The sequence below is a fragment of the Panicum virgatum genome, chromosome 1N (assembly GCF_016808335.1).
Source record: "Panicum virgatum strain AP13 chromosome 1N, P.virgatum_v5, whole genome shotgun sequence".
Taxonomy (NCBI): domain Eukaryota; kingdom Viridiplantae; phylum Streptophyta; class Magnoliopsida; order Poales; family Poaceae; genus Panicum; species Panicum virgatum.
Window position 1 is genome coordinate 1,076,187 of NC_053145.1, and position 55,056 is coordinate 1,131,242.

Consider the following 55,056-nt stretch of genomic DNA (forward strand, 5'->3'; position numbering starts at 1 on the left):
GCAGACACTGAAGCACAATGCGAAGATGCTCTGCATGCTCCTCTTCATTCTTGGAATATATAAGAATGTCGTCAATGAAAACCACGACAAACTTATCTAGCTCAGGCATGAATACCGAGTTCATTAGATACATGAAATGAGCAGGGGCATTTGTTAGCCCAAAAGACATGACCAGATATTCATAGAGCCCATATCTGGTAGAGAAAGCAGTCTTAGGAATATCCTTTGCTCTAATTTTTATTTGGTGATAACCAGAGCGGAGATCAATTTTTAAAAATACCTTGGCCCCAACTAGCTGATCAAATAGAATATCAATCCTTGGAAGAGGGTATTTATTTTTGATTGTGACGGCATTTAGAGGCAGTAGTCCACACATATCCTGAGGCTCTGATCTTTCTTTTAAACAAAGAGTGCAGGGCAGCCCCAAGGTGAAGTGCTAGGACGAATATACCCCTTATCAATTAGTTCCTGCAATTGCTTCTTTAATTCTGCTAATTCATTGGTTGGCATACGATATGGTCTTCGGGATATGGGCGCCGTTCCCGGTTGCAATTCAATGGCAAACTCCACATCACGATCAAGTGACATACCAGGCAGGTCATCCAGAAAGACATCCGGGTATTCACACACCACGGGTATGTCAGCCAAAACCTTGCCCTCGGTGTGATTCACAATGGGCGTGGTTGACTCATGGCTCTTTATAGATAAAGTCATAGAACCATGGATACAAGAATCTATGTGCACAGACTGTGATAACGTGTCTAGAAGGATCCCATGAAATTTCATACAATTCATATCAAAGATAATATCCACCTTCTGCGTTGGTAACACAATCAAATGAGTGACAAATGTTTTTCCTTGAAGCCGTAGAGGCACTTGCTTGACCGTTTGGTTGGTTATTAATTGCCCTCCAGGTGAATAAATATTATAAGGGGTCGACATATTTTCTATTTCCAGCCCAAGTCTGATTGCACACTCCTTACTAATAAACGTGTGAGATGCCCCAGAATCAAATAATACCGTAACGGGATGATCGTTTATGGAAAACATACCCGCCATAACTGGAGCTCCCTCTGGAATACCCTCAAGGGTAGTGTAGTGCACCTGCCCCGGCTTGAAGTGAGCAACTTTGCCTTTCTGATTTTGCTGACTTGATTGCTGGCCTTGCTTGAGTGGCATCTGGCAGTCACGTGCAAAGTGGCTCACTTGCCCGCAGTTGTAGCATGGATATAAATTCGGGCGCACCCCAACTTTTTGCTCATTCTGCTGTGGCACAGGGAATCTGGCTACTCCCTGCTGCTGTGGGTATTGTGGTGGCCGATAGCCCCACTGCTGCTGTGGTGGCCTATGCACAGGCTGGTGCTGGAAGGGGGCTCTCTGTGGCCCAGTCTGCACGAGGCGGAATCTCTGGGGATTGCTGCTAGAGGACCCCGCTGCCGGTGCCTTTCTTTTCTTTTCTGCTTTATGAGCTAGGTGGGCTTCCTCCTGAACGATAGCCCCATTTACCAGTTCACTGAAGGTGTTGAACTTGAACATTGCCAGGCGATCCTGGAGCTTGCTGCTAAGCCACTGTCTGAAGCAAGCCTGCTTCTTCTCATCTGTGTCCATGTGGTACCCAGCATATTGAGAGAGTGTGTTGAAAGCTTGGGCATATTGTGTCACACTATTGTTGCCCTGCTTCAGAGCCAAGAACTTGGTGAGCTTCCTGCGGATAACCCCTATAGGAATATGGTGTGCTCTAAAAGCTTCCTTGAACTCATTCCAAGAAAACCGAGTCATCTAGCTCCCCGATCTCTGCCTCTTGAAATCTCCTCACAAAATGTCTGTTGGTATCGTCAAAAGAGTCATCTAGCTCAAAGGTAGTGCCCTCATTCTCCCTATTAAACAGCTTGTCGAAGTACTCTCGCCATCTGCCCTTGGTCTCGTCATTGTTCACTAGAAGTAGATCTGTCCCATCCTTGATGCATTTGATTTGGTTGATGTTCCGTGTCTTCCGCTCGCGGATCCTAGCCATCCTATAAATATCCTTCTCCCCTTCCTTTGTGCCTAGTCGTTGATACAGGTCATCATACGCCTTACCCTTTGCTAGACTCACAACTCGCTTTGCAGCCCTTTTCGCTAATTTATAGCCCTCGATGTTGGCTGCACTCTTGTCATGGTGGAGGCGCTTGAAACATTTCTTCTTCTCTTTAGTAGCCCTTTGCACCTCGTCATTCCACCACCAGGTGTCTTTCCCTTCCTGTTTGGCTCTCCTACTCACGCCAAGCACCTCTGAGGCCACCTTCCGGACACATGTCGCTATCTTTATCCACATGTCGTCAGCATCTTCTCCTTCTTCTCAAGGCCCCTCACCTATCATCCTCTCCTTAAACGTTTGCCGCTTCCCCTCTAAGTTTCCACCACTTCGTTCTCATAATCTTGGCACGTTTGTCCCGGTGAACACGTACCCGAAAAATGAAAGTCCGGCACCACAAGCTTGTGTTGAGGGACAACACACTCCCCAGGTATCACCCTACTATCTAAACAATCCCGTCTATCCTCCCTCCTAGTAAGGATAAAGTCGATCTGGCTCGAGTGTTGTCCACTACGAAAGGTCACAAGATGGGATTATCTCTTCCTAAAAAGGGTATTCGCTATCAATAAGTTGTAGACCAATGCGAAGTTCAAAATACTGCCGTTAATTTTTTTTAAAATACTGCCGTTGTTTCCTGCCCCCTACCACCTGGATCATGAGCCATCAACTCTCCCTTATGCTGCTGCAATTTTCGCCCTCTTCTTTGGTACGATAGCACATCTTCTATGGTTAGTTACTCTGAGATAGCAGCCAAGCTTATCTAGATCTTAGCTCTTCCACTGTATAAATCTGTGCACTGAAACAACCTCTTGCTGCTTGGCACACTTTTGAGTTAGCATGCCTGGTGACTTGTTTTTTTTTTAAAAAAAGAAGTCTTAAGTATGCAGGTGCAGACCTGATCCAGCTGTTGGGTGCTGACAGGGGCGTAGATAGGGGGGCGGGCAGGCCCTCCTATGGTCCCCAAATTTCCATCGAATATTTGAATTTTGATTAAATTTTTCTATAAATTAACATGGTTGGCCCCTTCTAATAATGAAAAAAACAAATTCCTGGCTCCGCCCCTGGGTGCTGACATTCTTACATCTCAAACCAATACCAAGCTGGAGATGCAGAGGGAATGCCAAATCCTTTTTGGTGCTCCTACACGATTCTCCTGTCACGCGCCACATTGTTTAGCCTTGTCTTCAACAACTCAAAGACCCCTTCAACACACTGCTACTACATCGCACGCCTAGCAGAATGGCGATCACGCAGTGACACCTCAAAAGCTTTTCATGTGAGTTCCAGTCAGTGAGCGTGCGGATCAGACAGCAAATCACCAAGAGGATTAGGACAGCAAATGCCAAGAGGCAGAAACCATTTTTTTATTATTTTTCTTTGGGATCAGAGCATGTATACATGAGCTGCTTTACAAGAGCAGAAGTCAGCAGAGAAGGCTTCCAACACTGTCCCCTTCGTGTACTGGGTTTCTCATCAGCAGCATACATGACTGGAACTGTAGTTACATTTCAGGCCAAAGTTATTATCAGGGGTATATTTCAGTTCACACCGTGGATAAAAATTAATGCAAACAAGAAGCTTCGGCGACACACTCCTTGGAATGACAACTCATGCTGCCTAGCAAGCAACTCTGTTCAGGCTAATCACATCACTGCCTTATAAACCATCGACTCGGGAAGCGATTCCTTCAGTTTTCCTTGGGTAAATCTCCTCAGCATTTCCAGAGAAGCTTTCGGCTGGTCCATTGGAACCATGTGGCCAGCATTGTGAACCTGCAATTGAATGGAAAAACGTATATACCTCGTGAGTTTGTTTTGCCTTGTTATGCTACCTATATTTGCTTTTCCTCCATGTTGATCCTTAGGTGCAAAAGAATTGTAAAGCATTAGACAGCCAGGTTCAGTGGTCCTTAGTATGCGGTTATGACAAGATTTTACTAGGTTATCTTGGCACATTTTGTAAAGTACACTTAGATTCCTAGATGATCCAGTCTTAATTTTGCCAACACGAAGTATGAAGTATCTCCTTTTGGGGAAAGAACCGAGTACTAAGAAACAAGGTAAAGTGAAAAGAATGAGATTAGATCACAACCTTGAGGAAGCTGAGTGGTCCGTGGCTCTTCAAAACTCCAGCTTCGGCACCATCTACTACAAATGATGACTCACTAGAGGATACAAAGTCTTTCTGGCCAGACCATTCCATTGAGTGTACCCACCTCGAGTTTCCTGCTTAAACAGAAAAATTCAGAGATTCATACTTGATATCTTAGCTGCAAAAACAGTAAACAATCTGGTGATGCACCTGTAAGACAGCAAACAATATATGATAATCTTAAGTAGGATAATTGTTATATCAATATTGATAAAGCCCCTCCACAACTGAAAGTTTTCAACTTGCAGTTGAATTGACACGCACTAACATTTTGTACCCTTTCCAAAGTGGAGATGTAGATCTGACGTAAACATGTCTTTTCGGTCTCATAAGACAGAACAACAAGACAAAAAAGGGTACATGTTGCCCCCCCCCCCCTAGTTCTTCAGAAAAGACTATTTAGCATCAAAATGTTTTGCATCTTTTTGCTTTTATGAACTGACAAGCGAACTAATTTGATATAATTGGTTTCCATTATTTGCAAATGTATTCTAGATGGTCCCTATTTATCTGCAGTAGTAATAACTTCTTCTTATGAACATATTAGCAATATTTTGATTCATCCATAAGAAGGCAGGCAGACAGAAAATAACTTGTCAGCTGGACTCAGTGTGCTTATTATGTCTTCGAATGTGAGGAGGGGGACACAGAGGTAATTGTTAAAAGTCATTTATGCAGCTGAAATAATACTGTGCTAACCAAATACTGACTGAAGTAATTACCAGATTTGATGGATGTCAGAGCTACAGTTATTTGAAATTTACTGCTTGTAGCCTAGTGATTGAGTCATTCTGTTTCGCATTAAATTAACATGGTCGACAAAAGATTGATCTATGTGCAGCCATGTCCACAGAGAAAGCGTTTCCATAATTATGATGCAACAATAGATAAAAGAGTGCAAAAAATAAATACATAGGTAAATTAAACTATGGAGCACGCTGTATCCTTACCGAGCCAATTGCATATAAGGTCATACTCCCCAGCATATATAAGGACATTGATCCCATCCTCTAGTAGAGCTGGGATACTGACTTCCAAATTCCGCATCCAGTCTGTGAGCATTGCTTCATAAACTGTAGTACTGCAAGAGACGAATTTAATGTCACCAACACCAAGTGCCTCTTTGACCGCTTTATCACCAAAGAACTTCTCCAAGTTTGAGAAGTCATAGCAAAGTTTGCCTTCACATTCCTTCCTAACATCATAGTACTGCAAAGGGGCCACTAATGTTAAGGTTTCTCCACCTTAGTGAGCTGCAACGGCAGGTTAATATAGAAGGGTATTGCTTACTTACATTCTTTGTCCCGACAAGTTTCATGATAGAGTTGAAAATATTATTGCAGACCATATAAGCTGCCATGCATGATGCTTTCCCATCGGTACCTGAATCATTAGCTTAGTATGGATAATCTTAATATGGAGTTACCTCAGGATGTGTCATTCCAATAAATATTTTAAGTACTACACTAATCCTCTTCTTCTAGATTCAGGAAAAGGTCACCATATGTTGAAATAAAAGATTTTCACATAACCAGAAAATAATGCCATTTCTTGATTTAATGATGATACTAAATGTTAGAGTATATTAGGCAACTCCGGATATGGTTAGTTTAGGATTGATTGTAATCCCGGGATAACCTTCCTTATCTCTAGGAGAGGCTACTTGCCCTCCAAGCCATGTACTCTATATATACCGCCCAAGGGGCTCAATGCAATACATCGACCACATTATACACATCCTATTTTCCTACATGGTATCACGAGTTAGGGTTTCGACCTAGGCTTCCGCTTCCGCAGCCGCCGCCACGCGCAGCCCCCGGGCCCAGACTACCGGAGTCGCTCCACCCCTTGCCAGCGCCAGACCACATTATACGCATCCTACTTTCCTACACTAAAGAGCAAAGTAGTGTGCAATGTTCTCAAATATTTCTGCGTAGCACTCACCACACATCTTAATTGCAAATTCACATGGTGGGATGAACCTGTTGATCCTTTCATAGTCAGATTTCTCAATAAGGTTCATTTCCAATGCATAATCTGTGTAGGCTTTGTATTGGATTTCTGGATCTGTGAGACCATTACCGATAGCAAAACCCTGGGTGAAAATTAGTTAAGAATTACATATGTTAACAAAAAGGGAACTGAGGATGAAAAAGGGTTGCAAAGTTGATGCAGAAAGGACAATGATCAAACCTTTAAGTTTATATGAATTCCCTCATTTGCTTTGTTTCCTTGGTGAACTCTGCTTGCAAATGCTGGAATGTAGTGCCCAGCATAAGATTCTCCAGTTATATAGAAGTCATTCTTTGCAAATTCCGGGTGCTTCTTAAAGAATACCTGAAATGGCAGTTCGGATTAATTAGCTAGAACCCATGACTGGCATGTTTTACTCAATTCAACTCGATACAATCAAGCCCAATATACGACTCTGCTACAGTGGAATCCCTGGTTCCAAGTTGAAAAACTATATGGTAGAGGGAGATTGCGATCAGGACCCCTAACAATATCTAAGAAGAAATATCTACATTACCAGGGCAAATATACATTTATACAATATATAGCAATAGCATTGATATCCAAAAACCCAGTCTTGCTAGTACTTAAGGGCACTGCTCCGCACAATGGACAAGTTGAAGATAATATAAGATTAGGCATACATATCCCTCTACCTGTTGGTGCCTTAGTAGTTATACCACTATGTATGATTTTTTTTAGTTTTTTCAAAACTAGCTCAATAGACTTCCAAATCTGACACATTTAGACAGGCACAAGCCGTTGTGTGGCCAAATCCTTGGTGATTGATGCAGCAGCCCATTTAGGCATCATGTGAAGGCCCATGGCATGCCCAAAAAGGGTCACATTTGGAAATCTCGTTTAAAGTTTATTATTAGTGAAAAAAGGTTTTATAAAATATTGCGTGCAATCAAAGCTGAACGTAACGGAAGTGAATAAAGGTTTTATAAAATATTGCGTGCAATCATTCTTTTCTGAAACAATTAGGACCAGAGTTCTGCATGTTATGCTCCCTTATGCCAAGTAACAGTATAGTTTCTGTTTCTATCCTCAAGTACTCTTCAAAAATAAACTGACCAAACTTCTGTAGTTCTTCTATGTTGTTATAACACATCACATGAACTTGTACAACAAAAGAAAGAAAGCACATCAGCTATAGAGAATCAACATAAAAGTAGGACCTGGAGAAAGTCATATAGGTCATTGCTGACACCAGTCTCATCATGACGAGTATCACGATCATCAGAGCTGTAGCTAAAGCCAGTTCCAGTAGGTTGATCAACAAATATGATATTTGAGATCTGCAGAAATCAAGTCATATCAAAATTGGAGGAGGCAAGTAACAATAGCTATACAATTGGCATATCTAGAAATTCAACATATGGTAGTAATATCAAAATCTGTTTTTTGGGGAATGGAGAAACATCCTCTGAATAGTCAAGCTGCAGTACCATAGTAAGCATATTTGCTGCTGCTGGTGTTTGCAACTACTAAGTAATACCACGAACCTATGAAAAGTTGGTGAATAAAGTGTTCGTCGACTCAGAATGGATAAAGATAGCAAACATGGTGATGTTGTTGTAATTGACTAACCGTTGCCTAAACTTAGTGAACATAGATAACAAATATGAACATTCTGATTTGTGGATAAGAAAGTACCCCCCCCCCAAAAAAAAATAGAGCCAGTGGCTTTAAAAGATACTTCGATGTTGACCTTGTTTCCACTAATAGCTTGACTATTGGTACTCTAGTCAACTTAGTATGAAAGGCTTGATAACATCATCATCAAATTTTAATAAAGCTTCCTATTTTGAATTAAAAAGAAAATCAAATCGGTCTGTCAAAACTGGAATTTGATACGTGACCAGGTTGATTTCCCCTGACGTGACAGGGATCATAAGAGAGGTATGATATCAATATCATTGCTTACCGTGTCCCAACCAAATTTGTTCCAAGCAAGCGACATGTTGTTTGCAATGGTGAAAGGCCCGTTCTCATAGAAGACGGCCAACTCACTGCTGCAGCCAGGCCCTCCCGTTAGCCAGATCACTACTGGGTCCTCCTTCTTGCCCCTCGATTCGAAGAAGAAGTAGAACATCCTGCAGCACCACCCAGGCACACAAGGCTTATTCTTTAACTACACGCAAAGCTACCACATAGAAAGGAACAAGGTTGTATCTTTCTGGTATTTCAGATGGTGAAATTGTTCTCCTCTGGAGAACTACCAAGCTTGGGACATTTAATTTCATAGGGCGAAAGCGAAATAGGCCATAGTTTCAGTTTCTTAGAACGCTACCTTTTTTCAATTAAAGGTTGAACCTTCAGTTGCCAAGAGCACAATTTGACTGTCTTTTCAAATTACGTTGGAGGTTTAAATTCATCAAGAAAACGGAGCAAATTCCCACCAAAAGGTCCAAGCTTTACTGCCCAAGAGCGCGTGATTCTACTAATCTCTCGGAGCAAACAGGCAGTGCGTCCTCGCTCACCTGGCGTCGTGCGTGTGTGGCAGGCGGAAGTAACCGGCGTGGTGGCCGAGGTCCTGGACCCCGTCGGGCGCGCCGGGCAGCCTCACCCGCCGCTCCAGGAGCTCCCCAGGCGCCACAGTGGGGCCATCGCCGGAGCCGACCGGCCCTGACTCCCTGGGCAGGAGGTTGAGCGCGCGGATGAGCCGCTCGGCCTGCGCCGCGGGGAAGCTGGCGTCGCGGGGCAGACGGAGGGCGTCTTCTCCGGCGGCCGCCACCGCGACGGCGGCGGCGAGGCAGAGGGAAACCAGGAGGCGGGAGGCCGCCATTGGAGCGGAGGACGAGGAGGAGCTTGCAGTTCGTGGGGGGATTGGAGCGGGGAGCGGTTTCTCCTCGAATTTATAGCTAGCGCGCGTTGGATCGAGTTGTCGTTTGAAACGGACCAGTGCTCTTCTTCTCGTCAGGTTTGGTGGTTTCAGAGTTCAGACTGGCTTCAGTACTACTACTACTAGCTTTGCTTGCAAGCAGAGACCAGAGAGATTCCTTTGAACCTTTCCTTTCCCTTACTACTAGTGTTTCTTTTTTATTTTTTGCATTGAAATATAATTCATCTTCTTGCGAAACTTTGATGTGCACCACCTACTACGATCATCGATTTTGAAGTTTGTACTACCGTATCATCGTCTCTCTCCTTTACCGGCGTGCTGAAAAACAGAAGGAACAAATTGAGATGTTTTTTTCTCAAATGCGCAGGAGAGCTGCGCATCATTATTATATTAAGAAGGAAAGAAAATTAATACATGCTGTCTTATTTGTACAAAATCCTCATGGTAACTGTCGAGTTATTCATGCGAGTGTTCCCTGCTGCCATCAGTTTCGCGGACATCAGGCAGGAACAATGCACTGGTCATGAGGTTACAGAAAGAGCTTTGAAGCAGCTTCCAGCAGCAGCAAGCAGCATGGTCGGTGTTTCTCCCCTGCTCTCCGATCAGTTATAACTGATTCTCAGTTATAACTGAAATCGCGGCACCGTGTCCGTTGAGGTAAGCCCGCCCATAACGGTGGTGGTTAAACGCAACTGAATCTTCCTCGGCTATTGGAGTCATGCATTCTTGTCGTGAATCTGTTGTTCTTGTGCAGCTTAGCAGCTTGACTGAATGTGCTGGCTGCTGTAACTGTCAGCTGTCAGCTTGGCCATGCCTTGTTGGGCTCCGGCCTTTGGCTAGCACGAGCTTGGGCAGGCAACCCTGATCGATCCGAAAATCTCGCGTGGCCATGACAATATGACATCTTGTTGGTGAGCTCGATCAGGTTAGCTTGGAAGGCTGGCCTAGAAGGTGAGTTGATGTGATGCCTCACTACACACTAATGGATGGATAGGGTAGATGTGTTTGCCAAGATTAGTGATGGATAGCGTTAGCGTGTGACTGACACTGACTGAATCGCGTAACGCAAGTACGCAGAATAAAGCAAGCGCGTAAGCGATGGACAATGGATCATGCATTGATTCCGTCACGCAAGCGCAAGCGCAAGGGCAAGGGCAAGGGCAAGGGCAATAGCTCGTGATCGATCGCCGGCATCCGCATGTTGTTGGTCCCTGAAGCCTGGACATGCAGCATGTTGCTTGCACGCAGCAGGGATCAATCGGTTCGTCGATCTATTCCTATGGACAGAAAAACCTGCAGCAAGCAATGCAAGCTGCTTATTCCCATGATCAGCTGTTAATTAAGCGGCGATCCGAACAAGACTTTCCGTGAAGAACATGAGATCGAAGTTAAAGAGAGTTTCCCAGTCGCGTGCCAGATGGTATCTCATCTCACGCAATTGGCACACCGTCTTCACCTCGCCAGTTGCCAGCTCGTAGCAGTATACAGTCTCACCTTGCCACAAGATGATCCCGTTTTTGCTAGCAGGAGGAAGCGCTATGGTGTGGCAAAGACATTCGAAGCCACTCCCACATCGTGCACAGGCCCTCGTCTGCTATTGGAAGTACCCATATGTTCAGTACTGTCTGACTGCTGTTACATGCCGTCAGGCACAGATCCCGGCCGTGCAGCACGTCCAGGAAGAAATCGTCTTCAGGGTTGCGATCATCTGGCAGCCCGGCGACGTCGAACTCCTCGTCGTCGAGGCTGAGGAGGAGGATGCCGCACAGCTCTTGCTCCAGGTGGGGGTCGGCGAGGCGCCAGAACATGAACCCGCCGACGGCCGGCCAGGGCGGTCTGCACTCTCCTCGCAGGGTACGGGGGATCTTTGGCAATCTCCCTCCAACCGCCGACGACGGTGAACACCTCCATCCCCATGTCGATCCCCACTCCCGTGTCGGGATCCAGTGACCGGTAGAAGGCCCGGACCACCTTGTAGTTGCCGGTGCGCGGGTCTAGGGCCAGACCTGCGCAATAGCACTTGTATCTTCCACGTTCTCGGAGATTGTTGCGGTGACTATCCGGCAGCGCGATGGCGTCCTGGTGGCTGGGTTGAAGAGGTAGAGCCCGGTGTTGGTGGAAGCAAACACCAGGCCATCACAGTGCGTGAAGTAGCGCAGGAAGTTGAAGTGGTGAAAGAAGTTTTCCTTGGCGTCCAGGAATGTCACCTGCGGATTACTATTGGGAGAGGTGCCATGTTGCAGCTGCCATTGGTAGCTTTCAGTTTAGGGTGTTTCTCATAGATTTTTTCCAATTTCTCCTTTTTACATTTTGTTTTCAATCTCCAGACCAAGTGAAAAGACCAAAATATCTCTATCTTCTCTCTTCATGGGAACACCGTGCTGCTGCTCGGCCGTCGGGGGGGGGGCCTCCCGCGGCACCGGCGAGCACGGGGAGAACAGTGGCAGGTGACCGGCAGCTGGGGCGCGGCGCGCGGCCGGTCCTGCTGCTCCGGGCAAGGGCTGCCACCTCACCTCTTAAACCGATAAGTAAATCTAGAGTTTTGATAACAACAAGTAACCGGACTAGGATTAGAACTTTTAGTACGCTTTTACTTCTAAGAAATCTCAGTTCTACAAACTGGAACGACCACCTCGAGAAGGACTCCAGGTGCCCACGGCAGGCACAAGTACTGCCCTGTTTAAATTACACAAAATAGTCACTTTGGTCCTTCAACTTTGTTTTAAGGGTCAAGTTGGTCTCTCAACTTTCAAAAAGACTAATTTAGTCCCTTAACTTTTTTTAGGTTAAATTTGTCTTTATACTGATGTAATGCTCTGTAATACTATGAGACTAATGCTTAAAAGTCACCTTTATCCTTGGCTATTTTCTCTCCTTCATAATTTGTATGTTTAGCAGTGGTGCAACAAGTTAATCAAATATGTGCATGATATTCTTATATGATATAAACTAAAATAAATATGAAATGACGTTCTAACAAATACGAGAGACATCAAACCAGCGAACAAAATAATAGATCTATTGTGACTAGGGATGTAAACGGATCGGATACGGACGGATATTACTAATATCGTATTTGTTTTCGTATTTTTGTTCGAATATAGAGTTGAATACGGATAGTGCTAGTTTTTGCCAGATAAGATTGCAATGGGGTCGACATCATAAAAAGGTAACTTTTGAGTATTCGAATACAGATCGGTTACGGATATTGAATACTCGGAATCGGATACGAACGGATAAAAACCCTTCCAGACCGGATCGAATTCGAATACAGTCGAAAAATATCCGTACCATTTACATCCCTAATTGTGACCTATTATTGATTAATTACAACTATACAGTAATGGAAAATTGAGTGTGAAGAGGAGCTAAGGATAAAAATGACTTTTCGCATCTATCTCATGGTATTATGGAGCATCACAATAGTATAATAGTATAGGGACAAATTTGATTTAAAAATAAAAGTTGAGAGATCAAATTGGTCTTTTTAAAAATTGAGGGACCAACTTCACCCTTAAAGTAAAATTGAAGGATCAAAGTGACTATTTTGTCTTTAATTACGTTGCCAGTTTGCCACCCATCCATCATTGGTGGTTAACTCGACACGACAAATACATGGAGGCCCTGCTATTCTAATGGGCTGGACCCACCAACCTAACCCACAACATGACGTCGATTTTTCTGACAATTTCAAAATATAAGAAATAAAGGAAACATGAGGTCGATTTTTATGCCGCAATGAAAGGACCGGTAATGCGCTATAACCTAAAAGGGGAGGGGGTGAATTAGGCAACTCAAAATTTAGACCTATGACTCCAACTAGTTTGCACAAAATTAAACTAAAACAACTATTTAGATATGCAACTGTGGTTGTTCTAGTGTGAAACCCCTATTCCAAAAGAGTTTAGCAACCTATAGTCTTTCCTATCAAGAAATTACTCTATGAAAGTAAAGGCATACAAATTACTAGTATGAAATGCGGAAGGTTAAAGAGCAGGATAGGAGATAGCAAACTCTTAACGCGGGTGTTTATCCCGTGGTTCGGTTAGCCACAAAGGCACACCTACATCCACGTTGTTGTAGCACTCACTAAGAGTATTTCTACTCAGCCACTAAGTCTCTTCCGTGAACACAATCACGGTCACCTTGGCCCCGGGTTCCACTAAGGAGCTTCTCCACAAAGGATGGGGTTTCCACGTCCCCCGCACAAAGATGTCGTCGCCGCTACACACCAAGTCGGAGGGTCGATGATGTTGCCGGCGAGCCTTCAAAGCTCCAAGGTGCCGGCGCACCGAAATCTTCTTTTGGTTCAGTTAAGAACCACAGCACAAAGGCTCTAGGCCTTGCAAACTCACTTACTAAGAGATATTCTTTACACAACACTCTCAAAGTGTGCTAAGGGTTAAGAATATGATCACTATGCTCTTGTATGGCTTGGATGTGTTCTTGAGTATGTGTGGGAAGTCTAGCAACTCGAGCAAGTTTCAAATGGCCGGGGTGAGGCGTATATATAGGCCACCAAGTCTTGTAGCCGTTGCTCCAACGGTCAGCAGAAAATCTGTGTATCATCGGATGAACCGATGCCTCTGGCTAGGGTAGCGTCGGTTCATCCGGTCACTCATAACCCGAAGTAGCCATTGAACTCCTGGCAGCTGACGTCATTACACCGATGCTTCACCGGTTCAACCGGTGCTGAAGACTTGGCTCTTGCGCGACTTGCATCGTCTCTGGAACACAGTACGTCCAATGCACCGATGCCTCTCTTGACACCATCGGTTTATCCGGTGCTTCACTTGATGTCCAGAGCCGCACAGACTTGTGCCAATTGCCAGGCCGTCGGATCATCCGATAACCATCGGATGCACCGATGCCTATAGCATCGATTCTTCCGGTGCTACTGAAGTATCTCTGTCTTGATTTCTTTGACTTGGATTTCTTCACGGTCTCTTCAATTCTTGTCCTTTGGTACCAATCGGTTAGCGGAACCACCGTAGGGGCGGCCCTTCGGGCCTAACTACGCCTATCTTCTCTTTGTCATCACTTGAACCTAAAAACCTGAGAATTGTCATCTTAATAATCATCATTTGTTTGTTTTGCATCTCCTAGTGTTATATATGGTGGGTTGCCTGTGCCATGACTCTAACCCATGAGCAACCTACATGGTTTGATAAGTGTGTAGAAAGCTACACAAGATTACCTTTCATGGTACACGGACTTCATGAGGTATGTATTTCATATGTGTACCATGAACATAAGCTATAGGGTAAACTTCCCAATTATGTCAAAATCAATGTGCATACATTTGCTTAGTGATTCAAACACTAAATGCACACATTTAGGGGAGTTCACTTTATAGCTTGTGATTTTGAGACTAATGTGTTTGCTAGTATATCTTTTGTAGTCTCACGTGGAGTTAACACTCTAAGAGAATGTTATTCACAATCAATGTGAACAAACAACTCTATAAGAGTGATTAGATAATTTGTGCCTTCATGCATATTGAGCCATGCTTTATTGAACTTAAATACTCATATCTAAGTTCATAGGCTATGTGCTCATACAATTGCTTAACCTTGGTGTACCAAGTACTCTTCTTTCAAAGACTTTCAATTGGTTGCAAGTCACTTTCAATTTGGTACACGCAAGGTAAACTAAGTTGTTCCCCCCGAAGGTATGCTAAGTTCTAAACTTATTCAATTGGTACAATTGTGAATTTCTTATCATTTTTAGAGCTATCTCCGTGCATGATATGATCTAAGCTTTCTAGCTATAACATCCAGTTGTGCACTTGATTTTCACATTATCATTTTGTGCACATACTTATGGAAAGCTTAGCTCATGTTATGCTAGTTTCGTGATTTTGTGATCCACCATAGTAAATTCTCAATTGGTATCTTCATTGATATCATACAATTAGATCATGAGTCATGGAACTAACTCCCTAGGCTATTAATCTTCTTTTGAGCTATATTGTTTTGCAAGACCTTTTAAGTGATTTGATTCGAAAGGGAGAGAAATGTGGATCAAAGAAAGATATTTTCTCAAGGAGAAGAAGCATGTCCCAAAGGGGGAGAAATACCTAAGTGAATCAAGTCATGAGGGAGAATCAAAGGGGGAATCATGGTTTTAGAGGGAGGTCAAGCCATCATTGGATGGTGGTAAGCATCCAAGTGACGGGGAATTTGGAGTCTTGACAAGATTTGGGATGCATGAGTAGGGATGCATCATGCAAAGTTGAATTAAAGCCAAGTTGTGAATTAAAGATTAGTGACCCAAATTCCCCTCCCCTACATATGAGGTAATGAGCAAGGTAAAAAGATGATCTCAATTCATTTGATATCCTTCATGCATCATTGTAGTTCAATGCCTCTCTAGGAATGCATGATCTTATCTTTACATTTGGTTTCTTTTATTTATGCCTTCCTAGAAATTTTCATATGGTAGGTTGTTTTAGTACTAACCTCTCATCTAGTGCAACCTACATGGGCGAAAACCGTTGCTTCTCCATGACACATATTGTCGAAAGAAAATACCAAAGTCTACAATTGGTATCAATCCTATTTTTTGGTATTCATTTGGTGTCATGTTTTTCAAGTTGTAGAGTTTGATCCCCACTATGTGAAATACAAGTGCATACATTTGGTTAAGTGATTCAAACACTATTGCACACATTTAGGGGGAGCTAACTCTATAGCTTGTGTTTTTGTGACTAACATGCTTTCAAAGTGATATTTGTTGTAGTCACACTCCCTTAGTCCATATGGTAATACACTCAATCCTTCGATATCAAGATGATGCACATTGCAATTAATCTTATAATTGGTATCAATTGATCAAGAAAGATTGGACAAGAGAAGAAGACCAAGCCATAACTCCCAAAGGTTAAAGAGGTAAATGATATAGGGAGACATGGCTAGGTAAAACACCTCTCATGGCATATGTCGTTAATAGCATATCTTGCAATTTGATATCTCTCATACTCGCGGTAAAAATGCTTTTGATATCAATTGTTTGCTTATGGTGCCATGATTAGCAAGTTATAAAATTAAATCTCCATTATGTGAATTACAAGTGCATACATTTGTTTAAAGTGATTCAAACACTAATGCACACATTTAGGGGGAGCTAACTCTATAACTTATCTTTGTGTGACTAATATGCTTTACAAGTACTATTTGTTGTAGTCACCTAGAGCTATCTCCATGAGTTCAATTTCTTTTGAACACTACCCCTACAAGTCACAATTGGCATCACAATTGGTGTCAAGATAGGAGGTGCCACAAGCTTTGAAAAAAGGGGAGCTTGTTCAAACAAAGGGAGATATGCCGAATTTAGTTGGTATAACACTCTATCACTAGTGAATTTCTTTTGCTACTAATGTTCCTTGTTGCTAGTGGTTATGGAGCTTTTAGGTGTTTGATGACAAATGGGGAGAAATATACCCTAAAAGCAAGCAAATGATGCCATTAGCAAGGGGGGAAATGGAAAATGCAATGCAAAAGGATGTATGGTGATAGGGGGAGGTACTTAGTCAATGTGGGGGAGAAATGCAATTTGATGATCCCATGGACTAATGTACAAAATTTTTCATTGCTCATATGGTTCAAACCTCACACAAGCCATTGTTCTATAATTTTTTCTACAATTGGTATCAAGGGCTTTTAAAATGAGCATTGAAATGTCATCCAAGCAAGCTAAGTAGTTTCTAACTTTTCAAATTGGTATCAATTTCATATTCTTGCAATTCATCTTGCTTGCTTTGGTTGTGTTGTCATCAATCACCAAAAAGGGGGAGATTGTAGCGAAAATAGCCTCTCATGCCATATTTCAATATAATGTTTTGGCGATTGATGACACACACAACACTTGGACTAATGTGATTGTTAATATGACCATTCTCAGGCTTTTAGGTTCAAGTGATGACAAAGAGAAGATAGGCGTAGCTAGGCCCGAAACTATACATGCATAAGATAAACCTAACACGTTCTATACATGCTAGTTAAGACTAAGGTTTATCTTTACTATTCTCTACTTACCCCAAAATACTTGCAACCTATAGCCAATCCTTCGGTCCAAAGGACAAGAATCGAAGAGACCGTGAAGAAATTCAATACATCGGTTGAACCGATGATAAGGAAAAGACACACGCTGGTGTAATTGTCCAGAAGCTGGAAACTGAAGATACACTCACCGGTTAAACCGACGTTGAAGAAAATGCATACGTCGGTTCATTGCCAGATGAAGGTCAGGAAAAATACATACACTGGTTGATCCGATGTATCACCGGTCAAACACATCGGTGCAGTTGTTCAGAAGGATGTTTTTCCATGGAAGGTGAAGAAGTTACACTCATCGGTTGAACCGACGTTTATATTACATTCACCGGTTGATTAACGTCGGTCGATTGAGGTAGCCGTTGAAGTATAACGGCTAGTTGGAAAATGCACTCACCGGTTAAACCGGTGATGACAAAAATGGGAGCGTCAGTTTAACCGGCGTTAAGGGTTTTTGTCAGCCTTTTTCCAACGGCTAGTTTGGGGTGTGTGGGCTATATATATGCCACCCCACGACTCATTTGTGAGTGCTGGAGACCAAGGAAGTATACAAGAGCCAAAGATCATCTCCAACCACCATAGAGCTTCATTATACATCATATAGGCTTAAGCACACTTGTGAAAGTGCTTAGTGCTTGTTTAGGCTTAGTTCTTGAGAGAACTAACTTGAGTGAAAGCCTTGCTGCGACAAGCATCTTGTGATCCGTCGTGTGACCCTCCGACTTGGTGTGGAGAGGCAACGACACTTTGTGCGGGGGAAGAGGAGACCCCCTCCTTGATGGAGAAGCTCCGTAGTGGATTTCGGCCGGGTGACCGAGAGAGACGGTGGCGGTGCACGAGACTTAGTGTCTTGTAGGCACTTGCCTTTGCTTGCCGGCATCGCCTTGGTGGCGTAGTGCAAGACGTGATCGGAAGAGCCTCGGTGTCCCGTGGACGTAGGCGTTTGTGCCGAACCACATTACATGACCGTGTCTACTCGGGAGTTTGCATCCCTCTTGCACTTATCTCTTTACTTACCATATTACGTTTCCGCATTTACTTTATCTTGCGTACCTTTACTTTCCTAGATAGTTTGTTTAGGATTGGCTATAGGTTGCAAGTATTTTGGGGTAAGTAGAGAATAGTGAAGATAAACCTTAGTCTTAACTAGCATGTATATGACGTGTTTGGTTTATCTTATGCAAGTAGTTTGAGCCCTAAGTTAAAAAGCGATTAGCGACCCTATTCACCCCCTCCCCCTATAGGGTCGGACACCCCGGTGATCCTTACACGCCGGCTCTTCCCTTCGCCTTTCCAGCTCGAGTTCCCGAGAAGGTTGATTCCCTTTCTGTAAATCTGTGTTTCCAGAACCTAAAAAATTCAGGGTCATTGATCCAGTAAAGCAAGGGAAGAGGGAAGCTCCTTGCAGCGACGCAGCTCCGGACAGGGGGAGGATAGGAGCAAGCTCGTGGTGGTGGGGATGAAGAGATTGATGGTGGCGGGGACGGAGAGCTCATGGTGGCGGCTACGGTGATATCTACCACCAGTGAGAATGACGGCCGAGCAGCGGAGACGATCCTGATAGAGGCTTGGTGGAGTGGCTCGACGGGGGATCTCGGCAGCGGCGGTGGCTCAGCGGGTGATCGAGCTCTCAACCCTAGCTCCTGGATGAACTCGTGTTTGTTTGGGTTTCTCTTTTGGATTGGATCGATGCCTTCAGCTTAGCAAGTGGTGGGAGCTTAACAAGTATTTGATATCTTAGGATCTTATATGCATATATGTCATACATTAGTAAGGTCTTCCTCTGAAACATGTTTTCTATTTTAACCAGTGATTTTACGAAAACACCTTCAAAAGAATTAACTATTATGGTGTTGTGCAGTTTTGCCTTGTAAGCAACCAGATTTTTAAGCGTTTTAGTGAGAACGCCTACATAAAGGCGTTTTGGGAAAATGCCTTCAAATATAAGCTAGTAAGATGTTTCTCCAAAATGCCATTAGCAAAACACTTCCTAATCCCTACCGTGCTGTAATAGAGGTGGAGGCAAACGGTGTAAAATCCTCTCGCTTACCAGGTACACACGGGCTCGGGTAAGCGTGAAAGCGAATTTCAGTGATTACCACTTACCAGGGAGGCGGCGGCCCAAACAATCAAAATTAATTAAAATATTTGGGTAGTTTTTTTTCTTCTTCCATCTAGCATCAGCTTATAGTTGTATCCAAACTGGGTTAGATCTTTCTTTTTTTTTCTCAAGGAGACACGGACTCCCTAGCAATTTGAGCTGCATCGTATTTAATCGCTATTAGCAGGTTTCCATTTCCTATCAAAATCGTCAATGAAACACACGCAGTTGGATGCCCAAGTACACCGTATAAAATTGTAGAGCTCACGCTATCACAAGTTCCAGCAACTTTGACGATTGACATACTCCAAGAAAAAACATTAGACATATAGAAGACGTGCTTGGTCAGCAGCAGCAGCCTGCGCTGATTCTGTGAAATGAACTAAAAGGCTGCGCGTAAAAAAAGTAAGGAGGTACTCCTGATTATGTAAAGTACATCCTTATTTTAGAGTTTATGCTAGAGAATCAAAGAGAATCATTTTCAGCCATAGCGTAACTTCTCTTAGAGAATTAGCTCCCAAAAGGATTAGAATTAGATGTAGCTCTACCAAATATAGACTCAAAATCTGATACAACTCTATCAAACCGATCCTCAAATAATATGCAGTAATAATCATCGTTACTTTCGTACCGATGGACAAGATCATCGTTGGCCGCCACTGATGGATCTCTCATCCTTTGACGTGTTGGTCAGATACTACTCTGATCGATCACTGATAGCTGCTGATGATTTTATTGTTGTTATTGTAGCCTGACCATGAAGGTGTCTGCTGAGACCATGGCTCCTCTAAATTATCCATGTTACATGGATGTAGCAGTTTGCAATATGCAGCACAATTCTTATGTTCAAATAGGCACTATTCTTTGTTTGGTTGAGCAAGAGAAGCAATGCAAAGCTAATGAAATCACATGGAAGAGGAGCAATCCAAGTGATTTACGACCAAATCAGGGAGCTCATGAATTATGCAAGATTTTATTTCCATGCCACTCACAATGCAAATATAGCCTAGGTCCAAGAATAGAAGGAAAGAAGCATGCGGTTTAGTCCGTGTTCGAGTATGTTCCAGGCAGACATGATCCGAGTAAACGGAATTTAACTCCCTCGTCCAGAAGTCTCTTGGGATGTATGAGTACTCGTTAGAAAGCTTATTCCAGTAGCTTTCCAGCGGAACCATAACTCCCTTGTCCAAAGGCATCTTGGGATGTACGAGTACTCGTTGGAAAGCTTATTCCAGTAGCTTTCCAACAGAATCATAACTCCCTCATCCGGAGGCCTCTTGGGATGTACGAGTACTCATTGGAAAGCTTATTTCAGTAGGTTTCCAACGGATCCAACCTCATATTCAATTTCAACCTGCGCTGCTCGCAATCATCCAAACAATATGATGGTTTCATCTAGGCCAAACCAGTTCGTATTTAGGCCCATTTAGAGTGAGTTGTGACCGGTCTGCACTACTAGAAAACAGGCCAAAGGTCCTGGCCAAAGGTACCAGCTGCTGTTGCAACCGGTACTAATGCCACGCATCAGTACCGGCTGCAAAAGACGCATCAGTACCGGTTGCAAAAGCAGCTGGTACCTTTGGCCAGCGGCGATCAAAGGTAAGGGGTTTGGTACCGGGTTAAAGCATCACCCGGTACCAAAACCCCAATATAGGCACCGGTTAGTGCCACCAACCGGTACCAAAAGAACAAGGAGGAATAGGTACCGGTTGGTGGAACCAACCGGTGCCTAAAGGGTGGACAATGGCACCGGGTTTTGCCATGGCCCGGTGCCACCACGTGCCCACAACAAAGGCACCGGTTGGTAACATCAACCGGTGCCTATGCCTTTTGTTTGGCACCGGTTGTTGAGCACCAACCGGTGCCTTTGAGCCACGCCTATAAATACCCCAACCCCTCCTTCCCCCAAGCTGCCTTGAACTCACTGTTCATGGCAGCTGAGTGAGGGGAGGGGAGGCGAATTTTTGTTTTTTTCTTCAAAAAAGGTTAGTTATTTTTCTCCATAACTTAGCAATTGGTTTTTAGAAGCAGTTATCATTTAATTTATTTGATAAGTGAATAGTATCTATTTATTATAGTTATATGCATTATCAATTATATATTTGAATTCAAATTTATTATAGTATGAATGAACTATTTGTACACTACAATGATGTATATAAATGTATTGTGGACCTAGATGAGTCGGCAATGGATGTACATGGCCGATCGGCGTTCAAAGGAGTTCATTGATGGCGTGCATGAATTCATAGAAGCGGCCGAGAAACACAAGTATGGCGGTTTCGTTTATTGTCCATGCAAATTCTGTAAGAATGAGAAGGATTACTCATCATCAAGAACCATCCATAGTCACTTGTTCAATAGTGGTTTCATGCCGAACTACTATGTTTGGACCAAGCATGGCGAAAGAGGAATTGTGCTGGATAATAATGTAGAAGAAGAGGACAGGATTCCTGACTTTGCAGCCAATTATAATTCCTTTTTCAACGACACTGCAATGGGTGAGCCTGAAGAAAATACTGAAGGATATGTTGTAGAAGATGATCTTGGTCAGATGCTGCTGCGAAGCTGAGGAAGGTTGCGAAACAGAAAAGGAATCGAGAGATCTGAAGCGTATGTTGGAGGACTACAGAACATTGTTGTACCCTGATTGCAAACAAGACCAAAAGAAGTTGGGTACCACATTGGAATTGTTGCAATGGAAGGCATCAAATGGTTTGTCTGACAAGGGATTCGAGGAGTTGCTGAAACTTATAAAAAACTTACTCCCTGAGGGTAACACCTTGCCGGAGACAACATACGAGGCAGAAAAAAGTTATTTGTCCTTTAGGATTAGAGGCACAGAAGATACATGCTTGTCCTAATGACTGCATCCTATATCGAGGTGAGTATGAAAATTTGGATTCATGCCCTGTATGCAACGCATGCCGGTATAAGATCCCTCGAGATGATCCAGGCGACGTTGAGGGGATGCGTGTCAAGAATAGGGTGCCTGCCAAGGTGATGTGGTATTTTCCTCTAATACCACGTCTGAAACGTTTGTTCATGAACAAAACAAATGCTAAATTGATGCGATGGCCCAAAGAAGAACGTAAGCAAGATAATATGTTGAGACACCCCGCTGATGGGTCGCAGTGGAGAAAAGTGGACAGAACATTCCCAACATTTGCAAATGAAGCGAGGAATATAAGGTTCGGCTTAAGTACGGATGGCATGAATCCTTTCGGTGAGCAGAGCAGTGGTCATAGTACCTGGCTTGTGACACTCTGTATATACAACCTTCCTCCCTGGTTGTGTATGAAGCGGAAATTCATTATGATGCCGGTGCTTATCCCCGGCCCGAAGCAACCCGGTAACGATATAGATGTGTATCTGAAACCACTGATTGAGAATCTTCTATTGTTGTGGAAAGATGAGGGTGTTCATATGTGGGATGCACACGCAGAGGATCATTTTAACCTGCGTGCATTGCTTTTCGTAACCACCAACGATTGGCCAGCACTAAGTAACCTCTCCGGACAATCCAATAAGGGTTATAGGGCATGCACCCATTGTTTAGAAGAAACCGACAGCATGTACTTCAAGCACTATAGAAAGATCGTGTATATGGGTCATCATCGATTTCTTCCGATCAAGCCCCCATTAAGGAGGAGGCATGCTCACTACAATGGAAAGGCAGATCATCGTACCAAGCCTAGGCACCGTTGTGAGAAAATGGTGTTTGAAATGGTCAAATATATAAAAGTAGTATTCGGAAAAGGACCAAACAGCAAATCAGTGCAGAGTGATGACGGACGTGCACCTATGTGGAAGAAGAAGAGTATTTTTTGGGAGTTACCTTATTGGGAAGTCTTAGACGTCCGCCACGCAATTGATGTGATGCACCTAATAAAAAAAATTGTGTGAACCTTCTAGGTTTCCTTGGTGTCTACGGTAAGGCAAATGATACATTGGAAGCACGGCAAGATCTTCAACGTATGAAACAACGGGCCACCCTACATTCAGAAAAAAGGGATAAAGGACGTCATTATCTAGGTCCTGCATGCTACACTCTTAGTAAGGAAGAGAAGCAAAGTATGTTCGACTGTTTGAACAGTATCAATGTCCCATCAGGCTACTCTTCGAATATAAAGAGGCTACTGAACTTGAAAGAGAAGAAATTCGCACACGTAAAGTCCCATGACTGTCATGTGTTGATGACGCAATTGATTCCAATTGCACTTAGAGGTATTCTACCAGCTAATGTTCGAGCAACAATCATAAAGCTATGCGCATTTCTCAACACAATTTCTCAGAAGGCAATCGATCCATCGAGTTTAAGCAGGCTACAAGAGGATGTTGTCCAAAGTTTAGTCAGTCTTGAAATGATATTTCCTCCATCATTCTTCAATATTAAAGACGAAGGGAAAATGTTTGGAGTCAAGTATCGTGACCATGATTTCTTCCGCGGGGAGGACGACTTCTGGGTGTACTTCCAAAATTTATATCACATTTATCCATCGACAAGCCCTCGACGCCTCTATCATCACCATTTGGGTTTTGTAAGTATCACTTACCTCTACATTAATACTTTTAGTTAACAAGAACATAATTATATGTGTGCATTATAAAATTTCTATTGCATTGTTTAGACAGGACATCCAAAGAAGCCGAAAACATGAATGGCACCATCAGATCGGCTTCATGTCTCCTTTGCTAGTCAACCAGAAATTGATCAACGAAAGTTACAAGGAAACGTGCCAAAACAAGTACGATGCGTTGACTAGGCAAAATTACAAATCCTATATATTCATACCATACAACTTTGGGTAAGCCTTGGTCGACTCAATCCTCTGTTATATTACTAAATAAATACTAAGTTGTCTAATACATTTATGTATATATCCTATCTATATCTGCAGTTATCATTGGATTTTACTCATACTTTCCGTAGAGACCGGTAATCTTATAGTCTTTGACTCAATGAGAAATCCAAAGTCCGCAATCCAACATATCGTAGACCCCTTGAACAGGTAAGTTCAGTTTGCACAATCAAATCCTTTTTCTGTTAATAACAATTCCTGAATATCAAACTTAACTTTGAGCGCAGGGTTTGGAAAAAATTTGTGAAAAATAACAAAGGACGTGGTCAATGGAGGCCCGAACTGAACGTTAACATGGATTATCCGGTATGTTCATTCATAAAGATTTGTCTAGTTAAGTATATAATCCCAAATTGTTCTAAATTGAGTAATTTATTTGTTTCTCCTTAAGTGTGCGAGACAACAACAAGGAACTGATTGGTGCGGGTACTACGTATGCGACTACTTGCACATCATGACTCCATGCGGGAAGACTACTGATGAAGAAACGAGAGTACGTCCAAACCGTTCACTAGTATATTTTCATAATTGTACTAACGCACATAATGTTAATGCTTTTTTCCTAAATGATAGATGTCTCAAATGGGGGATGAATGTTACTCTACTGATCGGATCAACGCCGTGTGCGAGCAGCTCGCCGGATTCATTTTGAACGAGATCTTGGATCCTAGAGGCGAGTTCTACCACGACGGTCACATCTATAGAGGACTTCCATCGACATCCTGAGGGGACTAGTAGTTGGACGGCCAACATGACTTGTAGATTTGTAAATATTTTTAAACATTATGCCTTGATGTTTGTAAATTTGTAAATATATTAATTAGCTTAATTATATGCTCGCATTTCACTTTTAGTTAGTTTCAAATATTCTCTGAAAACGAACACGAACAACCAATGAACGTAGAGTACTGTAGAGCTTGAGTGCGTTTAGCAATTATAAAAGAATAAACAGTAATAAATATAACAAACAAAACTGAATTTGGGAAAAAAGGGAAAAGGTCATTGGTACCGGTTGGAAATACCAACCGGTACCAAAGGGGCTGCCACCTTACATCAGCGTCGCCTCTTTGGTACCGGCTGGTATTTCCAACCGGTACCAATGGAAGCCTAAGGCACTGGTTGAAAAACCCGGTGTCTTAAGTAGAGGCCAATGGTCGCGGTTGCGGGGCACCGGTTGGGAAACCGGTGCCTTTGGCCTTTCTCAGCCGGTGCCCAAGGCCCGTTTTTTAGTAGTGTTGCGTGCCTAAAAAGCCAAGGGGGTGCTGCCCCTTGTAACCCTAGACTTGATTTTGTCATTTGTGTGGAGGTTTCCCCATAGAAAGGAGATGGTAATCCCGTTCCCCTGATTATCTTGCTGCTGTTTTTCGGATCGAGAGAAGACATGATCTAGCCTCAAGCTGGAGCTCGTGCTGGGAGTTTTGTTATATTGTGATCCAAATTTATTGTACAAGAAAAAGGCCAACTTCCGACAGAGTGCAGCGGAGGAGGAAGTGACCCATCGCAGAAGCCCAAGCTAGGGACGCCTGGGGTGGTGCGGGGGGGGGGGGGGGGGCGGAGCCCCCCTGCGGTACGATACATATATTCTTGATTAGGGTTTGCTCCACAGTTTATTATTCCTCTTGTAAGCCGCCGTTAAGCGTTGTGCACAAACACCCGATATAGTGAAGTTCTTGCTGGCTGGAGCCCGTGGTTTTTACCCTTCACATTGAAGGGGTTTTCCACATTAAATCCTCGTGTCTTCTGTGGTTTGATTTTGTTTTCTTCGTTGTTTTCTCGCCGTCGCTTCTAACAAATTTTCCCCATTCTTCTGATCATGTTCCCTCAAGAATACGGGTGGAGGAGTTGCTGCGACCTAGGATTCAGTTTGCCACAATTGTAGGTTGATTCCCCTATATATCTCTTGGATATTTGATTGAATAAAGAGTTACCTTGCTGATTGTTTTGGGTGAGTGGAATTGATTGATTGGTTGGTTTAGTTCCTACTGGATTTGGTGTATCTATCATATTTGTTCAGATATAAAATCTTGTTGTTCTAAGTACCGTGAAAGATTAATTGGCATCGCATAGCCTTACCCCATCAGTGTCTCTTGTATATGTACTCCAAACTAATTAAGGGGTCTCGCTAATTTACGGTTGACCGTAGGGAGCCGCTCCCTACGGTCGATCTCCCGACCGTGTTTTTTTTTCATTTTTAGTAATTTTTTGTCGTTTTCCGATTTTGGAAATTTTTTATAAGAGAAATTTTGGAGAGAGAAATTTGTTTGACGAAAAATTTTGGAGACCAAAAAAAATTTCAAGCAAAAAAATGGAGAGCAGAAAAAATTCAAGAAATTTTTTTTGTATCATTAAAAAAATATTTCATCCGAAAAAATCAAAGGAATTCAAAAAAAGTTGTTGAAACATTTTTGCAAAAAAAAAAAACTGGATCTGGCGCGGCGGCGGCGCCTCCTCCCCACCCCGCCGCCTCCCCTCCACGCCGCTGGCCCGGCGCCGCGCCTCCCGTCCCAGCCGCCGCCACGCCACGCCACCCCTCCCTTCCTTGCCGCCGGACCGCCGCGCCTCCCCTCCCCGCCGCCGGCCATGGAGCAGAGAGAGGCCCGCTATGCCTCCCCCTCCCCGCCGCCGGCCATGGAGCAGAGGGGGCCCGCCGCGCCTCCCCTCCCCCGCCGCCGGCCATGGAGCAGAGAGAGGCCCGCTGCGCCTCCCCTCCCCCGCCGCCGGCCATGGAGCAGAGAAAAAAGGGGAAGGGGAGGAGGACGGCAGGGAGGAGTAGGCGTGGGGTGCTGCGATGTGGAGAGGAGAGAGGGAGGCCGCCGGCGGCCGGGCTGCTCCGCCGAGCCGAGGACCCCGAGGTCGGAGAGAGAGAGGAGGGGAATATGATGGAGAGCGAGAGAGACGAAGAGAGCGAGACGGGAAATATCTAGGAGGCGCCGGTGGGGGGAGAAACAAAGGGGAGTGAAGGGCGCGCAGACGGACCCGGGGTGACCGTAAAGTTTGGAAACTTACGGTCACCCGCAGATTCATCATCGCGCTAATTAAGCTTAGAGTTTCGAAAACAATCCACAGGTAACTGGACAAGGATTAGGACTTTTAGTACGCTTTAAAGTCCTTTATCTATCTCAGTTCTAGAAACTCAAAAACAAGTCCGATTATTTTACAACAGATCACTGCACCTCCACCGGGAAGGACTCCAGGTGCACGCGGCAGGCACAAGCAGTTTTTGTATCGTTGCTTGAATCGTTTCACGCTCGATCCGAATATCTACAATGGTCAAATTGTAAATGCGTGAAATTTGAAATTTGATAGCACGGTTCGGATTGGATGGGTGAGATGAAAGAATGCCATGTACTGCAGGGTCTTTCATCATTAGACAAAAAAAAAGATATGTACACCATCGTGATCATCATCTTTCTTTTTTCTTAAAAAAAACACGGTGTCGTGTACTCACACTGTTCCCAATCGATCGATCAATCAATCCATCATGCGGCCAAGAATAATGTTGTTCCTCCTTCGTTCATGCAACCTTCTTGGCAGCATCGTCGTCATCCCTGCCGCCGGCCTTGGCCTTCCTGACCGTGCCGTCGTTGCCGGCGAGCTTCATGTACTTGTCCTTCCTGGTGAGCGCCGTGCACTCGAAGCCGAGCTCCTTGGCGATGAGCCGCTGCACGTGGTTGGCCACGTCGACGGCGCTCCTCCCGCCGGCGCCGCACGTCTCCTCCGGCCGCAGCGGCGGCAGGAAGGTGACCTCGTACCCGGGGCGCGGGTTCATGTAGAAGAAGTAGGGGTCGAGCCACTTCCAGCCGCGCGCCGTGGACCCGTAGTAGGTCCCCTGGCGCGCCTCCAGCGCCACCGGCACCACCCGGTCCGTGAGCTCCGCGAACAGCGCCGAGAAGCGCAGCAGCGCCGGCTCCCGGCACGTCGTCCCCTCGGGGCACACCACCACGTCGCCCTCCGCCAGCAGCGCCGCCATGCGCGCCGCGTCGGCGCGCCGGTCGCGCGTCAGCGCCACCGCGCGGATCGGCGAGACCGCCGTCGACAGCCGGCTCACGCTGTAGGTCACGCACGTCACGGGCCGCCCCAGCGCCACGGAGATGATGATCGGGTCCAGCGCCGTGCGGTGGTTGCACACCAGGAGGGACCCCGGCGCGCCCGGCCGCGGCGCCGGCGGGGGAGCCCCGCGGACGGCGAGGCGGATGCCCGTCAAGCGGTACGTGTGGCGGACGAGGCGCGCCGGGATCATGAGGTTGAAGAAGACGCGGAACAGAGCCAGGAGGAACCCCAGCGGGAGGTACGCCAGCGCGAACAGCGCCTGCGCCGGCTCCGGCCGCCGGACCAGCCGCCCGTCGTGGAAGATGGCGTGCGACAGCAGCGAGTCGGCCGCCGCGCGCGGGGCGCGCCGGTCCGCCGGCACCATGTACGCTTCCTGCACAACGCACAGTCGCACAACATATTTATCAGTGCCAGACAAATTTTCTTTTTAAAAAAATCTCTTTTTTTCTGTATAAAAATTTTCTTTTCATATGTTTTGTTTTTTTTGAAAAGATTTATTATGTTTTGTAGCAGAAAGGTTTGCAGCCACACAAGCTGGGGCCAGAAGATGTGACTGTGAACAAGTTGATTGCGCTTCTTGCTTCTTGCTTGAGCCAACCAAAGAGTAGTAACAATTACTCTTTTAAGCAGTAGTCAACATAGTTAATTCGACAACAAAGTTGAATCCATTTTTTTTAAGCAAAAGCCAAAAGGATGGTTGGTAGTTGGCCGGATTAGTGTCCTACCTTGCAGATGGCCATGAAGTCGTGGTCGCTCTCGCGGTCGCCGAGTCCGACGTCGGGCATGTCGCCGCCGGCGAAGAGCCTCTCGACGACCTCCCTCTTCCTCTCCCCGACGAGGACGGCCTTGATCCGCCCGGTGAACCTGGCACCCCCGGCGCACGTCTCGAGCTCGGTCCCCGCGACCTCGGCGCCGAGGAACTCGCGCACGAACTCCCCCACCATGACGGCCGGCGACGCGGTGACCACGACCCGGCGGGCGGCGCACCCGCGGAAGACGGCCCAGGTGTCGGCGCGCACCCCCGCGGCGTAGTGCCTGGGCAGGACGCCGCGGGCGACGGCCTCGACGTCGCGGACGCGCAGCCCGGCGAAGGTGATGAGGACGAGCAGCGCGATGGCGGCGGCCTCGGAGAAGGCGGTGTAGAGGAGCAGCAGGAGCGGCGCGGCGAGCAGGAGCGCGAGGGCGCGGAGGTAGGAGCCGGCCTCGAGCGCCACGAGGAAGTAGTAGGGGAACGCGGACGAGGAGGCCAGCAGCGTGCCGTCGAGGTCCGCGGCGACGGTGCGGCGCGGGCGCGCGGAGGCGTCGTAGTAGTGCACCGGCGGGAACCTCCCGCAGCCCGGCGGCGGCGGCGGCGGCGGCGGGGGCACGGCCATAGCTGGCTCGAGATTTCTCGCGCGGCCTTGGATGGGATGGGAAAAAGGTTGGGACTTGGCGAGAGGCCGTCGGCGGCGGGATATATGATGGTCGTCGCGGCGCGGCGGTGGCTGCTGCGTTTGTTCAACTGCCAAGTAGGGCAGGCGGCGGAGGGGGGCTATATGGGGCGGCCGGGAGGTCCTGGTCGGAGCGGGAGCTGAGAAGGAATCGGACGGAGGAGCAGGGCTGCCGCCCGGGGATCCGATTCCTATTCCGAGTCGCATGCGGCGGGCGTTGGTACGGATTCGTTCGTACAAGTAGAAACGTTGCGCTCATTGCTCAAAAAACACAAGTCGTCGCGTTTGCGTTCGTTCAGAATAGGACTTGACAATCTCGTGCAGGCCCAATCCGTGTTCGCCTGTGATTTCAATGACGCTGACCCGTGTTCGGCTGGTGTAATAGTGTCCAGGCTACAGTATTTTTCTCTCACATCACTCTAGCACCAATTTTTAACTACTAGTCAAATAACAGTATTTTTTTCTCACACCACTCCAGCTTCCACCTTCAGCTACCGAACATAGGCGTACATCGAGAGTGATGGGCAATGAAGTCGATGACGTGAACTGGTGCCTGCCTTCTCGCCAGCTGCAGCTGTCTGCTTGGAGCTGGAGGAGGAGGACAGAGGACTCGACCCACCCAGCTGACTAGTGTGGACGCCTGCATTGAATGATTCTATCGGTGGTTGAGCAGGCGAGGCGGCCCGGCGAGAGTCCGGTCCGGCCGGCGGCGGCCGTTGCCCGTTGGTGGCTGCCACTGCCTACACACGACACACGGCCACTGATGGCCATCTCGGGGTAGACGGAAGAGACGGGAGGGGGGCGACCCGATCGACGCGATGTGGATGAGCAGCCATGAAAGAAACAAGCAAGCATCATCGTCATCACTCACTGTCGTCGGGTTTGTTAGCCTGCCTACCGCAAACCACCATCGGTGACCCACACGCCCATCTCGGCTTCTTTCTGCCAGCCCCGTTGCGGACCTGGCCAAAACAGACTGCCAATTTCGTTTTCAGAGACGTGTGCGAAACGAGAAATACAATACGTAGCTTGCCTGTTCCAGTAGACGCAGATGGTGCGTCGTTGGTCGTCCATGAACTTTGAAGAACCATAACAACTATCGAAAACATCAGAGTGGCGCAGCGGAAGCGTGGTGGGCCCATAACCCACAGGTCCCAGGATCGAAACCTGGCTCTGATATGTTTTTTTTTTCCTGTTTTTAGATTAGATAGATTTTTCATCTGATACTCTGTATCATTCGAATAGTCGGGTCGAAACTGGAAAAGAGTATTAAAAGTGAACAAAGCCAAATCGCAGCATCCATCTTCAGGCTAATTGCAAATGACGTGCAAAATCCTCAGTCAAGATTGACAAAAACAAAATACTACCGGAAATCCAATCACTTGATACGGTATGATGTCAAGTCTCCATTACAAATGTGCATCAAATAAGCCAGATCTTGAATGTTTTATTACCAATACATGCATGCAAAATTCATGTGCCAGAACAGACGTGCACATAACAACGTGAAACACACAATGTCGATCGCTGCTGGAGTAGAATGAATGTTTTTTATTTTATCATAACAAGCATCACACTCTTCGGCTATAAACAGGTATCAATCATGTGTCATCTATAAACAAGTATTACAGCATGCACAGCCACATATCTTATTCTTATCCTTCTTTTCTTACAGTCGGTCGAAACATAACAAACTACAAAAGAGCCCAAACAAATCCAACTAGTTACTGACCGCATGGTGTGAAGCCTTAGGCCCTGTTTGTTTTCAGAGACTTCTTTTTAGTCCCAGTCACATCGAAGAGAATCTTATCATTTAGGGATATTAAATAAAATTTATTTATAAAACTTTTTTGACAGATAAGTGCTAATTTGCGAGACGAATCTAATTTGCCTAATTAATCCATGATTTGCTACAATGATGCTACAGTAACCATCTGCTAATTACACATTAATATACCTTGCTAGATTCGCCTCGCAATTTAGCCCCAAGGTTCTGCAGTTAGTTTTGTAATCAGATTTTATTTAATATTAATAAATATCAAGATTCTCTTGAATGAGACATAGTCTAAAGTTTAGCCCCTGGAACCAAACAACCCCTTATTGAATTCACAGTATATGTGCATGAATAATCCCAATAACCCAAAAATATGGGCAACAAGGATGGCAATCAGTGTCAGTCATATCAACCTTCAGATGGTGATAACCCTGGATCCCTCGGGAGACAAATCTTGCTCCACCAATGGACCAGTGGAAGTGGTAACCAAGAACCCATCAACTCTGGCAGCCGTATCCATATCGACTGTTACTACACTCAACCCTCTTCCAATCACATAAATCTTCCTGCCGATGGCCACAAGCTGGCATGGGGGCCTTGTAACCTTGTCTGAGAGCCTGCCAAGCATGACCCACTCCTTGGTGTCCTTCTGCCACATCATCAGCGTCGTGCCAAGCTTCTGCTCTAGCATGTACAGTGTCCCATCCACGACAACTGTTGGGCTGGAGAAACAGCGCGCAATCTCGTTTTCCGTGCCCCTCCAGGTGCGGTCCAGCGGATCATATATGCCAGCAAAGTACATTCTGTTCCAGGCTGCCTGGTGAATGGTCACCAGCTCCTCATCCAATGCAACAAACTTCACTATGTCCGGGGTCAGCATTGGGTTCTTGTGTGCGCACCAGGAATCGCTAGCCGAGTCATAGATGTCCCAGGAATTTGGTGACTTGTCTGTCAAACCAAGTCCACCGGTTATGTATAGCTTCTCATTGAGAGACGCAGACACAAAATAGCACCTGAAAATGAAGCAACAATGCATCAGCAAGTGGTCCCCAATTTTGTTAGAGATGCTATATATATATATACCACTGATACAACATGAGATGCTATATATAGGTATTGCTTAAGGAAAAAAATGAGATGCTACATATGTTTAGTGCTTAACGAAAATAAATGACATCCTATATATACTGCTCAAGGTAAAACATGTGATGGTATATATATATGTACAGAGATGGTATATATAGGATACAGCTTAAGGTAAACGCTACATGTGATATACAGATAATGATTAAGGGAAAACATGAGATACCAATGAACATTGTCATTAGAAGTACCTAGGTGTAGGCATCGGAGCTGCTGCGCTCCAGTGATTCGAGGATGCATCATAACAGTAAACTTCATCCGTAGCATCATTTAGCCAACTACAACCACCCAGAAAAAATAGCATCTTGTCTAAGGCTTCAATGGTAACACCTTGCCTCCCTGAGCACGGGGGTTCAATGATATGCATGACTCTCAAGGACCGACTTGAAGGATCCGGAGCCAATACATAGCATTTGATGCCTGTTTCTCTACATATTACATAGATCCACGACTCGTCCAAGTTGTTCCTATTGCGGCAAATGTGCCATTCTTCACTGCATAGCAGTTCTCTCCATCTCTTTGACACACACCTGAGAACATTATGAAACCGCCGAGGAACCCTTGCTAAGCAAATGAGAGCAATCTCATCAGGAAGACCATGTATAAGAGGGGTATGACCAGGAGCGGATTCCATGACTCTAGTGGACAGCTTTCAAAGATGTACTATTCTGGTGCTGGATGGTCATCCTGACAGAGAATTAAGAGCGTTAAAAATATGCAGTGTTAGCAAAAGAGGCAAATCAATGTGATATTCCAACAAAATCACTTCAATAAGAAAAAAAATGTAATCACATCATTGCAACAAAATATAGCTGATAGAAAACCACTTCCTAATATAGCCAACAGCACAAGTTAGCAAATGTAATTAGAACATAGAGCAAGGCAAAATTTCTCATCAGTAAGAAAGTTTAGCTCTAAGCAGCTCATGGACAACGTGTACTGCATGAGAATGTAAGTGCGATAACCAACCACAAAGAATAATGCTTACAAAATTCATAAAGCAGAAAATATGATTAAACTGTGAGCAAGCACATCCAAATAATGACTCAACTCAGATAACTACACTTCTAGGGTGCTAGGTGCAAAGAAGTGTAAATGCTATGTGAGAATACTCAGAATCTAAATCTTCGAAGGATTAATATCTGGAAGCCATGCTAGCCAAACTCACACGTAAGTCCATTATTATATTTTTAGATAAATAGAACTGGAATTGAACATGCAGAAAAAAAACACAATTTTTTTTTTAAAAAAAAACTATGACTGCATGCTATTACTTTCTCAAATTATACTCAGAATTCCTTGTCAGTTTGGATGTAATCACAGGAGGAAGGCTTTTCCAGCACAACCTCACTCACACGTAAGTCCATTATTATATTTTTAGATGAATAGAACTGGAATTGAACATGCAGAAAAAAACACAATTTTTTTTTAAAAAAAACTATGACTGCATGCTATTACTTTCTCAAATTATACTCAGAATTCCTTGTCAGTTTGGATGTAATCACAGGAGGAAGGCTTTTCCAGCACAACCTCACTCAGATACCGTCCTTGAGGAATCATCACAGAATTTTTTTACAAAACCAGCAGGGTTCGAAATAGGACAGAGAAGATTACAAACTGTGATTGGAAATAGAAAATGACTAACCTAATGCTATAATAACAGAGGCGATGCACTCTGTATGCGGCTGGGAAAAGCAAAATGGGAAAATGTAAATACATCAATCAGGTCGAACAAAATGGGAAAAGCATCAATTGGGTTCTCTGGTGGTATGGCTGGATTTGCTCAGAAACCATATTCAGTTTTGGTATAATCAAAAGGGATGCACTTAAAAGTCACCCCTTCAGATACCGTCCTAATAGGAGTCATCACGGCAAATAAACAGATCAGCATGACACAAAAGAGGGTACAGAAGAAAAAAGAAAAGAGATGATATAATGACATCAGCATTAGGAAAGCAATTACATCAATCAGGTCGATTGGAAAGGATAAAGCACGGGTTGGGTTCTTTGGCATATGGATGGACTTGCTCAGAAACCATATTCAGTTTTGGTATAATCAGATGGGGTGCACTTAAAAGTGACCCCCTTCAGATACCGTCCTAATAGGAGTCATCACGGCAAATACACAGAACAAGCATTACCCAAAAGATGACAAGACAAAAATGTGCTAGGAAGTAGAAAAATGCATGCCAATGCTAATAATGTTGGCATTGCAAACAAACATATTTAATAAGTTGATAAAAAGGGTAAATCCATGGTTGGGTCCTTAGTTGTTATGCCCAAATTTGCTCAGAAACCATATTCAGTTTTGGTATAATCAGATGAGGTGCACTTCCCCTTCAGATACCATCATAAAAGGAGTCCTCACAGCAATTATCCATTGAAAAGTAACAATAAATCAAAATATTACAAAACAGCAACCAATTTTCTAAGAGGGAAGAATATTCGAAGTACAAACAATGATAAGATTGACAAAATGGTTTTGCTGTTAAGTCATTTAAGCCAAGAACCATAAAAATACAGGCAGCAAAAAGCATTCATGGAGCTACACAGAACGGCAGCTATGAACGCAAGTGTTCCGTTCACATATTTAAGTTTGCTCAGATACCAGTCTCAGTTCTGGATGTAATCATGCAAGGAATGGTCTCTCCAGAACCACCACCTCGCTCAGATAGTGTCCTTGTACAAGCCATCACCCAAGCGAGAGTGGAGTAAAACTGAATCTAATCACAGAAGGGGCATATTTTAAGAGCCACCTTACTCAGATACCATCCTTGACAAGGACAAACATAAATTCTTTAAACTTGCTCAGACATTGTCTCAGATCAGGTATAATCATGCAAGGATAGTTTCCTCGCTCAGATACCGTCCTTGGTAAGTCATCAAGGCAAGTCTAGCGCGAAATCGACAATGAAATTAATAAATAAGTAAATCTACAATCAAACTTTTGAGTACAGTACGGGCACAGTTCATACTCGAAATTAGTTCATCAACGTAGCCGGCAATCGCGACAATGAATGAAAGAGAAAACAATATCCACCGATAAGCATACGATACAGTACCATTAAAAAAACGAGAGTCACACGCTGCGGCGCGCCGAATCTGAAGAGAAAGCAAGGGCGGGCGGGTGGATGGGCCAGATTTGGGCGGGAAGCGGCAAGAGCGACAGTAACTTAGCCGACGGATCGGGGGATGAACAAACCCTGGATCTAGTGGGCGGCGGCGGCGGCGTGACTAGGGTTTCGGCCGTTGGCGGAGGCGAGAGCCGGGGTCAGATGCGGGCGGAGGCGAGAAGGGGAGGGGGCGCTCTGCTTTATGCTGGTGAGGTGAGGATGGTGGTGAGTTTTCACTAATCGCCTCTTTACCATTTCGATATTCTAATCAGGCCCCAGATGTTCTTAACTGTCCTGCCTTGCGGTGCAAATATTAGAATTAACTAGCAAAGGGAGTACTGAAACGCAAAAACGCTGGCATATTTAGCGAGCCCATCCCGCGTGAATACTAAACCGCAAAAGCGAAGGGGGGAAACAGAAAAAGTGAGCCCCCAAACCCTAGACCCCATGGAAGCGTGGCCGCCTCTCGCCCCCGCGGCCGCCGCCACCCCCGCGGCCCCTGCCTCCGACGATGCAGCCGTCCCACCACCTCCCCCTCCCGCCGCCGGGGCGTGGGGGGCCGCGGCCACCGCGCAGCGGAAGCCCGTTGTGCAGGAGTCGGCTGCGCAGGCGGTGAGCCGGCTCGTGGCGAGCTGCGCCAACTCCAGCGGCGTGGCCGTGGCCGTGGTGGACGCCAACGCCGTCATCGCCGGCGGCTCCGCGCTCTCCACCACCGCCGGGCGCCTGGTCACTGTGCCGGAGGTGCTCGAGGAGGTCCGTGACGCGGCCGCGCGGCGGCGCCTGGCGCTCCTCCCCGTCCCCGTCGAGACCGTTGAGCCTCCGCCGGAGTTCGTCAAGAAAGGTCACGACTTATGCGCTCATATGCCTCTTTGCTCTTTTTTTTTCTACATAAAAATGATAAGTCTGAGCTATATCTCCCCTGAACTTTGTGCTCGTGGTCGTTAATTCGGACTTCAGTTGCGGAAATAGCATGCTTGCTGAACCACTAGGTGCGTTTCAAGTTTTGTGTAGTGATGTAGGCCCCGTTTGGGAGGGCTTCTGGAGCGGCTTCACGAGCGGCTCCAGGTGAAGCCCTCCCAAACGTTTGTTTTGTAACCGGCTTCACGTGTGAAGCCGGTCCTGAAGCCATCGGCGGCTTGCACAGGCAAGGTGAAGCCATGAAATCGTGGCTTCACGCGGCTTACACATCAATCTAACAAGTGAAGCTGTTTTGCCAAACATTTTCTAAAACGGCTCCAACTCCACCAGAGAAGCCGCTCCATCTGAGGAGCCGGAGCCGGAGCTGTTTTTGGAAGAGCCGGAGCCCTGCCAAACAGGCCCGTAGTCTGTGTGCCTGGGGAACTGAAGCATCTCCAGATTAGTGAACTACTAGTATTCCTCTTAGATCATTTTAGTATGTCATCCTGGCTTACTGGTATTATTGCTTGCGTTCTTACTGCAATGTGTTTAGCCTTGCCAAATTAGAAACCACATTGGTATAATTAGTCTTCTACTGCAAATTGTCCTGATCTGAGCACTGTGTACTGATATAGCATATGGGAGGCTGACTTGTGGATCCTTATTTGCCTGCAGTCACCAAATTTGCCAGGGAGACAGGTGACATCCAAACACTTTCAGATGTTGATATCAAGATTATTGCTTTGGCTTACATGTTAGAAGCCGAGATCCATGGGACTAGCCATTTGCGGGAGCACCCTCCTCCTCTGCGTGAGGTGAATGTCAGAAAACTGTCCGAAGCTCCGCTTCCTGGTTGGGGCTCTAATGTCCCTAATCTGAAAGAATGGGAAGATTTGGATCAGATGTCTGAAGCAGGTGGAGATATCAATTCTCGGATACTTCCACTGAAGGATCTTGAGAATCAAGATATCCCCATGAGTGAGACCAACAGTGTTTGTGAGGCACAAGAGGACGCAGGACTCCAGCCTAACAAAGATGCACGCATTGCATGGGAAGATGATGAGAATAACGAAGGTTGGACACCTGCTGTTAGCCGCAGCACACACAAAAGATATCTGCGGAGGAAGGCAAGGCGTGACGCCCTTAAGGAATCTGGACAAAGTCTTGAGACAAGTTCTGTTGCTCCATCAATTGATGCTGACAAAGTCCTCTCTGAAAATTGTGGGTTTGAGCATGATTTGACTCCAACAGATGGCCCTTCTTCTGCCCCTGAGAAAATCAATTCAAGTACTGACAGATTGGAATGTCAAGTAGAGAATGAACATGAAATTGCTGGAGAACATTTACATTCTGATCAACTAGCCAAAAATGATGATACTGATGCATGCACTAAGGAATTGGATAACCTCGACATAAAAAGCGAGAGTGATGGAGGTGATGATGCACATTCTGTGGATGATGAGAGCAGTGAGCAGAGTTGGGCCCTGAGGTCCTTATCTGAGTCTACTGTAGCATGTGTTACTAGTGACTATGCCATGCAAAATGTCATCCTGCAGATTGGCCTCCGTCTCTTGGCACCAGGTGGCATGCAAATACGCCAAATGCATAGGTGTGTGACTTTAGCATGTTCAGGCCTGTTTGGCTAGCTATTCAAGTCCATGTCCATGTTTTTTTTTCAGATTCCTTACATATGTAGTTGGTTTTTTATTTGACAGATGGGTTTTGAGGTGTCATGCTTGCTATAAGGTGACCCAAGAGGTTGGGAAAATATTTTGTCCAAAGTGTGGCAATGGGGGGACTTTACGGAAGGTTTCAGTAACTGTTGGTGAAAATGGGATTACTATGGCCTCACGACGCCCACGTGTTACACTTCGCGGCACAAAGGTGAGTGTAGTTATGCAATTATGCTGCTTTTCTTAATGTGGCCTAGATACATGTTCTTAAATCCTGTAGTGTAGGGTGGTGGATTACTTGATTGTTTTCTGTATTGCTCATGACATTTTATATATGTTTTTGTGAGATTTCTTTTCATGCTTATAATTGTCAATGGTGTTCAGCAGTGCAGTAGTAAAGAATAGTTTGCCTTCAATTAGGTTCAAAGAATAGTTGGAAATCTACTGTGATATTGGCAGACACGTGTTGCAGTATGATGACTTCCTAGACTGTACATTTCTTGCAGAATGGTGTCCATGAGGACCTTCATGTTCATTTTGAATTAGTTTGAAATCTTTTGCATTTATCTTTCCATGTGCTGACCTGACCATTTTACAGAATCCATTCCTGTAGTAACAGTTTGCCTCTTCACTAGCAGTTTTCCCTCCCAATGCCCCAAGGTGGAAGAGATGCCATAACTAAGAACCCCATTCTACGAGAAGACCAACTTCCTCAGAAGGTTCTTCATCCTAAATCGAAGAAGTCCAGCAAGCAGGTTAGTGCCGTAGCATTTCTAACGTAAACAAAAAACATATTTTCAATCACTGGACATACTCTGGAGTGCTTAATTTTATGAAGACAGAAGTTTCATATGCTATCATGCGGCCTTTATAGTACTTGAATATTATATATCGTAGTTGTGATGTTGTGGGTGCATATGACTTCTCCCTCTTGTCTTTGTTACAAGTACTTCAGATGCACCACTCTAACTATCAATATTCATATAGGAGGATGATTTCTTGGGCATCGACGACATATTTTCACACAGTGGTGACAATAAGGCACCGCTGAAACCTCCAGTGAGGAAGGCACTTGCAATGTTCAGCGGGAAAAGAAATCCAAACGACAACCATTTCTCACGCAAGAAGCACTAAGTTGAAGCTTGCTTATGCCTCGTTTGTTCCTTTTCAGTTTTCGCACCTAATACCGTAGTCCCAGACTCCCAGTATGCGAGTTGAAGCAGAGTATTTCATCCGGACTTCCTTTTTGAGGTTGCGGAGAAAGCATGTAATCTTATGTAGTTTTGGCAACATCTATGTAAGGTTGTTATGCTACTACTACACATTTCAGCTGGAATGAGTTTTAATTTAAATTGGTTCACATGAGCAGGGAGGTGTCTCTGAGAAGCAATGATTTACAGTGATTTCCGTTGAGCTTGCATCTCTCTCATCTGTGTAATGTCTGTCCATTAGATGAGGGCAGTACTTAACAGTTTGATTTCCAGGTCCATTTCAACTCAAAACAAGTACCTGCAGAAAATTTGAGAAGTAATTGAACAATGGCCTCTTTACACTGGAGGAGAGCCCTGTCAGAAGCATACTATACGTCGACTAACTCACATTTACACTTACACAAACAGATTGATGCGCATTTTTATTGTAGAAAGAAACCAAAGAATTATGTCCAGCCTAGGGTGTGTTCTCTACATCACATTAATTAATTCCGACAAAAGAAGAAGAATCAAATCGAACAAGTATACCGCGGCATTTCTTGCTTACACTCATGCACAACACAAACACTGTTCACATGACACCTCCCAAACCATCAGTTCAGAAGAGCAGATCATCGTTCGTCGAGCTGAATCCCCCATAGATATCCCCCATGTTGAGCAGATCAAAGTACCCGCTGCCTGCAATGCCCGTGGCGGCGGCACCATGACTGCCGACGCCGGCCTGGTGGTCCGGGTGCGGCGGCAGCGCGCCGTAGCTGCCGCTCATCTGATCCCCGAAGGCGCCGCCGTGCGACGGCGTCACGTTGCCGGAGCTCACCGTGGAGGCGGGCCAGTGCGCGGACACCGAGTAGCTCTCCGGCGCCGGCACCCAGTCGGAGAAGTCGAAGTTCTTGGGCTGCTGCTGCGCCTGGTGATCGAACGGCTTCTGGGCCAGGGGCGCAGGCCCTGACAGGCCGTTGCTGCTGATGTTGGCATCTTGGTCGTGCGACGTCGTGGTGCTGCCGCTGCTGTTCTTGACCTGGTGGTGGTGGTGCATGGACATGGACATGGACATGGCCGGCTCGGTGGTGCTCATGGAGGTGAGCTCGGCTGGGCTCTTGGGGTTGGAGCCGCCCTGGGCCTGCATCACCCTCTTCTTCAGGTACGAGTTCCAGTAGTTCTTCACCTCGTTGTCGGTCCTCCCGGGCAGATGCATCGCAATCTGCGACCACCTGATATCCCAAATCATCAGAAACATGGGCATGGTACGAAATGTGAATTGTTGGTGTTTTTCTTTAACAGTAAAGCTTCTTTTTTGTTGCAGTTAATTAGCAAATTTTCTCTAGGCTTGTCAAGGTCATATCTGGCTCTAAAGTACTAATTAGTTTGCTAGTATTGTATCTTTAGCATTCTGCTGCTGCATACTTGTTTCATTGTTTGGAAAAACATAGTTCGGGAGAGAAGAAAATTACTTGTTTCCCAGCTTGGCTTGAAGGTTGATGACGACGTCTTCCTCCTCCTGAGAGAACATTCCACGTTTCAATCCGGGCCTCAAGTAGTTGATCCAACGCAGGCGGCAGCTCTTGCCGTTTCTCTGGAGACCTGAGGAACCAAATCCAAATTGCATCCCAAAAGGATAGAGGAAAAGTCAGAAACAACGGTAGAGTTTGCAGCTGAAAATATGAATTGCTCTTGTCCTCGCTAGTCAAGCATGTGGCGTTTCAAATGGATCACAAAGCTGAATTTGAACAAAATTTCTAAAGCAAAATTTGCTCTTGCTGATTGCAGACGAGACTAGAATTCAGCAATGTGCATGGAAGGATAGGAGAAATCAGAGCATCTTCTCACCAGCCTTTGCAGGAACAGCACTCCAGCAGCCAAGGCCATGCTTGAGGATGTAGTCCCTGAGCCTCTGGTCTTCCTCAGGTGACCACAGCCCCTTCCGGTAGTTCATCTTGGGCTTCTCGCAGGACCGGCACCCCATCGCCGCTGCCGTCGTCTTCTTCCTTCTCCAGGCTTGTTCTTGCGCCTCTTATGTCTCTGAAGATGAGCTGTTGCAGTAGTAGCAGTCCCTCGGCACCATGTGCCCCTTGTGATTTAAAGGGCTGTTTCATTTTGCTTCTCGGTTTAGTTTAATTGAGGGGAATTGAGTAGGTGGCTGCCTGCACATGCTTGAGATTATGAGGGGGGAGCTTGGTCAGAGGATGTCACCTCTATCTCTCCATTACACAAGGAAGATTCTCAGAGTACCTCACTAAACTTTGGCTTAGTTCTAATGATGATGTGAAATATGAATGCTTGCTGGCACTAGGATCACATACTGTTTTGTTTCAGGAATCAAAGCTGTCGCAATCGCAGTCGTAACTTGTGGCGGTATTGGTTACGCTGTTTCAAAGTTGTCTGAGTTTTACTGAATGGCACAGCAGTTCAGAGACGGTATTTTTCAGAGACCGTAAGTCTGAAGGTTAAGTTTCAGATGAAGTGGTCAGGAACTAGTATAATGTACGATCCAATTTCTTTAGTGAAAAGCGCCGTTATCCAATAATCAGCGCAATGAAGGTCAGACTGTCTCCACCAATGATGAGCGGAGAGCATTGACATGAGCTTTGCAAATGAACGGACACTTGGATTGGCAATGACACGGCCTGAATGATCAATCCATCCCTCTTCCGATGGCAATCATTGGGAAGCATCTGCTTAGAGAAGGGCAAGGATGAACCGAAGAGCCATGGGCACAAGAAACGACAGCTTTGTTGGGATCCAGAAGGATTTGCGTTGCAGGGATCGAGATGGTGAAATGCACTTTGGGTATATGCATAAACAATGACCTCAGGAAGCACACACCAACAATGATGGGGAGCTTGGATGCCAATCACGGTGCTGTTTTCACCCAATGTCAGAGCAATTGAGTTGGCAGAATGGTTTATTCAGAGCTCCTAATCAGGTCGGTTTACGCGTTTTTGTGTGGTCATAACTTCATATAGTGTGCAAACCGGTGTCCTTTTCCTCGTGGTGATATATTTGCCTCTGTTTCAAGAACTTGGCTTGATTTCTGGTAAGTGATGACGTGATGCTCAATTGCAAGATAACTAATGGTTTCAGTCTGACAACTTAAGCATAATGAACTCTTGATGTTCTTGTCCTTTCCTGGCAGCAGTTGTTTTCAAATCTAAGTGCAGGCGCTACTTTTTCTCTTTCCTTGTTCTTAAGCTCTTCACTTGGGAAAAAGAGAAGACCTTCTGTATAACGACAGATGCTGAGATGAACCGATGTCAACACTGCTACATGATGGATGAAGTTCAAACACAATTGCCCGTAAAATCTTTAGATTTGGAAGTTCTGTATGTTGTTACACTACTGACATTCATGATCCATAATTAAGAGGGGGGAATTACAGAACTCGGCTAGATTTTGATGTCAATATTTACACTAATGACTGGTAATCAATCAGATCACTCCAGCAGTTTCTTCCTTTCCAACTGACCATTCAGAACCATATTATAAATAAGGCCACATTGCCACCCGCAATCAAGTGTCGCATCTATACTGGTACAGTAATAACATTCAACAAGTGTATATACCTGGCAACCACACCTTCTCTGAAAGACCGAAACATGCCCTCAAGCTCGCGAGGCACACGAACCGAAAACAAAGAGTCATGATCCAGTGAGTAGCTATAGTTAACCCCATATAAGAGAGAGAGACATATTAGCTGAAATTTTTTATCCAGTGCGTAGAAAGAAATTAGAGGTAGCTAATAATATGGCATGAGGGAGGGGTCCTATCATGCTTGATATCTCTGTCCTATTTTAAATTTTAATACGCAACCATGTCCTAGAAGAGAGGACAATTCCATGTGATCTCAACTCAAGGGGCATCCTAATCCCTTCTTGTTCTCTGTCTCAGCATCAAACACGGCGATTTGGTTACGAGAAAAATCAAAAGAATTCTTTCTCAACATTAGCCGACAGCTATAAACTAGTAGAAGCTAGGCAAAACTATAATTGTTGGCAAATTGACTTGGGCACAGCTGCATGTGGACAAACACCTAATCTTCGTACAATTTCGCATCTTGCACTATAAAATTGTGAGCAACTGGTTAAACTATCTGCATTGCTCTGAATGGAGGGATGATATAAGGAATCTTTTGTCTGAATGGGAGCCCTCTGAAGTCTGAACTCCACACCCCAGTTAACAACTTCCTGAGCAGCAAGACTTTCTGTTCTTCTTGTCACATCCATCCATCCATCCATCTAGAACGCAAAGTAAATATGAGAAACGATTTGATTTGAAACTCGCCGACGAATAAAAGAACACGGAAACAATGGTGATGTGCAAAATATGCCGGGGACTAAACAATGCCACTAGGAACATGCACTGGGGCTCATCTGTACTTGCAATGATGGGATGCAAGTCAATGCTTGCTTGCTTGAGAATTATAATCCACAGAGGGACAGGCGAGATGGGGGGATTGTATACGCAGGTCCAGCTCATACGAGGACATACGCGCCGAATAATCAAGGCTGCCGTCACTGCAAATTGTCAGTATATCTTTGCAGAATTAGGTAGGGAGTGCTGAGAAAACTATGTCATCTTGCTAAGCATGTACGCTAGAATAATTAGGCCCTCTTGTGGCTCTTGAGTGGAGGGCTAATTGAACATCTGTGCCCAAATACTAATCATGGTGGCTTTGTGCTTGAATGATGAAGAACAAGTGACATTGCAATGACAGTTAGGGGTTGTGATGTTGTGTTCTTCAAAAAGAATATCTGGAAGAAGGAAAAAGAAAACGTGTTTATGCAATGAACAGTAGAGCTGAAAAATAGGTAATTTGCCAGTGTTCCTGTGGTTTTTGTTCATCTAATGCTGGAGCATAGTAACTAGGAAACAGCATGCTGAGATTGGCTTGGTTACTATACCTTTGCAAGAACGCCATTTCTGGCATGTTTGTACCATGTATGTGGAGCTGTCCTGCATCGCCTACCAAGCAAGCAAAGAAAAGCTTATCCAAGTGTGTGCAGGTGCATTATCCTAGCAGGCCTGCCAGTGCCGAGGGCGGCGCCCAAAGCCCAAAGTGGAGGAGATGAGGCCATCCGTGTACGAGCAGACTCATTTCTCGCAAGTTCTCAAGCCAGTGCGGATCACATAAATCTACTTGTTTTATACATCTGAGAATAAAAGGGGATATGTCACAGCTATTATTCAGTAGCCACACGAGTGCTCCGATTGTGCGTCAGCCATGACGAAACGAGTTAACATCTTTTGGAATCAGCATCCAAAGAAGCCTCATGAGTTCACAATACCAATCGGCCATGGCAGAAACGAGACATAACGTAGAAATAGACTGCAACCACGTGGACACCTTTCATCCGTGACATCATTTGCAAGCGGTGATGTAGATTGATGTAGGACAGTGCAAGCTCTGAGGCAATTATACGTTGACCTTGCAGGCTAAACGCTGATGTACACTGCTACCACCTAAGATGGCGATTTTTGAAGGGCCTGGACACGCATCGTTCTCTGCAATTGGGTTACAGGAGAGGCTCAGCAAGCACTCCAAAATAAAGAATCCATCTAGACAGTATGATGGGATGCTGATCATGAACTGATAGCTTACTTGGGTATGATGATGGTGGGTGGAAGTGATTTGAACATCACAACACGCACATAAATGGCAACATGAGTTGACAAGCACAAATATCTCCACATGCATAAACAGTACAGATTTCCTATTGGAAGTCTCGCTGTGAAAGAGCCCAGTTCTATGAACTGCAAAGTTGCATATATGTCATTATCCAACATTGACTCCCTAGAGGAAAACAACTTCTCAGACCTAGAAAATCAATCTCACAGGATAGAAGAGCTTAGTTCATCCTCTTGATGAGCTCGTTGATGTAGTTCTCACGGTTACCGGCATCACCACCCTCGACGTAGTGGTTCCTCTTCTTCTTCAGGCCACCAAGTGGTGCCTTCAGCTTGAATGGCCACAGGAAGTTGTTGGCCTCCTTGAAATGTGGGCCAACGGTCATGATCTCATGGACAAGATCCTCGATGCATATGATGTTGTGACTCCCGAGGCCCTGGCAGCCAGTTAGTAGAGGGAAATGATTTAGATTCAAATTGAAACACATATATCTGAAGAATGATCACAGAGGCTTTGGATGGCTCACCGCCTCAATGACATTGTTGTTGCTCAGAGGAATCCTCTGCTTGTTCAGCTTTCCATAACCCCTCTTGTAAATCAATTCCCTTACACTCTTCAGGTTCGGATACCTGAAGATAAAATACTAGATGTTTCAGGCTATACAGAAGCATAAAAAATCATTTATACCTAAAATACTGAGGAACTGAAACATCAACACACAGTGACAACAGGTATCTAGTACTATTCCTGACTCTCGTGACTCAGCTTTATGATCCAGCCATTAAAGCAACTAATACGAACTAGGTTTTGGCAGTTGGCACCAAAAGGGCTGAGTCATGTCGCATTGCACGTAATCAGTCGAAATCTGGAAGAGCGTACACATCATGTCAGTATGCCAATAAAAGACAGCAAGGTTCCGACTGAACCACTAACTGGATAAACAAGGACAAGAATAATGACAAAAGTTTAGACCTTTCTCCAGAACCAGAAGATCCATAAAAACCTCAAATCTTTCTACTGAATTCATGTCACAACACCACGGTGCAGGTACATACCACAACTGATTACAGAAACCAGGCATTTTAAACATCATAATAGTAAAGTGTGCCAGCCACACTAACAGAAACCTAAAGAATTACTACTGGTGTGCGACGTGAAGGATTGCAACAATTTTCCTTTTTTTTACATCATCTTTGAAATGCACCACATTCTTAGATTTGAAGCAGCTAAATTTGGAAAATAGAACACGCTCATGGAAGCTAAACAGATTTGAACTTACCCATATGCAACATATGGCTCCACTCTGCGCAGCATGTTAATGGTGGCCTTGTTAACCTTGAGGAAAACGCCATTAAAGATCTGCCTCAAACGCAGGAGCTGCAAGATCTTGCGGGTCTTGGGGTGCATGGCATTGATACTACACATCAAATTCGCCAAAAAAAAAATAGCACTTCAGCACAGCAAGCGGATCAGCAAATGAGATGAGATGGCTTCATACCCACGGATGCGGATCACAAACAGAAGCTTTGCCTCAGGGCTCACATAGAACCCACCCTTCAGCCGGGCCTCACGCTTGAGCTGCACAAGGTCCTTCTCCTGCACATAACGCAAAAAATCATCAGGACATTCCAAACTCAATAAACAAAGTCTAATTAACAATTGGTCTAAAAATCAGCAACCTTATCCCCGTCAAGAATCGGCATTATACTATTATAAATCATAGCACTTGACAAGGTATTCAGTGTTCACTCAATCTTCCGAAACCAAATTGCGCACCGTCCGATCAAATCCGTCGCAAGCATCCAGGCCGCGTAGCGCAGCACGAAGGGAGGGACTCAGACCGGGACGGGGCAGGCGGATCGCTCACCTGCGCGTCGTACTCCTGCGCGTACTGCTTGGCGCGCGCGAAGATGATCTTGCGGCTCTCCAGCGCCTTCTTCCTGTCCGCGAGCGCCTTCTCCTTCTTTTCCGCCGCCCACTGCTCCTCGCGCTTGCTCTTCCGCAGCACCGACTCCGGCACCACCGCCGCCTTCGCCTCCGCCGACGACATCTGCGCGGAGAACAACAGCGCGACGCCTCAGTCCCGTGCGGAGGGAGACGGAGCTAACGCGCGCGCTAGGGTTCCGGAGGACGCAGGCGCAGTAGGCTCACCTCGATGGCCTGCGTGCGGTGGAAGGACGAGGAAGAGAGGAGAGGCCGCCGCCGAGTTGGTAGAGAGGGAAGGAAGGAAGTCGCCTTAGGGTTTCCAGTTTGGGCCTTTGTGGCCAGCAGAAATTGGGCCTTCTATTTTTTTTTGAGAGGAAATTGGGCCTTCTATTAGAACAGGCCTAAAGAACCAAAGCCTAAGGGCCCAATTGGAGGCCACATCTCGCCTGTTCTTAGTTGGGCCTAGTCCAACTGGCTGATGTTGCTGTAGAACCGAAGTACAATGCACGTTAACAACAGAGCGAAATGCCTCATAAATGATGAGCTCGTGCAATGGAATGCAAATGCAAGCAAACAGAAGCGTACATGCAGAGTGGATTCATCACGGAATTTGATAAATAAATAATAGTGTCATCATGGCATTTCTTATTATTCATTAAAAAATAGATCAGTACATTGTCAGGGATGATGCGTGCATAATCGCCCAGAAAAGAAAAACAAAAAAAAAAGAGAAAAAGAATCATCTTCAGCATCATCCATCTCTCTTCTGTCCTCCACTCATTTAATTTCAGTCTAACATGTACTTACCCTCGCTGCTTAATTCTTCTTTTCTTTGTCCGAAAGAAAAGGGTAGAAAATAAAAATAAATAATAAAAAGGAGGAATAAAAACACGAGCAACGAAGTCACATGAGAAGAGAAGCGTCGTCGCCGTCCCCGGCCGCCTTCCGCCGATGGCAGGTGAACATCTGGAGCACGCCATCCGACCCGCCGGCGACCAGCGCGCCGCCGCCGCCGTCGTCGCTGCCCTGTCGCCACGCCACCGCGCTGACGAACCCACCACCAGCAGCAGCAGTGGCTGGGCCGTGGGCCCCCCCGACGAAGGGGTGTACCCAGATGGGCTTGGCCCACCGGAGGTCGTAGACGAAGACGTGGTTGGACTCGGAGCCGCTGGCCACGAGGGGCCCGCGCCGCGCCACACCCCCATCCCCACGAAGCTCCGCGCGCTCGCGTGGCCGCTGTACGACCGCACCTCCCGCGCCGCCGCCGCCGCGCCGCCCCACTCCCACAGCCGGTGGGTCCCGTCCGCCGCCGACGTCACCACCCGCCGCGCCGCCCCGCCGCCCGCCCACCTCACGTACGTCACCGCGCGGCCGTGCCCGTCCATCCACGCCACGGCGCCGCGGCCCAGCGCGCGGACGTCGAACACCACCGCGCGGCGGTCCGCGGACCCGACGGCCAGCTGCGGCGCGCCCGAGGGGTCGAACTCCACGCACAGCACGGCGCCGCCAGCGCGCGCGGTGGCCCAGCCCGCCGACGGGGCGCGCGGGTCCCACACGTGCGCCGTGCGGTCGTCCGACCCGGACGCCGCCATGGCCGCGCCGGGGGCGTAGTCCAGCGACCACACGCGCCGCCCCGCGTGCTCGTCGCGCTCCCACGCCGCCACGCCGCGCTCCACGTCGTACTCCGTCACCACGCCGTCGTAGTCGCCGCACCCCACCACCGCCGACGGCGCGCCGGCCGGGCGCCACCGCACGCTGCTCAGCTTCGCCGGCACGCAGATGCACGCCGCGGGGCCGGAGCCGGAGCCGGCGCTGCTGTCGTTGCCGCTATCCACCAGCAGGGAGGCCACGTCGTATAACCGGATCCTCCGGGCGATGCCGCCGGTGGCGAGGAGGCGGCCGGTGGGGTCGAAGTCGACGCTGCCGATGGCGTCGGACGCCCCGGGCAGGGCGGTGGACGGCACGGTGGCCGCCAGCCGGAACTCCCATTCGCACCGCGGAGGCGACAGCTCGGCGTTGTAGTCCTTGTCGTCGGCGAACGCTGCAGCAGGGGGGAGAGTAATGCCGGCGGCGGATTGCTCTTGCTGCTGCAAGGTCGTCTCTTGGTGCTGAGCGGCGCTGCTGGAAGAGGCCGGGGAAGAGGGGTTGCTCATGGACTAGAGCTCCTCATAGCCGGGCATTGCAGCTGGATTGTACTAGTGTATATCTAGCTACCAGCTCATCTGCTTCCTCTTCATCATGGTGTGTGTACTATGTGCTAGCTGTTCTACAATCTTAGCTGAATAAAATGATGCATGGCCGGGAAAGTTTGTTTTTTTCTTGGTTTTGGTTTGGTGCCTCTTGTTAGTTTTGGGGGCTGGACCGGGGCTAATCTTGCTTTAATTACTTGATTGAGTCGTACTAGCCCTGCTCCCTACGCAAACGTCCCAGCCTAGAGAGAGAGAGAGAAGATGTGCGGTGCTGTGGGCAGCCACAGTAGCTAGCCGGCCAATGGGAGGACAAGGAGAGGTTTTGAGAGGTTGGATGATGGTTTTCTGTGGTTGGAGCTGTGGTCATGCATGTCGTGGCTACAATTGCAAATAGTAGGAGCAAACAAAGTGGCAAGTGGAGCAGAAAAGGCACAGCTAGCCTTGCCGTAAGTGGCTGTTTAGTTAGTTAGGTCAGCCAGCGAGCTCAAGAATTAAGAACTTGGTGTATTGTGTGTTCCGATTAGTTTGGATCATTAATATTTATATTAGTTGGGGTGCTTGTGTACCGATGGTCTTATGTAAAGACTACATCATAATTTTTATTTATATTTGTCTCATTGGATGGTTCTCTTAAAAGTTCGATGTATCAGTGGTCGGTAAGGTATAAGCAAAAGGCAAATATTTAAAAATAAAGAACAAAAATGGAAATGCGTGATTTATTCCCATCGATTACGAGAACTAATTTTGTTTTTTCTTCCAAAAAAGAGATATTTCTGTGCACAAGTGATTTGAAGGGATTAGTAATAATCTCTTTATTGCCCACTAGCAGAGTGCATGTGCGACACGCACATATTTTTAAAATACAATAATAAATAATAATTTTATAGAATACAAAACATGTCATAACATATGTCGCAACCTGCCCTGGCGCGAGCGGGGGCTCGAGCCCCTCGCGACCTCTCAGGCAGTTCGCCCTCATCCCGCTCTATGACTCCTCCATTGCCTTCGCCGTCAAGGCCACCGCAGGCAAGCTCCCTCCCGGCGAAGGCGGCCCGTCCCCTTGCAGTGCGGGCTTGGCGGCCAAGCCGCTCCACCACGCGGCCACAACCTTCACGCCCCCTGTGGTGCGGGCGCTTTGGCCAAGGCACTCCATGTAACATCCCGTATTTTTACGGAATGTTATATAGTGCAAAAATGTGAAATTTCAAAAACACTTTTTGTGTGCATGTGTAATTAGGTAGAAATAATGTAAGGCTGATCTCCTTTTCCATCTCGAATTCCTAGAAAATTAAAAGCAAAACAAATATAAGGATATAAATGTTAGTGTGCTATATTTGGAGTTGGAGTTTAATTGAATCTACATTGTTTAAATTCGGTTTTGAATAATTTTTGTTTGAGTTGTGTGAGTTTTAATTTGAATTAAGCCAATTCAAATTAAAACTAAAGGCTAACTATCCTAACCTGCTCTAGCTGGACCCAAACCTCCCACGCGACCCAACCCGCTCGCCCGGCCTGCCCCGCCAGCCTCGCCCGGTGTAACGAACATGGCACCATTTATGCCATTTCGAGTGATTTTGGTGATCGAATGACAACACAACACTTGGACTAATATGATTGTTAAGATGATCATTCTCAGGCTTTTAGGTTCAAGTGATGACAAAGAGAAAGAGAAAATAGGCGTAGCAAGGCCCGAAGGGCAGCCCCTACGGGGGTTCCGCTACCCGGTTAGCGGACGGGGGTCGAGGGGGAGCCGCCCCTCGCGGGTCTCAGGGCGCGAGAGAGACGGTGGCGGTGCACGAGACTCGGTGTCTTGTGGGCACTTGCCTTTGCTTGCCGGCATCGCCATTGGTGGCGTAGTGCAAGACGGTGATCGGAAGAGCCTCGGTGTCCCGTGGACGTAGGCGTTTATGCCGAACCACGTTACATGACCGTGTCTACTCGGGAGTTTGCATCTCTCTTGCACTTACCTCTTTACTTACCGCATTACGTTTCCGCACTTACTCTACCTTGCATTCCTTTACTTTCCTAGTTAGTTTGATTAGGATTAGCTAGGTTGCAAGTCTTTTTAGGGGTAAGTAGAGAGTAGCATAGATAAACCTTAGTCATAACTAGCATGCGTAGGACGTGTTAGGTTTATCTTATGCAAGTAGTTTGAGCCCTAGGTTAAAAAGCGATTAGCGACCCTATTCACCCCCTCCCCCTCTAGGGTCGGACACCCCGGTGATCCTTACATTTGGTATCAGAGCTTGGTCTCACACCTCTTACGAGGATTAGCCAATTCTATTGGTAAATTTGTGAGAAAGCTCGTAGGAGACCCGTCGACTTAACCGTCGAGTGAGTATCATGTCCGGGGAAGGGATGAGTACCGATAGGGCTCCGTTTTTCGATGGCACGGGATTTCCACGGTGGAAAGTGCTTATGCAAGCACATCTTCAAGCCCGGGGGCTTGATGTTTGGCGTGTCACCGAAGAGGGCAAGAAAAATGAGAATAAGGCCGAGAGACAATATGATGCCATTGCAAAATCAATTCTATTGTCTTCTCTATGTGATAGTGTGTTTAATCGTGTCTTTGCAAATGAAAATGCTCATAAGCTATGGAAGCAAATTGTCGAGAATCATGAGGGCACAAAGGATGTTGCCAATCAAAAATATCATATTCTCGGCGAGGAGCTTAGTAGCTTTAAGCAACTTCCCAATGAAAATGCTCATGACATGTACTCACGATTAAACACTCTTGTCAATGAAATTAATGCCTTAGGTCTCAATCAAGTTAAAGATGAGGACATTAACCGCAAGATCCTCCGAAGCCTTCGCAAGCCCGATTATGACATCATCAACACACTCTTGCAAAAGGAAGACTTGGTCAAGCTTACACCCAACCAAGTCATCAATCAAATCATTGCCCATGAATATAGTATGGGGATGACAAAGAAGAAAGAGCAAGAGTCCACCTCTTCTTCAAGCAAAAAGAGTCTCGCCGCCAAGCACTCGTGCAAGCATCAACCAAGGCGACAAGACTCATCAAGCTCAAGTGAAGAAGAAGAAGAGGATGAGGAAGAAAGTGATGATGAATCAAGCTCAAGTGATGAAGAATATCCAAGGGCCGTGCTATACCATCACCGCAAGATTGCCAAGCATGTACATGAGCTCTATGAGCTTGGGTACAAAACACTCATTAGAGGGAGTGCGGTTGGGATGGAGAAGATGGCGAAGAAAAAGAACAAGTCAAGAGCCCAAGCTCTCTCCGCCATCCACAAGCCCAAGAAAAGTGGTGAAAGCTCAAGTCACAAGAAAAATTCCAAGAGCTCCACCACCCATCGCCCTCGGAGATTATCACCACCTCCCATGTGTCTTATGGCACTAGGTAATAACGATGTAAGTGATGACTCCTCCTCAAATGATGAATCCGATGTTGAAACCGATGAAATTAGTGAGATGATGACACTTCTCCAAAATCAACAAGAATATCTCACTAAACAAAATGAAGAAATCAAAGCTCTCAAGGCTAACGAAAAACTTCATGCTTCATTTGTCTCAAGATATGAGAACTTGCTAAACAAATTCAATTTGTTAGACAATGAGCATAAAGAACTTAAAATGAAATATGAGAGTCTTGAGTCTAAAAGTGAATCATCATCGGATAAATCGTTTCCTTGCAATATCCCTTGTGCTATTCCCATTGACAAGGTAGATGCGTCTACCTCTTGTGATCTAACCCCTTGCAATGAGAATGTGATTGTAGAAACATGTGATGATCTCATTGCTAAGGAAAATGATGAGCTCAAACAAGAGGTAGAAAGGCTAATGGAGGACTTGAGGCGGCTCAAAGGAAAACACACTCAAGAGCAAGTCCAACCTTCTCAAGATAACACCTCCGCGGGCGTGAAGAAGCTTGAGAAGGGAGAAACCGTGACTTGCTTCAAGTGTCACAAAGAAGGCCACAAGTCCTACCAATGCAAGGAGAAAGAGGGCAAAGCAAAGGGCAAAGAAAATAGCAAGCCCAAGAACTTGAACAAGAACAAGAAGGCTAAGGAGATCAAGAAAAACACATCTCCATACTTGAAGGCTTCATACATGTACACCAAGCCCACCCACAAGAACAAGCAAAAGAGCAACCACTACATACTTAAAAAGAAGAAGAATGGTAAGGTGATGGCTCATGTCAAAGGGTGGAGAACATATGGATGGAACCGACCTATTTGGGTGCCCAAGGATATTATTCATACCATGGATGGCTCTCAAAAGGTTTGGGTTCCTAAGACTTAGGCACCAAACAAGTGCTTCGGGGAATTTGGAGGCTTGGCAAAGTTTGGGGTGTATGAGTAGGGATGCATCATGCAAAGTTAAGCTAGAGCCAAGTTATGGATTAAAAGATTAGTGACCCAAGTTCCCCTCCCCTACATATAAGGTAATGGTAGCTAGAATTCAATTCAAGCATCATGTAGCGCCATTGCTTTTTGCTAGGTTGTTTGCATCGCATCACCTAGTGTTATATATGGTGGGTTGCTTGTGCCATGACTCTAACCCATGAGCAACCTACATGGTTTGATAAGTGTGTAGAAAGCTACACAAGGTTACCTTTCATGGTACATGGACTTCATGAGGTATGTCTTTCATATGTGTACCATGAGCACAAGCTATGGGGTAAACTTCCTAATTATGTCAAAATTAATGTGCATACATTTGCTTGGTGATTCAAACACTAAATGCACACTTTTAGGGGGAGTTAACTTTATAGCTTGTGATTTTGAGACTAACATGTTTTCTAGTTTATCTTTTGTAGTCTCACTTGGAGTTAACACTCTAAGAGAATGTTTCTCACGATCAATGTGAACAAATAACTCTCTAAGAGTGGTTAAATAAATTGTGCTTTCATGCATATTGAGCCATGCTCTATTGAACTTAAATGATCATATCTAAGTTCATAGGCTATGTGCTCATACATTTGCTCAACCTTGGTGTACCAAGTGCTTTTCTTCAAAAAGACTTACAAGTGGTATTTTGTGCAAATCACTTTCAATTGGTACATGCAAGGTAAACAAAAGTAAACCCCCGGAGGTATGCAAGGTTCTAAACTAATTTAATTGGTATCTTTGTCATATCCTATTTACTTTAGAGCTACCTCCGTGCATGATATGATCTAAGCTTTCTATTTATTACTTCTAGTTGTGCACTTGATTTTCACATTATCATTTTGTGCACATACTTATGGAAAGCTTAGCTCATGTCATGCTAGTTTCGTGATTTTGTGATCCACCATAGTATAGTTTTCAATTGGTATCTTCATTGATATCATACAATTGGATCATGAATCATGAACTAACTCCCTAGGCTACTAATCTTCTCTTGAGCTATATTGTTTTGCAAGACCTTGTTTTTAGGAACAAGACCTTTTAGGTGATTTGATTCCAAAGGGGGAGAAATGTGGATCAAAGCAAGGTATTTTCTCAAGGAGGAGAAGCATATCCCAAAGGGGGAGAAATACCTAAGTGAATCAAGTCATGAGGGAGAAGTAGCAACATAGGGGGAGGATCAAAGGGGGAATCATGGTTTTAGGGGGAGGCCAAGTCGTCATTGGATGGTGGTAAACATCCAAGCAAGCGTAAGCGGTTCTCAATTGATTTCAATTGGTATCTAGTGGTTAAATTTGTCAATTTTTGCAATTCTATGCTTGCTTTGATTGTGTTGTCATCAATCACCAAAAAGGGGGAGATTGTAACGAACATGGCACCATTTATGCCATTTCGAGTGATTTTGGTGATCGAATGACAACACAACACTTGGACTAATATGATTGTTAAGATGATCATTCTCAGGCTTTTAGGTTCAAGTGATGACAAAGAGAAAGAGAAAATAGGCGTAGCAAGGCCCGAAGGGCAGCCCCTACGGGGGTTCCGCTACCCGGTTAGCGGACGGGGGTCGAG

General features: G+C 45.7%; 6 protein-coding genes, 5 non-coding genes and 3 pseudogenes across 14 annotated transcripts; 2 read left to right on the forward strand and 12 right to left on the reverse strand.

Moving 5' to 3' along the window:
• Positions 1 to 3,401: 3,401 nt before the first annotated feature.
• Positions 3,402 to 9,142, reverse strand: LOC120654409 (serine carboxypeptidase 3). 2 transcript variants are annotated; one of them, XM_039931934.1, is made up of 9 exons: positions 8,725 to 9,142; positions 8,169 to 8,337; positions 7,420 to 7,539; positions 6,419 to 6,562; positions 6,170 to 6,320; positions 5,520 to 5,608; positions 5,176 to 5,434; positions 4,166 to 4,299; positions 3,402 to 3,846 (listed from the first exon to the last, which is right to left on the reverse strand). In XM_039931934.1, exons 1-9 carry the CDS (start codon positions 9,027 to 9,029, stop codon positions 3,718 to 3,720), a joined length of 1,500 nt encoding a protein of 499 aa, XP_039787868.1. In that variant the 5' UTR covers positions 9,030 to 9,142; the 3' UTR covers positions 3,402 to 3,717. The 2 variants fall into 2 exon arrangements, with proteins under 2 accessions (XP_039787868.1, XP_039787867.1); XM_039931933.1 differs by having other exon boundaries at positions 5,520 to 5,620.
• Positions 9,143 to 27,150: 18,008 nt separating this feature from the next.
• Positions 27,151 to 29,823, reverse strand: LOC120654411 (glycerol-3-phosphate 2-O-acyltransferase 6-like). 2 transcript variants are annotated; one of them, XR_005667061.1, is made up of 3 exons: positions 28,879 to 29,823; positions 27,552 to 28,526; positions 27,151 to 27,364 (listed from the first exon to the last, which is right to left on the reverse strand). XR_005667061.1 is itself a non-coding variant. In XM_039931935.1 (2 exons), exons 1-2 carry the CDS (start codon positions 29,788 to 29,790, stop codon positions 27,618 to 27,620), a joined length of 1,821 nt encoding a protein of 606 aa, XP_039787869.1. In that variant the 5' UTR covers positions 29,791 to 29,823; the 3' UTR covers positions 27,198 to 27,617. The 2 variants fall into 2 exon arrangements, 1 of the variants encoding a protein (XP_039787869.1); XM_039931935.1 differs by having other exon boundaries at positions 27,198 to 28,526.
• Positions 29,824 to 30,690: 867 nt separating this feature from the next.
• Positions 30,691 to 30,762, forward strand: TRNAM-CAU. Its single transcript has one exon. It is a non-coding gene; the product is annotated as a tRNA-Met (tRNA).
• Positions 30,763 to 31,119: 357 nt separating this feature from the next.
• Positions 31,120 to 35,789, reverse strand: LOC120654414 (F-box/kelch-repeat protein SKIP4-like). Of its 2 annotated transcripts, none has more exons than XM_039931940.1 (3): positions 35,563 to 35,789; positions 32,692 to 33,187; positions 31,120 to 32,370 (listed from the first exon to the last, which is right to left on the reverse strand). In XM_039931940.1, exons 2-3 carry the CDS (start codon positions 33,132 to 33,134, stop codon positions 31,773 to 31,775), a joined length of 1,041 nt encoding a protein of 346 aa, XP_039787874.1. In that variant the 5' UTR covers positions 33,135 to 33,187; positions 35,563 to 35,789; the 3' UTR covers positions 31,120 to 31,772. The 2 variants fall into 2 exon arrangements, with proteins under 2 accessions (XP_039787874.1, XP_039787873.1); XM_039931939.1 differs by lacking the exon at positions 35,563 to 35,789 and adding an exon at positions 34,031 to 34,150 and having other exon boundaries at positions 31,773 to 32,370; positions 32,692 to 33,846.
• On the reverse strand, positions 33,967 to 34,071 carry LOC120657832. The gene has a single exon (XR_005668366.1). It is a non-coding gene; the product is annotated as a small nucleolar RNA Z118/Z121/Z120 (small nucleolar RNA).
• On the reverse strand, positions 34,277 to 34,378 carry LOC120657830. Its single transcript, XR_005668364.1, has one exon. It is a non-coding gene; the product is annotated as a small nucleolar RNA Z118/Z121/Z120 (small nucleolar RNA).
• Positions 34,522 to 34,624, reverse strand: LOC120657831. The gene has a single exon (XR_005668365.1). It is a non-coding gene; the product is annotated as a small nucleolar RNA Z118/Z121/Z120 (small nucleolar RNA).
• Positions 34,783 to 34,876, reverse strand: LOC120657835 (annotated as a pseudogene).
• LOC120657836 lies at positions 35,094 to 35,203 on the reverse strand. The gene has a single exon (XR_005668369.1). It is a non-coding gene; the product is annotated as a small nucleolar RNA Z118/Z121/Z120 (small nucleolar RNA).
• On the reverse strand, positions 35,302 to 35,394 carry LOC120657834 (annotated as a pseudogene).
• A 224-nt stretch (positions 35,790 to 36,013) lies between the features above and the next one.
• On the forward strand, positions 36,014 to 39,551 carry LOC120654412 (RNA-binding NOB1-like protein). The gene is made up of 5 exons (XM_039931936.1): positions 36,014 to 36,454; positions 37,186 to 38,119; positions 38,226 to 38,394; positions 38,822 to 38,938; positions 39,171 to 39,551. Exons 1-5 carry the CDS (start codon positions 36,061 to 36,063, stop codon positions 39,315 to 39,317), a joined length of 1,761 nt encoding a protein of 586 aa, XP_039787870.1. The 5' UTR covers positions 36,014 to 36,060; the 3' UTR covers positions 39,318 to 39,551.
• A 146-nt stretch (positions 39,552 to 39,697) lies between these two features.
• On the reverse strand, positions 39,698 to 44,495 carry LOC120654416 (transcription factor LAF1-like). Its single transcript, XM_039931941.1, has 4 exons — positions 44,293 to 44,495; positions 41,222 to 43,626; positions 40,846 to 40,975; positions 39,698 to 40,605 (listed from the first exon to the last, which is right to left on the reverse strand). The coding sequence occupies exons 2-4, from the start codon at positions 41,355 to 41,357 to the stop codon at positions 39,993 to 39,995; spliced, it is 879 nt and encodes a 292-aa protein (XP_039787875.1). The 5' UTR covers positions 41,358 to 43,626; positions 44,293 to 44,495; the 3' UTR covers positions 39,698 to 39,992.
• A 524-nt stretch (positions 44,496 to 45,019) lies between these two features.
• LOC120654417 (60S ribosomal protein L7-3-like) lies at positions 45,020 to 47,296 on the reverse strand. The gene is made up of 6 exons (XM_039931942.1): positions 47,169 to 47,296; positions 46,885 to 47,067; positions 46,516 to 46,613; positions 46,297 to 46,434; positions 45,544 to 45,646; positions 45,020 to 45,453 (listed from the first exon to the last, which is right to left on the reverse strand). The coding sequence occupies exons 2-6, from the start codon at positions 47,065 to 47,067 to the stop codon at positions 45,238 to 45,240; spliced, it is 738 nt and encodes a 245-aa protein (XP_039787876.1). The 5' UTR covers positions 47,169 to 47,296; the 3' UTR covers positions 45,020 to 45,237.
• Positions 47,297 to 47,559: 263 nt separating this feature from the next.
• Positions 47,560 to 49,622, reverse strand: LOC120654415 (annotated as a pseudogene).
• Positions 49,623 to 55,056: the final 5,434 nt, after the last annotated feature.

Excerpts from the sequence above, each read along its gene's own strand:
- LOC120654416 (XM_039931941.1), bottom strand. The coding sequence starts at position 41,357 with ATGGGGTGCCGGTCCTGCGAGAAGCCCAAGATGAACTACCGGAAGGGG. Across the intron at positions 40,976-41,221 it reads TGCTGTTCCTGCAAAGGCTG|GTCTCCAGAGAAACGGCAAG; the intron begins GTGAGAAGATGC and ends TTGGTTCCTCAG. Across the intron at positions 40,606-40,845 it reads CAAGCCAAGCTGGGAAACAA|GTGGTCGCAGATTGCGATGC; the intron begins GTAATTTTCTTC and ends TTGGGATATCAG.
- LOC120654412 (XM_039931936.1), top strand. The coding sequence starts at position 36,061 with ATGGAAGCGTGGCCGCCTCTCGCCCCCGCGGCCGCCGCCACCCCCGCG. Across the intron at positions 38,120-38,225 it reads CAAATACGCCAAATGCATAG|ATGGGTTTTGAGGTGTCATG; the intron begins GTGTGTGACTTT and ends TTTATTTGACAG. Across the intron at positions 38,939-39,170 it reads CGAAGAAGTCCAGCAAGCAG|GAGGATGATTTCTTGGGCAT; the intron begins GTTAGTGCCGTA and ends ATATTCATATAG.
- LOC120654414 (XM_039931940.1), bottom strand. The coding sequence starts at position 33,134 with ATGGAATCCGCTCCTGGTCATACCCCTCTTATACATGGTCTTCCTGAT. Across the intron at positions 32,371-32,691 it reads GCTCCGATGCCTACACCTAG|GTGCTATTTTGTGTCTGCGT; the intron begins GTACTTCTAATG and ends CTTCATTTTCAG.
- LOC120654417 (XM_039931942.1), bottom strand. The coding sequence starts at position 47,067 with ATGTCGTCGGCGGAGGCGAAGGCGGCGGTGGTGCCGGAGTCGGTGCTG. Across the intron at positions 45,647-46,296 it reads GAGCCATATGTTGCATATGG|GTATCCGAACCTGAAGAGTG; the intron begins GTAAGTTCAAAT and ends TTTTATCTTCAG. Across the intron at positions 45,454-45,543 it reads ACAACAATGTCATTGAGGCG|GGCCTCGGGAGTCACAACAT; the intron begins GTGAGCCATCCA and ends ACTGGCTGCCAG.
- LOC120654411 (XM_039931935.1), bottom strand. The coding sequence starts at position 29,790 with ATGCGACTCGGAATAGGAATCGGATCCCCGGGCGGCAGCCCTGCTCCT. Across the intron at positions 28,527-28,878 it reads ACTTCATGGCCATCTGCAAG|GAAGCGTACATGGTGCCGGC; the intron begins GTAGGACACTAA and ends TGCGTTGTGCAG.
- LOC120654409 (XM_039931933.1), bottom strand. The coding sequence starts at position 9,029 with ATGGCGGCCTCCCGCCTCCTGGTTTCCCTCTGCCTCGCCGCCGCCGTC. Across the intron at positions 8,338-8,724 it reads CCACACACGCACGACGCCAG|GATGTTCTACTTCTTCTTCG; the intron begins GTGAGCGAGGAC and ends GTGGTGCTGCAG. Across the intron at positions 6,321-6,418 it reads GAATTCATATAAACTTAAAG|GGTTTTGCTATCGGTAATGG; the intron begins GTTTGATCATTG and ends ATTTTCACCCAG.